General features: G+C 51.3%; 2 protein-coding genes across 2 annotated transcripts in view; one reads left to right on the top strand and one right to left on the bottom strand.

Moving 5' to 3' along the window:
• Positions 1–34,341: 34,341 nt before the first annotated feature.
• PTGES (prostaglandin E synthase) lies at positions 34,342–47,815 on the top strand. The gene is made up of 3 exons (XM_029203214.1): positions 34,342–34,525; positions 37,899–37,981; positions 45,797–47,815. The coding sequence occupies exons 1-3, from the start codon at positions 34,397–34,399 to the stop codon at positions 46,044–46,046; spliced, it is 462 nt and encodes a 153-aa protein (XP_029059047.1). The 5' UTR covers positions 34,342–34,396; the 3' UTR covers positions 46,047–47,815.
• A 9,474-nt stretch (positions 47,816–57,289) lies between these two features.
• Positions 57,290–70,645, bottom strand: part of PRRX2 (paired related homeobox 2) — a gene marked incomplete at its 5' end in the record, with an annotated part of 49,593 nt that continues 36,237 nt past the window's right edge. Inside the window, 3 exons of the mRNA XM_029203483.1 lie at positions 57,290–58,191; positions 59,185–59,363; positions 60,211–60,398. Of these exons, the coding sequence (XP_029059316.1) occupies positions 58,056–58,191; positions 59,185–59,363; positions 60,211–60,398 (503 nt within the window). The remainder of the gene's footprint in view (positions 58,192–59,184; positions 59,364–60,210; positions 60,399–70,645) is intronic.

Raw genomic sequence — 70,645 nt, 5'->3', positions numbered from 1 at the left:
TCACTCTGACCTCAAAGCCCTATGTGCTGTGCTCCTACCTTCCTCTTGGACCTTTTCCCATCCTATTCTCCTGCCTCGACTCCTTTTTTTTTTTTTAATTGAAGTATAGTTGATTTACAATGTTGCATTAGTTTTTAGGTGTACAGCAAAGTGATTCAGATACACATATAATTTTTCAGATTCTTTTCCATTATAGGTTATTACAAGATACTGAATACAGTTCCCTGTGCTACACAGTAGGTCCTCGTTGTTTATTTTATATATAGTAGTGTGTATATGTTAATCCCAAACTCCTAATGTACCCCTCCCTCCCCCTTCTTTCCCCTTTGGTAACCATAAGTTTGTTTTCTATGTCTGTGAATCTATTTCTGTTTTGTAAATAAGTTCATTTTGTAACCTTTTTTTTAGATTCCATGCATACGTGATGTCATATGGCATTTGTCTTTCTCTGTCTGACTTACTTCACTTAGTATGATCATCTCTAGGTCCAACCACGTTGCTGCAAATGGCATTATTCCATTCTTTTTTATGGCTGAGTAGTATTCCATTGTGTGTGTGTGTGTGTGTGTGTGTGTGTGTGTGTGTGTGTGTGTGTGTGTATACCACGTCTTCTTTATCCATTCATCTGTCAATGGACATTTAGATCGCTTCCATCTCTGCCTGAACTCTTGCTAAGAATGTTCAGACCTCAGCTTGAAGCCCACCCAACCTATCTAAAGTAGCCCTTCTTCTTCCCACCCGGTCACCTACTCTGTTGTCACCCTGTTGGTTTCCCTGTCTATTGTCCATCTCTCCTGCCGGCCTGAGAGCTTCAGGAGGACTGGGGCCTTGTCTACTGTGTTCAGTATCTCTAATTCCTAGAACTGTGCCACATACACAGCAGGCACTCCATAAATTTGCATTTAATGTTCAAGTATAGAACATTCTCCAGGAGGATGGACTTTGATCTGGGGGCCAGCGATGCTGCTATGGACTGTATGTTCTCACTCCCCAAATTCATATGCTGAAGCCTAACTCCTGATGTGATGGTGTTAGGAGGTGGGGCCTCTGGGAGGTGATTAGGTGTGAGGGAATTGAGCCCTTTACGCTAAGACGTTAATAACATGAAAAACTGGGTGTGGGCTATATGGAAACTGTCTGTACTATCTTTGCAAATTTTCTATAAATCTAAAACCATTCTCAAATAAAAGGTTTCTTTTGTTAAAAAAAGGCGGTTTTGTATGTGCTACTATCTGACCTTCGGTGATACTGTAAAAACCATAACCACGTAAACTTTACTTCCTCTAAACTGAAATTGGTTTGTGGAAGTGTATAAACTGCACTTGATGGGCAGAAATGCTCAAATGGTTGAACGCAGTGTATGTGAAATGGGCAAATTATTCTATATCCATGAAAACAATTATTAAGTGTTAAAACACGCTTTTACTGATTACCTATCATATGTGTGTGCAACAAAAGTAGAAATACACACTGAAATTTTAAAGTGTATGAGGGTTTCTCTGAACATTATGCTGAGTGACATAAGCCATAAGACAAATAGTGTATGGCTCCACTCATATGAGATCCCTAGAGTAGGCGAATTCACAGAGACGGACAGCAGAATGCTGGTTGCCAGGGGCTGGGGGAGGGGCCGTGGGGAGTTCATGTTTATTGGGTGTAGAGTTTCAATTTTGCAAGCTGAAAAGAGTTTTGGATGTTGGAGGTACAACGATGTGAATGTACTTAACACTACTGAACTGTACACTTAAACATGGTTAAGATGGCAAGCTTTATGTGTACTTTACCACAACTGAAACCTTTTTTAAAATGTTAAGTTCCGGGACTTCACTGGTGGCACAGTGGTTAAGAATCCACCTGCCAATGCAAGGGACACGGGTTTGATCCCTAGTCCAGGAAGATCCCACATGCCGCAGAGCAACTAAGCCCGCGAGCCACAACTACTGAAGACCGGGCGCCCTAGAACCCGCGCGCTGCAACTACTGAAGCCCGTGCGCTCTAGGGCCCGCATGCCACAACTACTGAGCCTGCGTGCTGCAGCCACTAAAACCCACGCACCTAGAGCCCGTGCTCCGCAACGAGAAGCCACCGCAATGAGAAACCCACACACCGCAATGAAGAGTAGCCCCCTGCTCGCCACAACTAGAGAAAGCCTGCACGCAGCAACAAAGACCCAACACAACTAAAAATTTAAAAAAAAAAAATTAAGTTCCTCTGATTCTAACCCTCTGAATATTGAAATTTTTCTTCTTGCTTGAGTCATCCTTGTAATAATCATTAAGCCACAATTGCCAACATAACATGAATATGAATGTTTTAATTTTTTTGATAAGTAACCAGTATGTCAGTGGTGGCGTCCTTGGTTGAAGGAGCCTTCGTTGATACCTGCAGCTTCAATTTCTTGTCTGGTATCAGAGATGGGGTGGCCGAAAGCTGGCTCTTCCTTCTGTACAATGAGGGAAGGGCAGGTTGAGAAACGGAGGCAAATCAATTTTAGGAGAGAGTACAGTGGAAGTTGAGGATCTAGAAATTGATTCCCTTGCCATTATTCATGCTTGGGACTCCTTGGAAAGTCTGTGGTACCCAGGGTATGCAGTCTGGGGCGCCTACCCTACTTATGCCCTTTGATGTCATGTGACAGAGCCTGTGTTTGGTCCAGGTTTGCATTAATCAGCCCACAAAGCTGCCTGACCCCCGGCCGCCAGGTCTCCCGAGCTGGCCCCCCAGTGCAGAGTCTCCAGTGTGTCCCCACCGTCCTCAGTTCTGCCTGCCCTCCTTGGTCAGATAACCTTCAAAATCTATAGCTCTCGGGCTTCCCTGGTGGTGCAGTGGTTGAGAGTCCGCCTGCCGATGCAGGGGACACGGGTTCGTGCCCCGGTCCGGGAAGATCCCACATGCCACAGAGCGGCTGGGCCTGTGAGCCATGGCCGCTGAGCCTGCACGTCCGGAACCTGTGCTCCGCAATGGGAGAAGCCACAGCAGTGAGAGGCCCGCGTACCACACACACACACACAAAATCTATAGCTCTTACATCCCCCTAGATTGCCTGATTATCTAAAATAGCGGATTCCCACAGTACCTTCTGGAGGTGGCTCCTCTTTCCTACTGAGATCCAGCAGGGCTGTGCTGAGGTTGAAGGGAGGATGGGGAGAGCAGCCTCAGGCTGGGGGGCGGGGGGGATGCAGAACTTTGCTCTGTGGGGCAGGCACATCTGTGGAGCCATTTCTGAGGGTCTGGAGTTCCAGCGCTGCCACGTCCTCCAGATGCCCCCAGTGCCCTCTGCTCAACTGTCCTCATCCCACTTTTTCTCTAGCAAAGCCCGGGAAAAATGGAATCAAACCACGATGTGGTTTAGCATCCATAGAATCCATGTCTGAACTCAACTCTCCAGAGGTCCTGGCCCTTTGGTTGCTGTAGGAGATTTTTCCAGACGATGCTTCACAGAAAGGCCTGGGAGTCTCGGAGGCAAGATGTTGACATTTGCAACTGCTTTCGACTTTCCAGTTTTGTCAGGACTCAGCCCTATCCTGGTGCTGGTGGTGGAAGGGGTCTTGGCCTCAGCTTCTCAGGGTCATGGAGCTCTTCCCCTCGGTGGGCATGTGGTCCCGAGGGGAGTCTGGGTGACACTTGCTTCTCTGTTTTGTCACTGCGGGCTCTGGGGCTCCCCTCTCCTGGAAGATGGAGATCGGGGAAGGAGGTGCCTCCTGCAGCATCCTCCATGTGGGTTCAGTAATCAAGTCCTGAGCTTCTGCGGCCTGTCTCCCCCTCTCTGTTACCAACTGTTTTATCAGATGAGGTTCTTTGCTTCCAAACAATAGACTGACACTGACTGGCTTGGGCTTCTTAGAAGAACCCAGGGTGGCCCGTGGAAATGTAAAAAACGCTGAGCGACCCCGACTTGGGAGAGAGGATCCCAGAGGTGGGGTGTGGAGGCCTCGGTGGCAGGAGCTCTGGGGCCCTGTTGCTCCGGCACTGCCCTCGGAGAGAGAAGCTGATGGGCCCAACCTGGGTCTGGTATCTAGACCTTGTATCAACCAGCCATGGGCAAGGGTGTTGTGCCTGGGTAACCCCCCCAGTTTGCACTGTTGTACATACTCAAATGACATTTTGTTTCCTTGAAAATGTGACTATTTCCTGATTTGTCATTTGGTCACTTATCTTAAAGTTGGCCACTGGAACTTATGGAGGGTGGGAAGATGAGCACAAGAGTAGAGGGCCTCAAAACCCCTCACAAAGAGCTCTCTGGACAACCCAAACACATCTGAGCCCCAGGAATGGATATAAATGGGCCCCCGCAAGTGCCCCCCAGCTACATAATGATCCTGACACTGCATTGTGCCCCATTTCCCCTCTTTTAAGAAAGTTTTAAAGAGTGTAGAACAACTTATCTATTTCCAGTATCAGTGAGTATCTTAAGATAAAAACTAGTTCATTTAGCACATCTTAAGAGAAATTGCCTTTGAATGGGAACTTCCAGTACTCTGAGATCTGCAAGGCGTACCTAGAAAATTTGCTGCTGTGGAAAATGAAGAAATTGGATTGGGAGGCGGGTGGTGGAGAGCCTGTGGTTTATCTTTTTTTATTAATTGCTGTAATACTGTCCTTCCGGCAGCTGAGGGAGTTTCATATTTTCTTTAGGCAACGTTAGGAGCTGAAGCTGTCTTTGGACAAGTTTGATGCTACATGAATTCTGCTGATTTCGCTACTGGGTGACCACTCCATTAGTACTATTAACTCCATTCATATTAATTTTTGTTATAAATCTTACAAAAGGGAGTGCTTCTGGGTATTTATATCCACATTTTGTTTTCAAAAATTGTCCAAAGCCCGGGCTTCCCTGGTGGCGCAGTGGTTGAGAGTCCGCCTGCCAATGCAGGGGACACGGGTTCGTGCCCCGGTCCGGGAGGATCCCACATGCCGCGGAGCGGCTGGGCCCGTGAGCCATGGCCGCTGAGCCTGCGCGTCCGGAGCCTGTGCTCCGCGATGGGAGAGGCCACAACAGTGAGAGGCCCGCGTACCGCAAAAAAAAAAAAAAAATTGTCCAAAGCCCATGGTAGCTGCCGTCTTGCATCACTGTCTCTGGGAGGCTGGTCACCTCACCTCCCACCCATCCTCTTGTCCCTACATTATCCCCTTCCCCTTTACTCTTTCTATCATTTCTCTCTTGGAAGTGTTTAAATTGTTAATAAAAAACATTCAAAACCACCAACTTGACTCCTTAAGGCCGTCATAACTTGAAAGACCAACCAGGAAGGTCTTGGAAGGGAGCTGCAGATAGGGCTCTGCCCTTTGGTTCGAGGTGGGCAGAGATTTTCAGGACCAGAGACAGCGACCCCCTGGTCCACACCTGTTTCCAGGGAAGTTTCGGAGTTGACTGTAACTGGAGGTGTGACCACGCTGATAGAATGGGAAACTGCTCAAGGCTGGAGAGACCTACTCTCACCGAGCGAAGCACTAGAGGGTACTGGTGAGCTGCTGGTCTGAGGACTCAGAGACATGGGTTCATATCCTGCTCTCACTACCTCTGTGACCTCCAGAAAAAAATGACAACAGAAGTTCAAACCCCTAGATTATATAAAAAACCAACTGTCGGACTTCCCTGGTGGCACAGTGGTTAAGAATCCGCCTGTCAATGCAGGGGACAGGGGTTCAGTCCCATGCTTCACATGCCGTGAAGCAACTAAGCCCATGCACCACAACTACTGAGCCCACGTGCTGCAACTACTGAAGCCCATGCGCCTAGAGCCTGTGCTCCGCAACAAGAGAAGCCACTGCACTGAGAAGCCCGCACACCGCAACAAAGAGTAGCCCCTGCTCGCTGCAACTAGAGAAAGCCTGTGCACAGTAATGAAGACCCAACACAGTCAAAAATAAATAAATAAAAATAAAAAGCCAACTGTCAGCCCGAAGACCTGTTCTCATCTAAGTCTTATCAGTGTCTATTTTATACAGAGGGGCTCTGCTGGGGCACATGGTATTTGGTGTTCTTCTTGTTATCGTTTATACAGGGATACACACTTTATTTCTATGAAATCCTAATGGCTATAGAATATTACATATGCCTTCAAACAGCTTTATTGAGGTAAGTTTGACATACAACAAAATGCACACATTTAAAGTGTACAGGGCTTCCCTGGTGTCACAGTGGTTAAGAATCTGCCTGCCAATGCAGGGCACACGGGTTCGAGCCCTGGTCCGGGAAGATCCCACAAACCGTGGAGCAACTAAGCCCGTGTGCCACAACTACTGAGCCCACGAGCCACAATTACTGAGGCCACGTGCCACAACTACTGAAGCCCGTGCACCTAGAGCCAGTGCTCCGCAAAAAGAGAAGCCACTACAATGAGAAGCCCGCGCACTGCAACAAAGAGTAGCCCCTGCTCACCGCAACTAGAGAAAGCCCGCGTGCAGCAACGAAGACCCGACCCAGCCATCAATTAATTAATTGATTAAAAAAAGTGTACAATTTGTTAAGTTTTGACATATTTATACACTCACAAAAGTATCCTCACAATCAGGGTAGTGAACATAGCCATCACCCCCCAGAAGATTCCTCTTGCCATCTTGTAATCCTCACCTCTCCCCTGACGCCCCCTCCCCTGTCCATCGACCATAGATTTGCTTTCTATCACTGCAGATTCGGACACTTTTTATAGACTAGCATATGTTTTTAAAATCACATTATTATGTATTGTTTTATTTATTAAGTGCTTGCTAAGGATCAGGTTCTGGGTGCACTAGCGTCATTATCTCATTTAATTCTAAGGCAACCCTGTGAAGTGGCAAATCTTTATTTTACAGGTTAATATCCAGAGAGGTTAAATAATGTGCCCAGGGAACTTGTCACACGAGTAGAAAGTGGTGGAGTCAGGATGGGCACTCGGGCCCTTCGGAGGCCCCACCTGAGCTCTTCCCCCACTGACCTGCCTCTCTCCTCCAACAGGCAGGAAACAAACTGCGTGGGTTCAAATTCTGCCTCTGCTGTGACCACGCATATGACCCTGGGCAGGTTACTCACGCTCTCTAGGCCCTGGTTCCTCATTTGTAGACTGGCCCTAACGACAGTCCCTGCCTTATAAGGTTGCCCTGAGGGTCACTTGACGAGATGAGTGTAGGGGCACCTTAGCGGAGGGCTCAGGGAAGACGAATGAGTAGACATGTGGTCACAGTGTGGGAGGTGAGTGCAGTGAGACGGACATTCAGGACATGTTGGGAACCTAGGAGGTAGGAAGGGGGCAGTTGGTATGGGATGCAAGACTTCTGGAAAGTTCTCTCCTTGAACTCCTGGATGACCTTTGTCGGTTCTACTTGTGTTGGAAATGCACTCATCCATCTTCTAGCAGTCCAAGGCTTCCTCTGTGTCAGGCACTGTATCTGTCCACCTGGGGATTTACAATGAGTAAGAGAGACTTGGTGCCGCCCAACAGGGCGCCCATCTGGCCGGGGGTGGCGCCTGGGAAGGGGTCTCAGCAATTACCATCCAATGTCATCAGAGCTGTCGGGGGGGTGTTAATATTCTTCCATTTCACTTTTACAATCCCTCCAAGTTCTACCAACATCACCTGAGACTGACCAGCTGCCCCATGGAGAATTCTTTGTAAATGCATTATTGTTGGGAAACACCCCAAGGTGTTGTTACTGTTGCTGTTGAAAACCCTCCTGAAAAGGTTTCCTGTTCTATGCGCTTTTACACACCACTCAGGTCTCTCACTGTTGTTCCTTAAACAAATGTCACCTCCAGTCCCCAAGTCAATCACAAATGGATGGCCAGGAGCTGGGCTCAGGAATGACTGAACTGGCTTCTCTGAGGAACGTGTTTAACCCAAAGCTGGCTTCTTTTCCCCCTGGGACCTAGCCACCCTCTTTGACCTCTCGATGGGCGTGGGCTCAGGGCTGCCAACCCACTTCATAGGCAAAACACAAAGGGGAAAGAAATCTGCCTCCCAGATGGATCATACACCCAAGGTTGGACAAGGCAGTTAACGCATTGCATCCATAGAGACTGTGGGTTTCAAGCTAAAGAAAACACCAGGGACTTCCCTGGTGGTCCAGTGGCTAAGACTCCATGCTCCCAATGCAGGGGACCCGGGTTCGATCCCTGGTCAGGGAACTATATCCCATATGCCGCAACTAAAAAATTCCCGCCTACCTCAACTAAAAGATCCTGCGTGCAGCAAAGAAGATCCTGCATGCTGCAACCAAGACCTGGCACAGGCAAATAAATAAATATTAAAAAAGAAAAAATTTGAAATAAGTGTTACAAAAGCAAACACCAGAACTGAATTAAGCGGCAAAAGGAACTGGTTACCAGGCCTGGGGGGCGGGGGCGTCTCACAGGGCCCACGTGCAAGTGCCCGCAGCCACTTGAGCAAGGACCTGAGTCAGGTCCAGAGTGCCTGCCTCTCTCCCTCCTTCTCTCTCATCACCTCCCCTGTGTGGACCTGCTCCATTCTTCTCTACACAACACCTGGCTTTATGTGTCTGGGTCCAGACACCCACAGAGACCAAGTACTCGCTCTTTTTTTTCTCCCTGCTGGCTCTCAGCCCCAATTCCAAACTCCCAGGGAAGGGATTTGATTGGCCCAGCCTGGGCCAATCCTTGAGCCAATCAGCTCCTTGAGCCGATCAGCTGTGGCCTGGAGTGGGGGCAGCATCCCCTGGCATGAACATGGCTGCCCCCACTGTAACTATGGGATGAGGAAAGGGCCGCTCCCACAAAGGGAAATTAATACACATCCACCTCCCCTGTGTTGGCTTTTGAGCACCACGACTCCCCTCCCTCCACTAGTGTGGGCAACTCTGCGATGACTACTTGTAGGGACATCACGAATGCTCAGAATCTGCAGAGTAGGCAATCTTATCTCCCACCCTCCTCCAAGTACAAAGTCTCCAGGGACTCCCTTGGCGGTCCAGTGGTTAAGATTCTGTGCTCCCACTGCAGGGGCACCGGTTCGATCCCTCGTCGGGGAACTAAGAACCCACATGCCACGCGGTGCGGCCAAAACAAAACAAACAAAAAACAACAAAAGTAACAGAAACAAACCAAAAAGCACGAAGTCTCCATGCCTGCTACGCCATTCTCATTGCCCAACAACCCTGCTCAGCCCTGGTTCCAATAACTAAATTTGTTCAATCACTCAACCAGGATCCTTTGAGCATCACCCATATGCCAGGCTCTGTGTAAGGGTGAACAAGACAGACCAGGGACCTCTTCTCATGGGGCTGTGGTGGATGGATAATACGCAAAGAAACGAAACCACTGCTCTGCTGTGGGGCTTCCCCGGTGGCGCGGTGGTTAAGAACCCGCCTGCCAATGCAGGGGACACAGGTTCGATCCCTGGTCTGGGAAGATCCCACGTGCCGCGGAGCAACTAAGCCCGTGCGCCACAACTACTGAGTCCACGTGCCACAACAACTACTGAAGCCCGTGAGCCTAGAACCTGTGCTCCACAACAAGAAAAGCCACCACAATGAGAAGCCCACGGGCCGCAACAAAGAGTAGCCCCGCTCACTGCAACTAGAGAAAGCCCGCACACAACAAGGAAGACCCAACACAGCCCAAAAAAAACACAAAAAACAAAAAACACTGCTGTGATCACCAGATGGTAATAAATGCTATTAAGAAAAAAAAAACGGTGTGTTGGGAAGTTCCTTTCTTAACTGTGAGCCCCTTGTAGTAGTCAGGGTTCTCCGGAGAAATGGACCAATAGGATGTACTATATATATATATATATATATATATATAGAGAGAGAGAGAGAGAGAGAGAGAGAGAGAGAGAGATTTATTATAAGGAATTGGCTCACATGATTATGGAGGCTGAGACATCTAAAGTCAGAAGAACTAAAGGTATAGCTCCAGTCTGAGTCTGAGTTCTAGGACAGGAGAAGTCCAATGTCACACCTTGAAATCAGTGAGGCAGAGAGATTTCTTTCCTACTCAGCCTTTTATTCTATTCAGACCTTCAATGGATTGCATGAGGACCACCCATATTGGGAAGGGCAATCTGCTTTACTCAGTTTACCAATTTAAATGTTGATCTTGGGAATTCCCTGGCGGTCCAGTGGTTAGGACTCAGCACTTTCACTGCCAGGGCCCAAGTTTGATCCCTGGTCATGGGACTAAGACCCCTGAAGCTTCACAGTGTGGCTAAATAAAAAAAAGTAGAAAAGGGCTTCCCTGGTGGTGCAGTGGTTGAGAGTCCGCCTGCCGATGCAGGGGACACGGGTTCATGCCCCGGTCCGGGAGGATCCCACATGCCGCGGAGCGGCTGGGCCCGTGAGCCATGGCCGCTGAGCCTGCGCATCCGGAGCCTGTGCTCCGCAACGGGAGAGGCCACAGCAGTGAGAGGCCCGCGTACCGCAAAAAAAAAAAAAAAATGTTGATTTCACCCAGAAACACCCTCAAAGACACACCCAGATATAACATTTAACCAAATGTATGGACACCCCATGACCCAGTCAAGCTGGTGGATAAAATTAACCATCATACCCTTCAAAACAGGCCAAGGGGACCCTTCTCTTTGAGCCCTTCAGGTTTGTGATAGTGCTTTGTACATGGTAGAAAGGGGATCGTCTCGTGAAGAATGGTGAAGTGTCTCAGGTTTTGCCCTGCTTGCAAGTTCACAAGTTAGCCTGCCGGTTTCACAGAGGCTGTCAAAGACATGAGCTTCCTGGGTCAGAGACAGGGATGTTATTACTCGTGGCACAGCAGATGTCCATACATATCTGTGACGTAAGCAGATGGTTGCACGCGCTCCAGTCCTAAGCTACATACCCAGGAAATGGCAATCACCCAGATCTTTTGGGTGAACAAGGGTCCCCTGATGTCACTTAAAGCGACATTGAAGACAAGACCAATTTGGCAATACCTGGCAAAGTTGAAGATGTACATGCCCTGTGACCCAGAAATTCCATCTTCAAGCCTTTATCACGTTATGATGCACGAAGAAAATGAAAGTATGGGTACAGCCCACTGGTGTTAGTGGAGGGGCTACTGGACAAGGTGACTGAGCCCAGGGCCCTGGCTGCCTTGGGCCCTTTCCGTCTGCCCACCTGTAACCCATTCATGGCAAAGCCCACTCCTAGAAGGACCCATGTACACAAGGAGACACATTCAAGGATGTTTGTTGAGGTGCTATTTGTAGTATTAAAAATTGGAATCAAAGCTAATTTTCCATCACCAGAGGAATGGATAAACAAACCACTGTTTAGTCCTAAAATGGAATATTATACAGAAGATAAAAATGGATTCACTAGAACTATGTGTGTCAATGTCAATAAGTCTCATGAACCAGAATTGAGTGAAAAAGAAAAAGTAGCCAAAGGAGATGTACAGTATACCATTTATGTGTTTACATATTATTTGTTTTTTTTTTTGTTTTGTTTTCTTTTTGGCCATGCCACACAGCTTGCAGGATCTTGGTTCCCTGAACCTGAGCCCTGGCAGTGAAAGCACGGAGTCCTAACCACTGGACTGCCAGGGAATTCCTTCTGTTCACATATTTAAAATGCACATTGTGGGACTTCCCTAGTGGTCCAGTGGGTAAGACTCCTCGCTCCCAGTGCAGGGGGCTTGGGTTCGATCCCTGGTCGGGGAACTAGATCCCACATGCATGCCACAACTAAGATCCCGTGTGCCACAACTAAGACCTGGAGCAGCCAAAATAAATAAATAAATATTTTTAAAAAATGCACATTGTATGCGGATACATAACATGTGTAGTTAAAATAAAAACAAAACATAACAAGGAATTGATACACTTCAGTTTGGGCATGGAGATGACTTTTGGGGAGGAAGGCCAAAGGGATGGGATTAGAGCTCTACTTTTTTTTTTTGCGGTACGCGGGCCTCTCACTGTTGTGGCCTCTCCCATTGCGGAGCACAGGCTCCAGACGCGCAGGCTCAGCGGCCATGGCTCACGGGCCCAGCCGCTCCGCGGCATGTGGGATCTTCCCGGACCGGGGCACGAACCCGCGTCCCCTGCATCGGCAGGCGGACTCTCAACCACTGCGTCACGAGGGAAGCCCTAGAGCTCTACTTTTATTAAAGGTACTTTTATCAAAGAGAGCTGAAGGAAATACAGCAAAATGTAACATCTATTAAATCTGGGATGTTATATTGTTTCTTTTGATTAAATAGTTTATAATTAAATAAAAGAGTTAAGGTGGCCTCCAGAGAGGTAGCTAGAACGCATCTGGAGAACCTGGCCTCTGGTAACCTGAAGACTGTTGCTATTTTTGTCCTGGACAGAAGGGCTCAAGGCATTCATTCCCCCAAACCTTGCCTCACCCTGCGGCTTCTCAGAAGGAGGATAGTGTAATTCCCAAGTCTTACCACTAGATGGGGCGAGCACGCAGGATTAGAAAGGGAGAAACGGGCTCACCCGAGCAACTTGAAACAAGGAAGAAATTCTGCGAAAGAAGCAGAGGCAGAGACTTTGAGACCATGAGAGACGGGTAGAGGTAAAAAAAACAGCATCCAAGTAACAAAAGGACCCCTATTTGAAGTAGCAAACCATTCACTAGTGTTGATAAAGTATCTATTTTCTAGTCCTTAAAATCACCCAAGATGCAGTTCTTAGGCCTTAAAACAGATGTCAACAAGGGGTTCAGGGAAACTCCGGTTCCCACCCCTGGGTCTGACTGATACCATTCCATTGAACGACCCAGAGGTATGTTTAGTTTCAAGTGCCTGGACTTTGAAGGCCCTGAGTTCACATCCTGACACTGCTTCTGACCAGCTGTGTAACCTTGGGTGACTGCCTTAACCTTTCTGGGCCTCAGTTTTCTGATCTGCAAACTAGGGGAAATAATAACACCTGGCCCACAGGACTGTTGCAAGGGTTGGATGCGATTACACACGTGAAGCCCCCGGCACATAGTAAGCCTTTGGTAAATGGTAGAAGCATTAGACCGTAACACCCAAATCACTCTAAAGTAAGCAATTCCAGGGAACAAGGACAAGGTTTCAAACTGCAACATGAGGGCTTTCCTGGTGGCGCAGTGGTTGAGAGTCTGCCTGCCCATGCAGGGGACACGGGTTCGAGCCCTGGTCTGGGAAGATCCCACATGCCGCGGAGCAACTAGGCCCGTGAGCCACAGTTACTGAGCCTGCGCGTCTGGAGCCTGTGCTCCGCAGCAAGAGAGGCCGTGACAGTGAGAGGCCCGCGCACCGCGATGAAGAGTGGCCCCCACTTGCCGCAACTAGAGAAAGCCCTCACACAGAAACAAGGACCCAACACAGCCATAAATAAATAAATAAATAAAATTAAAAAAAAAAACAAACTGCAACATGATGAACAGAATTTAATGCTCTCCTGAGGGGTAAAGATATTCCCACGTACCCAGCCATGGGAAAGGATAATGGTGAGATATTTGATGACCCTATAAAAGGAGCAGCTAGAGCGACTTCCCTGGAGGTCCAGTGGTTAAGACTCCTTGCTTCCAATACAGGGGGCGCAGGTTCAATCCCTGGTCAGGGAACTAAGATCCCACATGTTGCATGCTGTGGTCAAAAACTAAAAATTAAAAAAAAAGAAGAAGAAGAATAAACAAGACTGAATTGTTTAAAAAAAAAAACTAAAATACCCTAAAAGTTAAAAAACAAAAAGGAGCTTCTAGGAACCCTGCCACTTTCCCAAGGAGAGAATGACACCATCCCTTCCTTCTTTCACTCATTAGACAAATATTTAGAGAGCAGCTTCCTAGAGCAGGCCCTGGGATGCAGTGTGCGCAAGACACACACTGCCCCTCCCTCCCCTGGATTCACAGCCCAGTTGGGGCAGAAAAATATGTGGTAAGGACTAGAGGGCAAAGGAGATGGAGGCAGGGATGAGATCACACAAGTAAGAATGATGGGGCCCTGTGTGTCTGAGACCCCAAAACCGTTGTCAGTATGTTCCAGCCCAGTGACATTCCAAAACAGCATTACTGAGGCATATTTGCATACCGGATTGTTCACACTTTTCATGTGCGCAATTGAGTGGTTTTTAGTAAATTTACCAAGTTATGCAACCATCACCATAAATCAGTTTTCCAACATTTCAGCGTCCCATTATGAACCCTTGTGCACATTGAATGTTAGCGCCTGTCCTTGCCCCAGGAAACCACTAATCTTTCTGTCCGTAGCTTTGCCTTTTCTGGACATTTCCTATAAATAGACCATACAATATGTGGTCTCTCGTGTCCGGGTTCTTTTCCTGAGCATACTTTTGAGGTTCATCCATGTCATAGCATGTGTCTGTAGCTGCCTCATTTTTATTGCTGGGTAGTGCTCCATTATAAGGATTTGTCGCATCTTGTCTCTCCATTTGCCAGTTGATGGACATTCAGGTTGTTTCCTGTTTCTGTCTAGCCCATTCAAATTTTAATTCTAGGGCCAGTGGATGGACATCACAGCTTCTGTCAGCTCCTTGACATGACATCTAAAATGTGTGTGTGTTTTAGGGGAATTTTGTCATTTTCAGAGTCTCAAAGTGAAACCATGCGCCTCAGATAGGGACTTGAAGCCAAGTGCCTAAGCCCAGATTGGGACTTGAAGCCACAGTCTCTAAATTGACATCACACACCTGGTTTCAGGACTTGATGAAGCTCAGGTTCTTGATGTCTCCTCACAGAAAGAATTCAGTGAGAGACAAAGTGAGAGGTAAGAAGTGGACTCATTAAGAGAGAAACACTCTCCACAGACAGAGTGTGGGCCATCTCAGAAGGCGAGAGGCTCTGAAATATGGCGTGGTTAGTTTTTATGGGCTGGGTAATTTCATAGGCTAATGAGTGGGAGGATTATTCCAATTATTTTGGGGAAGGGGGCAGAGATTTCCAGGATGGGCCACCGCCCACTTTTCATCTTTGATGGTTGGCCTTGGAACTGTCATGGTGCTAGTGGGTGTGTCACTTAGTAGATGCTAATGTATTACAATGAGTATATAACGAGGCTCAAGGTCCACTGGAAGTCAAATCTTCCACCATCTTGGATCTAGCTGGTTCTAACCAGTTTTGTTTTGTTTTGTTTTGTTTTGTTCTGGGTGCATTGGGTCTTCCGTTGCTGCGCACGGGCTTTCTCTAAGTTGCGTTGAGCGGGGGCTACTCTTCGTTGCGATGGCTTCTCTTGTTGCAGAGCACAGGCTCTTAGGCGCACGGGCTTCAGTAGTTGTGGCACATGGGCTCAGTTGTTGTGGCTCGTGGGCCTAGAGCTCAGGCTCAGGAGTTGTGGCGCACGGGCTTAGTTGCTCCACAGCATGTGGGATCTAACCAGTTTTTGTCATGTCCTATGGCTCTGCCATTCTTTTAAAGGTTGTGTGTGACCGTTGTCCCATATATTGAGAAGCATGACTCTAGACTAAACGAAGTTGGTTTGGTGAAGTCCAAATTAGGTGGAGTTATTTATTGTTCTGGTCAAAGGGCCTTTGCTTGGGGGTGTGGCTGCAATGGCCAAACTGACATGATTCGGGACTAATGTCCAGGATGTACCAGCCCAGCAAGGATGGGGACAGGGGTTCTGAAAGTGTGCTAGTAGCACTTCTCCCTGGGAACAGCATTAAGAAGAGTGGTGAGGCTCCCTGGCTGGCCCAAAGCATCTGTTTGACACACAACAGCACACCTTAGTCGGGGACCCTTGGAGCGATACGGAGGAAGAGAGAGAAGAGGGAGAAAGTTCCCAACACTTCTCCTAATGCAACAAGAAAGCAAGACCCTCTTTCTTAGAAAGTTGTTAGCATTTCAGTTTGGAAAAAAAAACTGTTTTAAACTTTCAGATAAGTAGAAAGAATACTACGATGAATGCCCACATTTGCTCACCTGGATCCAGCAAGTGTGAGCACTCTCCCATTGGCCTCCTCTTTCTCTTCTTTTACTGACCCATCTGAAAGCGCTTTGCAGCCATCATTGAACTCCAGCCCTAAACTCTTCATCAAGTGTCTCCTAAGGTTAAGGACAATGCCTGTAAAACCACAATACCATCATCTTACTCAATTTAATTTCAACACGGCGTTATCGGTCATTTCGTCCACATTCAAATTTCCCCAATTATCTCAATAATGTCCTTCAGGGTTTTTTGTTCGTCCATTTGTTGTTTTTAATTCAAGAGCTAATGAAGGATTAAGCCTTGCCTTTGGTTGTCATTGGAAGCCAGACTTTGAATTGAACCAAAATGAATGGAAATTGCTAAACCATGTGAGAAGTTGAACGGGCCAGGCTCCTGAGGGAAGTATATGCCAACAGCAATCACCCGGTCCTCAGAACAGCCAGGCAGGGGCTACTACCCACATTCCCAGAGGAGAGGTGGTAGGTGATGTCACACCTCGCCCGCGTCCACCTACTTGAGCCTGGAGGAGTCAGAATTTGAACCCACGTCTGACCGACTCTGAGCGCCTAGACGCTGAAGCACCTGCTCTCCCGGCTGGCTTTGCTGACCCCGCGCCTCCCTCCCGTCCCATCCCAGGCCCTGTGCTGGCGCCCACCTTGCTCCAAATCGTGCTCCGAGTTCCCACTGAGCCGACTCGGCTGCAGCGGGAGGCCCCCCGGGTTGGGGAACTCACCCCAGCCGCCAGAGGCTCCGGGTGTGCGCGCACATCAACGCCTATGCGATGGGCGGCATCCGGCCGCGCCAGGGGGTCCCAGTCGGGGAGATCACAAGGGGAGCGCAGGTGGGACGCCAAAGTGGAGAGAAAAGGACACGCACAATCGGCCAGACGGGTCTCTGGGCCGAAACCCGAGCTCACGGCCAGGGGGGCGCACAGCTCGGGGCCCCCTCCCTGCGGGGTTTCTAATTTCTCTGGTGGGCACCTCTCCCCCACCTCAGACCTCGCATAGGCTTTGAAAGGCCCTGAGCAACCGAGTGAAGGGTCTAACCGAGGCGGGTAGGGAGCCTTGGGCCGCCACCCAGCATTTTTTGGACTGGAGAGGTGTTTTTTTTTTAATAAAATAAAAATCACCTGTAATATGTGCGTGTATATTTAAATACATATTTTAAAATATATAATATATATTATATAATGTATTATATATCTAAGTATATATTATTTAGATATATTAATATATTTTAAAATTACAGAAACAGTACATGTGCATGAAGAAAATTAGAAACACGAACAATCAAAAATAAACACAGGGACTTTCCTGGTGGTGCAGTGGTTAAGAATCCTCCTGTCAATGCAGGGGACAAGGGTTCGATCTCTGGTCTGGGAAGATCCCACATGCCGCGAAGCAACTAAGCCCGTGCGCCACAACTACTGAGCCTGCGCTCTAGAGCCTGCGAGCCACAACTACTGAGCCCGCATGCCACAACTACTGAAGCCCGCGTGCCTAGAGCCTGTGCTCTGCAACAAGAGAAGCCACGGCAATGAGAAGCCCGCACACCACAACGTAGAGTAGCCCCCACTCGCTGCAACTAGAGAAAGCCCGCACACAGCAACGAAGACCCAACGTAGCTAAAAGTAAATAAATGAAATAAATAAATTTATTTAAAAAAGCAATCCTCCTGTGGTTCCCATCGCTCTTGGGATGAAGCTCTAACCTCCTGCCTGGCCCTGCAGCCCTGTCCTGCACTCCTCAGTGCAGGACCTTCGCACATTCTGTGCCCTTTTCTGGAATGCTTTTCCCCCTCTGGAGCGCTTTTCCTCTAGAGCTCTGGTCACTCTGGCTGTCTAATATATCTTTCTCTGACTACAGAGGAAAAAAAATGTCACTAAAAATAGCTGGTTTCGGGCCAGCGTTCTGGGCAAGTGTTTCACCCCTTTAGGGTTGAATAGACCTCTCTGAACAAGAGGGTCCCTCTTCCTACATTGCCCCCCACCCCAGACTGGGCGCTCCAGGAAGCGGGTGGCAGCAATCTCCCTGTCTGGTTTGCCACTGTGTCCCTAGTACCCAGGACAAGTCCTGGCACAGAGATGGCGCTCAGCGATGGAATGAATGAACAAATGAATGAATGTGGGAGGGAACGCAGATTGATAAAGCCTTATTGACAATGTGAGTCAAAAGTCTTAAAGACATGCTTGTACACTTGGATCCAGAAATCCCACTTGTAGGAATTTACCTGAATGGACACCGACATTCATCTTGGCATTGTTTATACCAGGGAAAGCATTGAGAACAACTTAAATGCAAAACCAGGTTCTTGACCTTTTCTCTCAAGTCAGCATTTCTTCCAGGCTTCCCATGTCAGTAAATGACATCCCCATCTACTCAGCTATTCAAGCTATTCAAGTCAGAGACCTGGGCATTGGGATTTTATTCTGTTTTTTTATTTAAAAAAAAAATTTTTTTTTTTTTGGTCATGCCACGCAGCTTGCGGGATCTTAGTTCCCCAACCAGGGATTGAACCCGGGCCCCAGCAGTGAAAGCGCTGAGCCCTAACCACCGGCCCACCAAGGGATTCCCTTTATTTTTTTTATTGAGGTACCATTTACCTAAGTAAAATACACAAATCTTAAGCGACAGCTCAAAAAGAAAAAAAAATTTAACCTATGTAGACATCCCTAGGTTAAAAAAATTTTTAACTGCCACCCAGATGGAGACATGGAAATTTCTCAGCACCCAGGGAATTCCCTTGTGTCCCATCACAGTCAATACACCCCCTGCACACAGAGGTAACCACCCTTCTGACTTCTGCTGACATTCTCTCTCTAACACCTAACAGCCAGCCTATCGCTGAGGCCTGCCAGTCCTTGTGCCATATCTTTCTCAGGCCGTGTCACCTCTCATCCGGGCAGTAGCACCTGCCTTCTCACGTGTCCCCTCTCCTCTGGCACCCCCTCCTCCCCAGCAGCCAGGGACCTGAGCAGTCGCCAACCTGCCTGAGACTTCCCAAAGGCTCCTAGCGCCCTCAGGGAAGTGACAGCTGCCTCTGTGCTCAGCACCAAGACTAATCACTTTGCCCCGGGCACCCTGCCTGCACCACCCCCTGAGTCCTCACCACACCCCAGATAAGGGAATGGAGGCACGACGGGGATGCCACTGGTCCGCGATTGGATTGCAAAGGTAGCAAGCAGTGGAGCTGGACACACCTGCAGGATGACTCCCAAACCCACGGTGTTAATAGTCCTACTGCCACTCCATGAACGAATGAAGAATGAATGAGTGAATGATCTATTCATCTATTCAGGTTTTCTTTTGCAGAAATACAGCTACCCTTAGGAAAAATCATATGTCCCACTGCTAACGGGTTGGATTTGAGATCACTTTGCTGGCTGCGGAACAGGAAAAGGAGGAGAAGGGAGGGGGAGAAGAGAGAAGGAGGAGGACGGAGGGAGGAGGTCCCTGCAGTGCCGGGCAGAGCGCGTCTCTGGAGTGGAGGCTTTCCTCCACTGTGGCACTTTCCTGAGGACTGGCCTTGACCCCCAGCAGAGGAGAGGCTCTTTATTTACCCAATGTCTGAACCCTGACAGTCACTGGGTTGTGAGGCAGGGGAAGGGGCGTCCCTTACAAGGCCTGTGGTTTGAGTGAAGAAAACAATTGCGTAAAAATGGAGAGCCTTACCACATTCCAGGTCCTGTCCCCGCCTGAGTCATGCTTGAGGAGGGGGAGGATAAAGCCAGAAAGCCGGAGCCGGAAGCCCCTGGGATTGCAGGCTGGCCAGGGCCTCCGGTGTGATGTCACCCAAGTCATCGCCTGTGAGCTCAGGCAGAGGGGTCTGGGGCCAGGGTGAGAGGCAGGACGAAGGGCTGAGGCTGGCTCAGAGGAACTCCAGGCCTGGGTTGGAGAGAGGTCACTGGGTCGAGCGTCTGCCTTGGAGAGAGCCCCAAACCCCTCCCAATGTTGGGGCGCCTCTGACATGACCCCTGTGTCCCCAGCACCCGGCACAGTTCCTGGCACACTTAAGCACTCAGGGTTCAGGGGCTGAATGGACGAATCAATGAATGAATGAATGAATGAGGGAGCAAGGAACCTCTGCTGTGCACCCTGGTCTCCCACTTTAATTCTGCAAACTTCAGAAGTGACTGCTCTTGGGGTACTTCCCTGGCGGCCCAGTGGTTAGGACTCCGTGCTTCCAATTCAGGGGACACGGGTTCAATCCCTGTTCGGGAAACTTAGATCCCACAAGCCTTGTGGCACGGCCAAAAATATAAATTAAAAAAAAAAAAAAAGACTGTTCTTGGGAATTCACCGGGGTTCCAGTGGTTAGGACTCCACGCTCTCACTGCCGAGGGCCCAGGTTCAATCCCGGGTCGGGGAACTAATATCTCATAAGCCACATGGCACAGCCAAAAAAAAAAAAAAATAACACTGTTCTTGGGCTTTACGTGTCCCTGGTTCCCATGATGGCTGGTCTGGCATTCTGGTCACAGGCCAGCATTTTCACCAGCTCCGTACACAGCTGGGGAATGACAGACAACTGGGTGCAGAATGGCCTCTGGCCAGGAGGAAGCTGCACTTTTTCCCTTAGCGCCAAAACTGTGTCATTCCCAGGGCTGGAGGGCATCGCTCATGATGGGACAGGAGGGGCAGGGCCTCCCAAGGTGGTTAAAACGGAGAAGCCTGGGTCCCTGGCTGCAGGTTGTGCGGGGACAATGGGAGTGGAGGCAGCAAGGGACATTTCTGGTCCTTTCCTGGCTCCAAACTCAGAAGCTTCTGGAACACCACCCCTCAGTGCTCTGGGCTGAGCAGTCGATAATAGCACATGTGCTACCTGCCTGCAGTTCTGAGACACACAGTCCAGATTGGAAACTGGAGATTGGGGGGAAGGTCAGAGGATCCAGCTGGGCCCGTGGAAGATCAGCTTCGTGTGGGTATCAGCCCCTTCTCAGCCAAGTCCTTTGCTCCCCCCCTGGGCTCTCTGAAGAGTCTTTTTCACATACCAGTGCAGTGATGTGTATATATCACTGTGGTTTAGCATGGAAATTGATCAAATCACTTCACTCCTCTGAACCTCGACTTCCTCATCTCTAAAATGGGGACAAGGAAGACAGTGGGCTAATATTGGGCACAGTATCTGGCAGCTAAAGTCAGCTCTTATTCGTGGATGGATCTAGAAACTGTCCTACAGAGTGAAGTAAGTCAGAAAGAGAAAAACAAATATCGTATATTAATGCATGTATGTGGAACCTAGAAAAATGGTACAGATGAACCGGTTTGCAGGGCAGAAGTTGAGACACAGATGTAGGGAACAAACGAACATATGGACACCAAGGGGGGAAAGCAGCGCGGGGGGGGGGGGATGGTGGTGTGCTGAATTGGGAGATTGGGATTGACACGTATACACTGATGTGTATAAAATGGATAACTAATAAGAACCTGCTGTATAAAAAAATAAAATTAAATTTAAAATTAAAAAAATAAATAAAAATAAAGTTAGCTCTTATTATTGTGAATCTTGTTATATAATGATTATTATTTTGTCACTTAGTTTACTGCCCTGCTTGTGTTCCCAGCCCAAGGTGAAGCTCTGTCTCTCAGCTGCCCTGTCCGGGAGGGAGGAGCCTGTTCTCTTTGCCAGGTCTTACTCTTGTCTCAGAGCCAAATTGTGTCTGTTCATCCCCGGGGTCTCACCCCCTCCCACAGTGCTGGTCGGTCTCATCTCTCAGCTGCTGCCGCCAACATGCTTAACAGTGACACACTGTTGAGCCCTAGTGGCCCTAGTGGCCTTTGATGGGTCCACATGGCCAGAATCTTGCCCAGAGAATGGCCTGGCAGGAAAAATGCAGTGAGGAGGGGGCTGCTGGCTGCGAGAGGCTGGTCTGGGTCAAGTCTGTGCTCTTCTGTGTTAGGGAGGATCTGACTCTTGGGACGAGGTGAGAGCAGGGAGGCCTTCACGGTGGAGGAGTTAGGGTCGGGTGGTGGGCAGGGAAGCAGTGAGAGGCTTACATAGAAAATGTCGTCTAACCCTACTATACCCAGAGGACAAGCAGGATCTGAAATGGGCTTCTGTGGGGCCTTGGCTTCCCGTGGACACCGGCGCCCAGTAGAGCAGGTGGCCGACCAGTGCTAACTAGCTTGGGTTGGTGGTAGGTTGTTTTCTCGTTGCTAGGGCAGAGCCGCACTGAGGATTCTGGGATAGAGGGACTTACGGCGAGGATGCTGCGGTACAAGGGGAACTTCTCAGGCGGGACACGGAAACACAGGTTTCCCAGGATACCAGGGCTGGATAGGACCCGAAGCAGATTCATGGAGGGGCCTGGTTGTCAACGTTCTTTGATCTGTTCCTGCTGCTTGCATCCCACTCCTCGGGCGCTGAGTTCAGACTCCTCTCAGTGGTCTGGGCTCCTGCACCATGCCCACCTTTCTATCTCTCTCGGTATCTTCTGTTCACACCTGGGAAGCACCTGTTTGAGCGGAGCTACCCCAGCAGCGGATTTCATTGGCTGTTGGCTAGCTTCCCATTGGCTGCCTGTGGTCAGGTGCTCTCTGCCGTCCAATCAGCTATGGCCATGGTGGCCCTACCTCAGGAATTGCCTGGGACTGCCTCCCTGCGGGAGATGTCTCTACCTGTGTGTGTGTGGACGGGAGGTGGGAAGGACCCCTTGCAGGGGCTCAGTGAAGTCCCGCATTCTGGGCTTGTCAAGTACACCCACTGGCTTCCAACCAGTCAATCAGGTTCCTGGGCAATCCAGCAAACCCCCAAGGCTCCCCCACCCCGACCACCTGTTTTCTTCTTCACCTGGTACACACACATCATTATGCATGGTTCTTATCCTGTTGTAAAGTAATTAGTTTAATACCAGTCTCGACCCCCACTGGACTGACAACTGGAGAGCAGGTGGCCCTTCACACACACATCCCCGGCCCCCGGGCTCTGCCTCTGGAATTAGACTGGCTCAGTTGAACAAACCAATATGAACACCACCAGCAGCAGTGGCAGTTTATATTTAATGCCAGTCACAATGCTACATGCTACCTGGATTACCTCAGTAATCCTCGGAGGAAGGTCTGTTCTCACGCCCATTTTAGAGATGGGGAAAGCGAGGCTTGGAGAGGGGAAGTATGTTGCTCAGAGAGGAAGCAGTGGTGCCCAACAGTGACCAGCACTGGCTCAGACCTGTGCTCCTTCAGCCGCTGAGCCCTGGTGGCAGGTTACTTGGCATCTCCAGGCCTCAGTTTTACTTTCTCCAAAAGTAGGATAAGAGGATTTAACATACGAAGTGGTCACAGAAAATCAGCGCTTTTCAAACTAAAACTCAACCCGTGGGTTGGCATTATTGTCACAGATAGGAAGTGGATTTTTGCTGTTCTCTTGGTAATAAATTGGGGTTTTCAGAGTTAAATTTTAAGTCCAGCTTGCTTGAAATCATCCCCAGATTTGGGCACATACCTCACAGGCAGCTTCGACAGCTTGATTCACAGGTCTTCGGGTCTGAACTGAAAGGCTCAAGTTTCACCCGAGATCCTAATCACATCTGTGACCTTTGTACCACGTGCCTTAAAGAAATAAAAAACCAGAAAGACAAGTTCTAGAACACTTTATGTAGAGATAAAGTGAATCTCCTTTATGCACTGTCCATATGGCAGTCTCAAGCCAGGTATGGTCCTTGAGCTCCTGAAATGTGGAGCTCCAAACTTAGTTGTGCCATGAGTGTAGAATTCATAGCTAATTTTGAAGACCTAATGTGAAAAAAAGTTAAATATCTAATTAATAATTTTAAAATATTAATGACGTTAAAATGATGATATTTTGGATCTAGTGGGTTAAGTAAGATATATTATTAGAGTAGACTGAACAATGTCCCCCAAAGATATCAAGTCCTAACCCCTGGAACCTGTAAATGTTACCGTAATGGAAAAGGTGTCTTTCTTTGCAATTGTGATTCAGTTAAAGATCTTGAGATGACGAGATTATCCTGGATTATCCAGGTAAACCCTAAATGTAATCACATGTATCCTCATAAGTGGGAGAAAGAGGGAGGTGTGACATAGACACACAGAGAAGGGGAGGAGAAGGCAGTGAGGCTGGTCGTGGTCATGAAGACAGAGACCGGAGTGATGCTGCCACAAGCCAAGGAATGCCAGCAGCCACCAGAAGCTGGAAGGCGCAAGGAGCAGATTCTCTCCTTGAGGCTGTGGTGGGGAGCGCAGCCCTGCTGTCACCTTGGTTTCAGATTTCTTGCCTCCAGAACCGTAAGAGAATAAATTTCTGTTAAGTCACCAAGTTTCTGGTGATTTGTTAGTGTCCTCAGGGAACTCAAAGAATTGTTGAAATTAATTTCATTGTTTCATTTTATTGTTTTTAACACAGCTACTAGAAAAATTTTAATTACGTATGTGGCTTGCACTTGTGGTGACCTTGGACCTTTCTCACTCTTCTTTAACCATAAGGGGAGGAAGCCACCTCCCTTCTCTGCCTCCTTGTCTGTAAACAAGGCATTGAACCGGGACAGCACTTCTCATCCACAGTCCTTGGGTCTTTGGGGGTCCAGGAAGGTGTCTGTAGATTTATTTTCAGGTTGGCAGTACCAGTTAAATAAATCTTTAGTTTTGGGCTGGATTATATGAGATCCAACCAGCAGTTACACGTGTCCTGTGGACATGCAAACACTTTTAAAAGCACAGAAAGGCATTTTATTAGTTTCCTGGAGCTTCTGTGACAAATTACCACCAACTGGGTGGCTTAAACAACAGAATTTTATTCTCTCATAGTTCTGGAAGCCAGAGGTCTGAAATCCAGGTGTTGGCAGGGTTGGTTCCCTCTGGGGGAATCTCTTCCAGGCCTCTCTCCCAGCCTCTGGTGTCACTGGCAGCCCTTGGCGTTCCTTGGCTTGTGGCCGCACCCCTACAATCTCTGCGTCCACCAGAGACGCAGAGATTGGCCTTTCCCTCTGAGTCTGAATCTCCCTCTCTGTTTTCTTATAAGGACACCAGCCATTGACTTAATTACGTGTGCAAAGACGCTCTATGTCTTAATTTTATGTGTCAACTTGGCTAGCCACTGGGAGCCCAGATTAAACATTATTTCTGAGTGGATCTGTGACACTGTTTCCGAATGAGATTAGCATTAGAATCAGTGGACTCAGTAAAGTAGGACACCCCCCCCCAGCGTAGGTGGGCTTCATCCAATCCTCAGGGCTTGAATAGAATCAAAGACAGAGGAAGGAGGAATTCACCCCATTTTTCCTGCCTCACTGCCTCACTAATCTCCCCCAGCCCTTGGACTGAGATTTTCACCATTGACTTCCCTGGTTCTCAGGCCTTTGGGCTTGGGCTGAACTACACCACCCGCTTTCCCAAGTCTCAAGCTTGCAGATGGCAGGCCGTGGGACTTCTCAGCCTCTATAATCATATGAACTAATTTCTCATAAAGAAAAATCCCTCTAGATGGATAGATAGATAGACAATCTCTCTATATATAGATTATATATAGATAGATTATATCTATATCTATATAGTCATATAATCTCTCTCTCAATCAAATCAATAGGATTTGATTGATTCTGTTTTTGATTTTGTTTTTCTCTGGAAAACCCTGACTAATACAGACCCTATTTCCAAGTAAGGTCACATTCACAGGTGGGTTAGGACTCGGACGTCTTTTGTGGGGACACTATCCAACACACTACAGACATGTTACCTCTGTCTTTGATAGAGGCTGGACTGCAAAGGGAATTAGAGCAGGAGCTCTGCAACTGCGTGGTTCTGGATTTGAATTCTCCACTTGTGTTCTCATTACTATGGTTGTTTTTTGGCCCTTGAACCTCAGGAATCCTCTATGATAATCGGAGGTCATGGTGTTATGAGTAATTACCCCCAGAAGATTGTTGTGAGGCCTCTCATTAGCTCTTTTTAAAAAATTACATTATTTATTTATTTATTTTTGGTTGTGCCGGGTCTTAGTTGCCGCAGGAGGGCTACTTAGCTGCGGCTCCAGGGCTCCTTAGTTGTGCCCTGTGAACTCTTAGTTACGGCATGCATGTGGGATCTAGTTCCCTGACCAGGGATCGAAACTGGGCCCCCTGCATTGGGAGCACTGAGTCTTATCCACTGCGCCACCAGAGAAGTCCCTCTCATTAGCTCTTAGGGTAAGTTACTCAGATGGTCCATACCTCAATTTTCTCATCTGTAAAATGGGAATAACAGTACCTACCTCAATGGGTTGTTATGAATTTGTTGTTATGAATTTTAAATAAGTTTAATATTTCCCGGGCACATGGTGAATGTCAGATAATAGCATTTAATAATGCTATTATTAAAAAGTAATCATGATGCCTGGCTCAGGGGAAGTACTAAACAATGCTAGCTGCTATTATGGTTCACGTTATTTATCATGAGATGTTGGCATCCTGAAAGGCCCTATTAAGTTCTGATGTTATCCTTTCTCTGGCTTTCATGAGGACATGGCTTCTTCCCTCAGCTAAGTCACCCTGAGCTCAGAACCAGGGCCAGCTTCATGCAGTCACACAGGCTCAGTTTAATGCTCTTAAAGTCTGAGGCATACAGCGTTTCCTTTGGGGAAGATGAAAAAGTTTTAGAGAGGGTTGGTGGTGATGGTTGCACGACAATATGAATGTACTTGGTGCCACTGAATTGTACACTTTAAGATGGCTAGTTTTACGTTAAAAAGAAAAGCCGTCTCATTTACGTTAAAAAGGGTGGCTGTCTCATTCACGGCTGTATTGAAAATCGTAATAACGTCTGATCAAGGGGCTTTGCGTTGTCATTTTGCACTGGGCCCCCGCAAACTGTGCAGCCAGACCTACTTGGAGTCACAGCGCTTCCCGTGTTTGTAGCAGTGAGGGGTGAATTTCCCACTCTGGTCTGAGCTGGCTCAGCGGCACAGGGGGTGATGGCCCCTCTAAGAGGGACCTTTCCGAACTGGGTCGTGGCGGCTGGAAAACATGGGCTCCAAGGATGAGCTGACAGGGCAGCCGTTGTTTCACCTGGAAGAGGGGATTTGGCGTGGACACTGCGTATCCTCCAATTTCTGAAAGGCAGTGGGGAAAAGAAGGGAACGCGAGTATTCTCTGTGGCCCCAGAGGGCAGATATAGCATAAGGTAGGAATTTTAAACAAGGAGAGTTGTGCAAGAAGGGGATGGCTGGCTTCAGTTCAAACCTCAGCTCTGCCTGGGGGCTAAGGCATGGGCTCTGTCTTCGGGCAGCTCCACCTCTGCCCAGATCTGTGACCATAGAGAAGGTCATTTGTAGCCCTGAGCCAATTTTCCCACCTAGGAAATGGGGCTGATAACGCTCCCTAATACAGGGTGAGATGCTAAAGATAAAACAAGGCAAGTTTACAGGTACAGCTATTGTTGCTATTGTTATTAGTATTGGAAGGTAGTGAGTTCCCCAGACTGGCAGGGTTCTAGCTGAGATGGATCAACAGGGAGCTGCAGAGCCGACCCTTGCATCAGAGCTAAAGGAAGAAGTTCCCACTTCGCCCCCTTTCGGCATCTGGTGTATTTGGATGAGTAGTTTAAAAACCTGCAGTCGTAAAATACTGTCATGGTGACAAAGGCAGCGAGGGAAAGGGGGTGGTGTTTTCTGTGGAGCAGAGGAAGGTTTGGGTCCTGGAGGCTGCTGAAGAAGTGGGAGGGGGTCCCGTTGTACTTGACTTTGAAAACCTCAGCCAGCTGTCCCCGGAGCCATCCCACGCTGAACACGATCCCAGGAATGCAAGAGCTCCCCTCCAAGGGCCTCCTAGGAAATGGGTTCCTGATGTGTCTGAGAGCAAGACACCGGAAACAGCGTCAGTGGGTGGCGTGCGTGTGAGAGCGAGGTTGCTTGTGCCACTTGATGTGCGGACAGCCCGGGCAGGTGAGGGTCTTGGCCCTCGCTGATCCCGGAGTCTCTGCCTAGAGTCACACTTGGGGTGACTGCTGCTTCCCTGGAAATGCCTTGGCAGGGATTTGTGCTGAGACAGACGTTCCTCCTCTCCCTCCTCCCCCATCTGCCTCTCCTGTTGTTTGTGTCATGTCCCCAAACTGTATCCAGGAAATACTCCTGCCTGACCGCAGCTCTGCTCACAGTAACAGGATCTGAGACCCAGAGGCCGAGGAGCGGCGAGCAGATGGGCTCCATCAAGGGCCACGCTTCGTCAGAGCTTGGAATGGCCAGAAGGGTGTTTCTCTCCCCTGAGAAGGGAGGAGAGGACGGGCACCACAGCTAGCCCCAGAATTCACCAGCATCTCACACGCACATTCAGGTGGTCCAACTTTTGACAAATATTCACCCAGCACAGCTTTATGCAGACACCCCGTTAGGTGTGTAAACATAGCCGTGAACGAGACAGCTGCCCTGGCTTTTCTTTTTCTTTTTAACGTAAAACTAGCCATCTTAAAATGTGCAATTCAGTGGCATCAAGTACATTCATACTGTTGTGCAAACATCACCACCAACCCTCTCTAAAACTTTTTCATCTTCCCCAAAGGAAACCCTGTATGCCTCAAGCCATCACTGCCATTCCCCCCTCTGCCTACACCCTGGCCACCGTCAATCTGCTTTCTGTTTCTATGGATTTGCCTATTCCGGACATTTCATATAAATAGAATCATACGATAGATGGATTTTTGTGAGTGGCTTCTTTCTCTTAGCTTGATGTTTTTCAGGTTCATCCACATGTAGCCGGTATCAGTATGTCATTCCTTTTTGTTTGTTTGTGGTTTTTTTTTCTTTTTGCCCATGCCACACGGCACGTGGAATCTTAGTTCCCCGACAAGGGATCGAACCCACACCCCCTGCAATGGAGGCGCGGAGACCTAACCACTGGACCGCCAGGAAGTTCCCCCCAGGCTCCACATCTCTAAAATGGGTCTAACAGTCATCTCTCCTCAGGACTGAATACCATGGCGTCTGTGATTAGGCCAGTGTTGGGTATGAGGGCAATGCCCCAACGACCTTGGGGCCATCATCCCACGTCACTGCTGTCCTTAGTGGGATGGCATCATCCCTGAAGGGAGTCTTAGCTGCCTCAGGAATGGGTTTCAGGGTCAGGCTGGGCTTGGGAGCCCAGGCAGACAGCTTGGCAAGAAGCCTCAAATCAGCCTGGTTCACTGATGGGCAGCTTCCAGTCTTAACCATTTATCCTTGTCAGTAAATGTCAGCGTCTGTGTTTCTACACTGCTGGGTGAGTGTCTGTGCTGTTAACGTGCAAACTAACCAAATTTAAAATCATGCCTTCTTTTCCTGTCCTAACTGAATGGTTATCAAAGGCAGGTACCCTGGGGCAATGCCCCAGTTACCTTGTTCTGGTCCCAACCTGCCTGGCAGCCAGTGCCACTCAGAGACACAGAGTCCTCTTCCCTGGCTCTCCCGCTCGTCAGGCAGGAGAGACAGCCAGGCTCCCCCAGGGGAATTCCAAGAAGTAAGCAGGCGGCAGTCAGAATACAAAACCAAACTCTGGAGCTTTTTACTCATCTTGGGCTAGACTCTTTGGGTTACAAAAAAAAGAAATCCAAGTCAAATGAGCTTAATTCAGTTCAATTCAACAAATTACAGTTGCGTCTGTATGTCAGGCATGGGACCAATGCTTGTGGTCCATCAGTAAACAAAAGAGACCCCGGCCCCGGAAAGCCAGGCATTGGTAAGGATGCGAAATAAATTATACGATGTGTCAGTGAGTGACATGTGCTATGGAAAGAAGAGAGAAAGTGAAGGCAGGGAAGCGGCGCCGGAGTGCTGGGGGTGGGGACAGGTTGCAGAACTGATTTAAGGTGATCAGGGTTGGGCCGCATCAGGAAGCTGAGATTTGAGTAAAGACTCGAAGATGAGTTGTCAACCCAGTGGATGGCTGGGGGAAGAGAATTCCAGGCAGAGGGATCAGAGAAAGGACAGTGTCTGGCATGTTTGAGGACCAGCAAGGAGGGCGGTGTGGCTGGGCTGAATGAATGAGGGGAGGAAGGAGAAGAGGGGTTCCGAGAGAACCAGATGGGGACCAGATGGGATAGGGCCGTGGGCCGTGGGCCAAACTCTGGCTTTTGCTCTGAGTGAGATGGGAGCCGCCGCGGAGTTTGGAGCAGAGGAGGAATGTGATTTAGTTTTGTTGAAGCTAAAAAGGAAATGCCTAGACTCCTGGGCCTGGGTGAGTCAGAGATTGGGGCCTCTTTGTTTCCTTGAGAATACAGCCTCCTCTATGCGGGGAGAGGGAATGGCTGCGCACTGCTTCAGGCAAACAGCAGGCCAGGGTCCCGTCCTGGAGCCTAGAGGGATTTCTCCATCAGTGTCAGAACGTAAACTCCCAGGGAAGTTCTCTGATTGGCTCTGCTTGGACCAATCGCAGTGCCCAGATGTCAGGAACATTGTGATTGGCTGGTCTGTGTCACATGGCTGCCCCACACTAAGAAGATGCAGTAGTCTGGCTGCCCCACCAGGGTTACAGGCAATCGGGGTGCAAGGAAAGGAAAGGAAGGTTGTGATTTCCCACAGGAAGGTAGAAAGGAGAGCTGAGGTGGCAGACAAAAACAACAGTCCTTCCTTGAATTGCTCATCCCAAGGGGAGCCCAGGGTCCCCACCTGGTGGACCTCTGACCCAGGAGGGTCTGCAGAGCCATCAGAAAGCACTCACTCATCTCCATTTGCCTCTCCCATAGACCACATACCACATTTCTCAAACATTGCTTCTCTGAGGAGGCTTGATGCCGCGGTGATGCCTACAACACAAATCTGACCTAAAAGGTCACTTCAGTGACAGTGATTTTTATCACCGCGTTTCCTCATCCCTGGCTGGAGAGAGCCCCAGCAGTATTCACTGAGGTCAGGAACCGGTGGCGAGGTGGAGCAACTTCCTCCTCTCTCTAAGCCTCCTCTGAAGTCACAGACAATTAAACAGCGTGCAGAGCCGGGTCTCTGATCCTCAGGAAATGCCGAGGAGGGTGAGCTGGAAGAAGGCTCAGGCATGGCAGCTGCTCTCTGCTCAGGGTGGTAGAATTGGGACGGGAGAAATTTGTGGGGTTTTTTTTTACTACAGTATAGTAACACATTCTGATTATACGGCTCGGTGAATTTTTATGTGCATATCCACCTGTGTAACTGTCACCCGGGTCAAGACATAAAACATTTCCAACGTCCAGGAGGCCTCCTCCCGGGGTGGTCTCAGGGCCTTCTCTTGTCCTCTTTCTTTTTTTTTAATTTTTTTTTTAAATTTGGCCACACCTCTTGGCTTGCTGGATCTTAGTTCTCTAACCAGGGATTGAACCAGAGCCCTAAGTAGTGAAAGCTCGGAGTCCTAACCACTGGACCACCAGGGAATTCCCTCTCTTGCCGTCATTTCTGTGCAGGTACCAGTGTATTTTCTGGGGGCCTTGGGGCCAGGCCCACAGTGAGCACTCCCATCCCCGACACTGTCCCCGCCCCTGCCCTGCAAGGCAGGGCAGGGGTGGGGGCACCGATCCCATTTTACATGCAAAGAACGTTACTGGAGCTCAGAGAAAAGTAACACCACCGTCACCATCTCCACCAAAAACAACAAGGGAAGCTCCACTGACTGAGGAAGGCTGTAGGGAAATTCTTGGCGGAAGATCAGAGAAGGGTTTGTTATCCTTACCGGGCCCTGGCTTAGCTGGTTCATTTCAGCAGACGATGAAGAAAAGATTCCTATCACAAAGTCACACACACGGGTCAGAAGGGCCTCCCTACGAAGTCCCTCTTATTCTCCGCTGTGGGTAACAGTAGGTAATCATGTGATCCTTGCCCGTACTGGTTTTCCCAGCCTCTGCTGGGGAGGTTTCTATCTTGCTGTTTTAGAAGACCAAACAGAGCAGAGCACGCCCCCTGGTCCAAGGAGGGATGAACACAAGCGTCCCCTCTCATTTGTCTCTGGTCCACGATTCTGGGGGTGGTGCAGAGATCCCAGCCCCGCAACTGAGCTTTTTGACAAGGAAGACAGCCCCCTGCAGTGGTTCCCCTGAGTTGGGGGCAAGAGAAGCGGGAGTCCTCTGTTCTCAGACAAAAACATCGGCAAGGAGCGAGCCAGCACAGTCCCTCCCAATCTAGTGTCAGAGATAAAACACATTTCAGGACATCCAATGCCTTCTATGTTCGTCCGTGATCGTGACCTACCATTTATCTCATGGGGCTGGGACAACACAGCCCGGCAGCCCCATGCTGCAGAGACATGGGTATCGGTTTACAAGCTCATCTTTTGTCCAGATAAAGGAAGGCTTGGCACATATAAATGGACAAGAAGCCATCCTTCACCTCACGTCCCCCACCCCCAACCTACTGCCCCCAGCCTCAGCGGCGGGGGGTCTCCAAGAGTCTCCCTCCTGGCAACCCTGCTAGGTAGGCATCATTATTCCCGTTTTGAGGAAGGGGAAACTGAGGCTCAGAGGCTTCTGCAGATGAAGGGCCGACTATGTGCCAGGTGCCTGATAATTAGACATGATTCTTCCTAGTTCCCACAGCTGCTGTGGGCAGTGACTGACTGTCGGCTGCATTTGACAGTTGAAGAAGTGGGTTCAGAGAGGGAAGTTGCTTGCCCAAAGCCACACAGCTGCCACTGAGGGCTGGCTCTGGGGTTTGATGCCAGCTGAGTCTGGCTCTAGAGTTCACAGCAAGTGTCTTTGCCCTCTGGCCAGGTCTTTCCTTGGTCTCTGCTGCTTTGGGGCACAAGCCAGGCTGTAAGCAGTTAAGGTAGGGGGTGCCCGGAGGAAAAGAACCAGGTATAGTTTTTTGACGTAAGAGAAGCCGTTTTGGCCTAAGCCATTTTGTGATCTAAGCTGTGGCCACAATGCTAGTCCTTGAACAGATCTCAGTAATAAGGAGCTTAAGGGAACAAAAAAACAAACTGTTATCAGGCGGGAGGAATAACAATAACAAAGATAATTTATCAGTTGTTACAACTCCTGGTTCTGTTTCAGTGATGCTTCAAAAGCCTGAAGCACTTTCCCGAGATGTTTTGCAGAATTTAAACAACCTCCTCAGGCGCCCGACCACCAGATCTACTGAAACCTAGGGGACGGAGACTCTAACATTTTCTGACCCTCCTGACTTCAATCACCTAAAGCTTGGATGCGGTTGACCTCTGCCCCAATTCTGCGCTGAATTCTCCTCTGCTCGAGCCCCTCTATGAATACGCATATACCCTCAGCTTAAAACTTCCCCGCTTTTGCTGTTAACAGACACTGCTTTGGGAAAGCTCCCCGGTGTCCGCCTTACTTGCTGCAAGTAATAAATCCTTCCTTCTCCCCATCTTTGGCTCGTGTGTCTTTCGGCTCAACACCCACCAAGAGGCGAACCCAGTTTTCAGGTAACAAGACTGACACTGCTGTCCCTCCGGGCAGGTCCAAGTTTGGAGTGGGCACCGGAAGCCGAGTTTTCCCTCTTCCCCACTTCCCCAGGGTGCCCCTGCAAGCAGGAGCAAGCCGTGTTGGCAAAACTAAAGGGATAAGATCCCTGCCTCTACCGAGGTCCCACCCCAAACCTGGGGAAGGGGGCCAAGGGGAGGGGAGGACACAGCAGGGTGAGGATTTTGAAGCAGGGGATTCACAGGGGTCACAAGCTGTTGATGCTTTCTATCGAAGAACTGGCTCTTTTGGGAAGTTCCTGTGATGAACAATGAAACCATTTGCCTTGAAAAAGACAGTAGACCACTGTGCTAGTTTCCTACAGTTGCTGTAACAAATGAACACAAATTTAGTGGCATAAAACAACACACATCTGCCATCTCACAGCTCTGGAGGCCAGAAGTCCAAAATCGATTTCGGTGGCTAAAGTCGAGGTGTCCACAAGGCTGGTTCCGGGGGAGAATTTGTCTCCTTGTCTTGTCCGGCTTCTAGAGGCCACCTGTGTTTTATGGTGCACCTTCCTTTCATCTTCAAGGCTAGCAGTGTAGCATCTTCTCTCCTCTCTGACCTCTGCTGTCTTCACATCTTTTCTCCCCCTAATTCTACCGCCTCTCTCTTAGGAGGACCCTTCTGATTCAACTGCATTCACAGAGAATCCAGGATAATCTCTCCATTTTAAGACATTTACTTGCAAAGGCCCTTTGCCACGTTCTGTAACATATTCACAGGCTCTGGAGACTGGGATGTGGACATCTTTGGGGGCGGGGGTAGGAGGAGCACAATTCAGCAAAGTCACGTCATTGTAGGTCTGGCTGTGGCTCAAGTGTCCAGGCTGAACGTGGGGACAGATAGCTTGGTTCTCACACCCTGACCCTCAGGGCGGTGGCCACAGATCAGTGACTCTGTCACCTGTGGAAGTCCTGCCAGGCTCCTGGCTTTGCTGCACGCCCTGAAGACAGGCACTGCCATCCACCCCCCACTTGACAGATTGAGGAAACGGATTAGAAAGTGTTTAAGGATTTGCCAGGGAGGGGTGGGGCGGGGCCAGGGGCCCTATCGGGAGCCCCCCTGCCTCTCTGCTTCTCCCGGCATCTGGGGGCAGAAGTTGCAGGCTGCTGGGAGGTGGGCGGGTGCCGAGTGCAGACAAGCCTCCCGCGTGCTCTCCCCGCCCCTCCCTGCTCTCGGAGACAGAGCCACGCGCCCGAGCTCGCAGCCGCTCGTTGTCTCTCCCGGAGCTGCCGCCGCTGCTGCCACCGCCGAGATGCCTCCCCCCGGCCTGGAGCTGATGAGTGGCCGGGTGCTCCCGGCCTTCCTGCTCTGCAGCACGCTGCTAGTCATCAAGATGTACGTGGTGGCCATCATCACGGGCCAAGTGAGGCTTCGGAAGAAGGTACGTGCCGCCCTCGGGGACCCCAGCCCCGCGTGCGCTCCCTTCTCCCACCGCCGGGAAGGTTGGGGACGGGACCCTTGGCCCAGATGTTTTCGGGGCCAGAGTTTGAGCGAGCGGGCTCGGGACCAGGTGCCTCTCCCAGCCCTTTGGGATGGCTTCTCTGCGGCCCTTGGTTTCAGCGGGGCCCGCACCTCCTTTTCCTCTGTTTTAAGAGCATTTACCATTTGCTGTGCCACCAGGTGAGTTCTCGGCACAGCAGGACTCCACGAGTCCCACTGAGCTAGGCCGGCGGCTCAGAGAGAAGCAGGTCCCAGAGGGTGGAGTGAGGCAGCATTCAGCCTCCGTCCGACCTGGCGGCTTCCCGCACCGGAGATCTGATGTTTGGGTGGGGTGGGAACCGGCAGAACAGGAGGCCAGAGAAGCCTTTAAGTGGAAATTCCCAACTCGCCCGGCAAGGTCGCTCCCAAACCCACCGCAGCCTCCCTCCAGAGGCCAGGTCTCAGCCAGGCTGCGCTGAAGTTCTCGGGGAGGAATTTCCCCCACCGATCCGCCAATCCGAATCCTGGAGCCAAAACAGCAATAAAGACGCCAAGATCTGAGCCGGTGGGGGCGGGCGGGGCGGGGGGGGGGGGAGCAAGGGGGCGGGTGGACCTGTTCCAGGGCGGCCGCTAGCCCGCGGGGCAGCCAGGGCCAGGGAAGTGGCAGCAGCCGTCCTGTTAGACAAAGAGAAGCCCAGGGGTACCTCTGATCATCCCCCCCAGGTATTTCAGAGAGGAGCTGTTTCCGACCGTGCCCCTTCGTCCAGTTCCGAGGCGAGGCAAGGCCGGCGCCCACGTCGTGCCGTGCCGGGGGTGGACACTGGGGAGAGGAAAGTTGCTCAGCAGCAGGGCTTAGCAGGTACGGGCAGGACCGAAGGCAGGGCAGCTCCCCGGGTGAACGAACTCCCAAAGCAGAGGCACACGGATCGTGCTGACTTCTCCCTGCCCCGGCCCATCCTGGGATGCAAGATACAGGCACCAAGCGGGGACAGCCGCGTTCACCCATTGAGTCCTTCCGTGGAGCGTTTAATCCCCACCACCGCCCGGGGGGCGGGGGGAGTCGGGGTGGGGGCGTATTCAGCTTGTCATCCAGTTGAGGAACCCGAACTCAGAGAGGAGACATCTCTTGTGAAGGCCACACAGCGGGGTTGGAGCCCAGGTGCCCAGCTCCGGAGCCCACTCCCTGCCATGGCGGGGATGGGATTCTCACCAGGGCCGTGCGGGGCCCAGAGCTCTTCTTTTAATGTGAATTAGGGAAGGAAGAGGCAAACCTGTTGGGGTGCCTGTCTACCGGGTCAGTAGGGAGTGGCAGAAGGAAACCTCCCCTTGGGCTGTCTCCGGTTCTCCCTACACTACAAATTTCCCTCTCATTCAGTCAGTCAGGGAGGAGCTGGGGGAGCCACACCGTGGGGAGGTGACGGATGCCTGGGGAGGTGACGGATGCCGGCTCTGGCTCCTCCACCCATTAGCCTCGGGACCATGGGCAAGTCTGAGAGCTTGATTTCCTCATTTGTAAACTGAGGATGGTCACAGCAGTGCCAGGAGAATACAGCTCCTGGCACGGAGCAAATGCCCCACCAGTGTTAAGTCTTCATTACTTATTAACAGTTGGAATTGACATGACAGGCCAGAGATCTCTTGGTGGGAGTGCATCCCGAGGCCTGACCCTGGCCCCAGCTAGAGGCAGTGCTTATGCTTCTGACGCTGGGGCTCTATCCCTGTCTGCTCTGCCGCTGGCTCCTGGCCAGGCCAACTTGTATTCATGCTGTCTTCAGGGGTGAGCAAACCCATGGACTGTGGACACCCAAGACAGCCGCCCACTGAATGCCGAGACCCTGAGAAAGGTGTCACAGGCCCACGGACTCTGCAGGACCATCAGAATTGGTGATTCCATGACTTAAGGGCCAGCAGAGAAGAATTCTGGGCGTTGGGGAATCCTGATGGTGACAAGCGCTGCATTCACCTCTGGGCTGGAGCAGGGGCAGACCCACCAGGCAGGACAAAAAAACCCCCCCAGCACTTGGGAACAGATATCTCAAGGGCTCATGAATCAGAAGCAGCAGGATATGCAATTTAGAAAACGTGCTACAGAGATTCAGGTTTGCTGTGGGGTTGGTGGGGCTGGCTGGCTGGATGCCCGCAGGGAACAGTGCAGCAAGAGCGATGGGTGTGACCTCCAATGACCTGAGTGTGACCTCAAGTCCCTCTTTTGCACTGACAATTCACCGAGCAAGCGCCCTCCTGGCGCTGTGCTGGGGCGTCTCCACTTCTCTCCTTTGCTCTTCATGTGGTAGATGAACCTCATTTGATCTGGAATTCACAGATGAGGAAGCTGAGACCCAGGGAAGTTCAGAAACCTGCAGTTAGTCGGTGTGGAGCTGAGTTTCTCACCGGGACCTGTCAAGACCCTCTCATTGCTCTTAGTTCAAAGTTTAAATGCTTAGGCTCCTGCCTCCAGGACCCCTGCTGACCCCTGCAACTTTATCTTGGAACTCTGTCCCTTGCTGTCTATGCTCCAGCCATGCTGGTTTTTCATTCTTCATACATGCTCTTCTTCTGACCCCAGGGCCTTTGCACATGCTGTTCCGTATGCTATTGCTATAACCCTCCCTTCTTCTGGTTAAGGTTGATGCATCCTTCAAGCCTCAGCTTTACTGTCACTGCCTCAGAGAAGCCTTCTCTGATCCCCAGCCTTGGTTGGGTCTCCTGTGAACATTCTCAAAGCAAACCCAGTCTTCTGTTTCTCAACACTCACCACCTGGTCTTCCCTGGTTCATTGGCAATTCCCTCATTACACTGTGGGCTTCACAAGAGCAGAGATAGGAGGGCCTTTTTCTTAGTCTTTTCCGGCTGCTATACAACAAAATGCCAGAGACTGGGTGGCTTATCAGCCACAAAAATTTACTTCTCACCGTTCTGGAAGCTGGGAAGTCCGAGGTCAAGGAACCGGCAGAGGTGGTGCCTGATGAGGGCCTACTTTCTGGTCCATAGATGGCTATCTTCTTGCTGTGTCCTCACTTGGCAAAGGGGTGAGGCAGCTCTCTGGGGTCTCTTATAAGAGTGCTAATCTCATTCAAGAGAGCCCCACCCTTATGACCTAACTGCCTCCTTAAAGGCATCACACTGGGGGTTAGGCTTCAACATAAGAAATTTGCAGGGACAGAAACATTTTGTCCATAGCAGCCTTGTTCACGGTGAGTCTCCAGCACTTCACACGCAGTAAGAGTTCATGGATGCTGGTGAATGGACACGTATGTGCCTGCCTGCATCGCCGCGGACCTAGTCGACTGGGCCGTCCATCTCATGAACAGTAATTCTCTGCTGATGTATTCCAGGCTTTTGCCAACCCTGAGGATGCTCAGAGACACGGAGGCCTCCAGTATTGCCGGAGCGACCCAGATGTGGAACGTTGTCTCAGGCAAGTACCACTGGCCCTCAGCCTGATCGTGGCCTGTCCTTTCGGGCCCTCTTCTGAACACGGGGGCTTGGAGGATGCCCAGGGGGCCTAGGTCTTCTGCCTTCCAGATCCTCTTAGACTGTTTTCATTTATTCATTACTTTAAGTTCTAGTTACTCGTGGAAAAGTAATATGTGCTCGTGGCTCAGGATGACAAAGTTAGAAAAGGATATTCAGTGCAATTTCAGTCTCTCTCTCACCTCTGACCTGCAGGTCCTGCCCAGATCTGCTCACCAGGGGCCAGTGCTGTTACCAATGTCTTATGCAGCTTCTCCGAGACACTTTTCCTGCATTTACTACACACACGCTATGCTTTTTCCTTTTTACCCCCAAAGGATCACTCTTTACCCACTGATTTATACTGTCCTTTTTTCACATAACAGAAATTGTTTCATATCAGCCCATAGAGGGGCCTCGTTCATTTCACCGGCACTGTAGTATTTACACCACTTCTCTATTAAATAGATGGTCTGTAGCTGATCCAACCACTTACCCTCCGATGGCATTTAGGCTGTTCTAAGTCTTTCTGTGTTATGAGCAGAGTGCATCAAAACTTCTTTCATTTTCCTTTGTGCGTCAGTGTGAGCAAAACTGCAGGCTGCAATCAAATGGTAAGAAATACTGTCAAATGGTACACAAATCTAGTCCCACAACTGGTGTGTGAGATGTGTCTCCGACCCTGCTAACTCTGTATCCACTTTTGGGTGGATCCTTGCCAACATGATGGGTGAAAATGTACATCACATTTCAATTTTACTTTGCATTTCTCTTTTTTTTTTTTTTTTTTTGGCTGTGCTGTGCACCTTATGGGATTTTAGTTCCCTGACCAGGGATCGAACTCAGGCCCTCAGCAGTGAGAGCACGGAGTCCAAACCACTGGACTGCCAGGGAATTCCCTACTTCGCATTTCTGAGTGAAGTTGAACGGTTTTTCATATGCTTAGCATCCCCCAGTCAATCTAAAGCAATTTTTCTTATTATAAAACTCAGAACTATTCATTGCAAACAATTTGGTTAATACTGAAAATACATAGAGCAAAAAGGGGAAAACCACTCACAATTCTTGTCACTGTTAACATGTGCATCTATCTCCTCTTTGTCGCCTAAATATTTTTCATAACACTAGGTGTGCATGGTACACCCAACTGGGCGTTCTGATTTTTTTTCAGTTAATTATTTCATGAGCACTTTCCATGTCAGTAAATACTACTCGAAAAGTGATTCTTACAAAAGGGATGCAGAGGGAGTTCCCTGGCGGTGCAGTGCCTGGGACTCAGCGCTTTCACTGACGTGGCCCAGGTTCAATCCCTCATCAGGGAACTGAGATCCACAAGCCACATGTGGGGCCATAAATACATAAATAAATAAAGGCTGTGTAAGATTCCATCAGAGACTAAAGGTTAATTTCACGTAGCCAGTCTCAGTGGTGGGTATTTTAGCAGTTTCCTCTCTGCAGTTTTACACCAATGGGCTGGAGAGCCAGGAGGAAGCACTCCCAGGGGATGGGGGTTGTCAGCAGGCGTGGGATGGGTGTGGGGAGGATGGGTAGCTGGACAGGAGTGAGACAGACACAAGCCCTCACCTAGTTCTTGTCGCATTCCCATGAATCACCGGCAGAAATGGGTGGGAGCAAGTGGTATAAATAATAGAGATTCTTTTATTTTTCTTGGCCATTGAAAATAACATGTACTTGTGGTTTTTAAAAATTACAGAAATGTGTAATGTAGAAAGTGAAATTCATTGCTATTTCATCCTTTCTAATGTAACTACAGTATATAGTCCTTCATACGAGGTCCATCCATCCATCCATCTATCCGTTCATTCAACATTCAACGAGCACTGACCATGCGCTAGCTACTGCGCTAAGCACTCGTTGTACTTGGTGAACAAAAGCCTCACCCATACACGAATCCATACCGGTGACCCTCATGCCACCCGGTTGGCATGACTCTCCTGGGCAGTGGAGAAGGGTGTGATGAGTAGCAGGGGCAGCCGGTTGCCAAGCCAGCTCAGGGCAGCCACCCAGAGGAGTGCTTGGCTTCTCCCAAGGGGTGAGAGGTCTGTGTAGCAAAACTTGTGTTACTTGTGGCACAGGGGTGTTTACATAGGGTCATGAACACTGTTTTTATTGGCTGCAACCATGCCAGGGAGAGACCACAGACCCGTGTGGTGCCACGATGTCTCCACCCACCCAACACAATTTTCATTTCTGAACAAAAGGACACGTCATCTACAGTGCTCATACTCAAGTAGCTGAAATTCAATTCAGCACTTTTTTTTTTTTTTGGCTGTACCGCATAACTTGTGGGATCTTAGTTCCCCAACCAGGGATCAAAACCGGGCCCCCCGGCAGTGAAAACACCCCAGTCTTAACCACTGGACCACCAGGGAATTCCCCAATTCAACATTTTTCTTTTATTTTTTAAATTAATTAATTTATTATTATTATTATTTTTGGCTGTGTTGGGTCCTCGTTGCTGCGTGCGGGCTTTCTCTAGTTGCGGTGAGCGGGCGCTACTCTTCCTTGCGGTGCGCGCGCTTCTCATTGCAGTGGCTTCTCTTGTGGCGGAGCACGGGCTTTAGGCACGCGGGCTTCAGTAGTTGTGGCGCGTGGGCTTAGCTGCTCCGCGGCATGTGGAATCTTCCTGGACCAGGGCTCGAACCTGTGTCCCCTGCACTGGCAGGCGGATTCTATCTATCTATCTATTTATTTATTTATGGCTGCGTTGGGTCTTCATTGCTGCGCGCGGGCTTTCTCTAGTTGCAGCAAGAGGGGGCTACTCTTCGATGCGGTGCATGGGCTTCTCATTGCGGTGGCTTCTCTTGTTGCGGAGCATGGGCTCTAGGCGCGCAGGCTCAATAGTTGTGGCGCACAGGCTTAGCTGCTCCGCAGCATGTGGGATCTTCTCGGACCAGGGCTCAAACCCGTGCCCCCGCATTGGCAGGCAGATTCTTAACCACTCTGCCACCAGGGAAGTCCCTGAATTTTATTTATTTATTTTTTATTATTATTATTTTTTTGCGGTATGCGGGCCTCTCACTGTTGTGGCCTCTCCCATTGCGGAGCACAGGCTCCGGACGCGCAGGCTCAGCGGCCATGGCTCACGGGCCCAGCCGCTCCGCGGCATGTGGGATCCTCCCGGACCAGTGCACGAACCTGTGTCCCCTGCATCGGCAGGCAGACTCTCGACCACTGCGCCACCAGGGAAGCCCTATTTTATTTATTTTTTATACAGCAGGTTCTTGTTAGTTATCCATTTTATACATATTAGTGTATACATGTCAATCTCTATCACCCAATTCATCCACCCCCCCCACCCCCCCGCCGCTTTCCCCCCTGGTGTCCATACGTTTGTTCTCTACATCTGTGTCTCTATTTCTGCCTTGCCAACCGGTTCATCTGTACCATTTTTCTAGGTTCCACATATATGCGTTAATACACAATATTTGTTTTTCTCTTTCTGACTTAACTTCACTCTGTATGACAGTCTCTAGATCCATCCACGTCTCTACAAATGACCCAATTTCATTCCTTTTTATGGCTGAGTAATATTCCATTGTATATATGTACCACATCTTCTTTATCCATTCGTCTGTCGATGGGCATTTAGGTTGCTTGCGTAACCTGGCTCTCGTAAATAGTGCCCAATTCAGCACCCTTTGAGCACCTCTTAGCTAATAATGTCATATTCATTTGGTGAGTGTTGTTGGTGACCTTCCATGTACTGTCATTTACTGGGGCTTACTATGCCGGACCTGGGGGTTCCTGGGGCCCCAGGGCTCCTGCTGACTTTACATAACATCATGGAACCTCGAGGGTGCAGAGAATCACACATCCTGCCATCCGCTACCGGAGAACTGGCTGGAACCTGACAGGAGATGCCCTGGAAGCAAAAGTGAGTTAAATATTAGACCAGAGGTTTTAGTGCAACCAGGGCCGCCTTCTGCACAAACAGGAAAGCACTTTGGTCTCAGTTCTTGGAGCGCAGATCTGCCTTGCAGATTTGCACAGGCTGGAGCCCAAATGTGAGACCAGCTCTGGGAGAGCGTCAGGAACCAGGTTTCGAGGAAAATGATGAAACCCAGCCACGTCCTTTTAGTGATTCCTGTTGAAGTCTCCCGGCAATGTAGGTTTGGGCCAGATTCTGAGTTTATGTGAATATGCAACTTCATTGGGGCCGGCGGGGGCGTGTGTCTCTGCGTGGTCCCGAGGAAGGAAGACAAACACTTGACCCAAACTCTGAGATATTTCTGATTATTTGGAGTGTGGTGTGGAGACTTAATCTGAGTGAACTGGTTTGTCAGGAGATTGGGTCACACAATCTCAGCCCTAGAAGTCCTTTAAGACCCCAACCAAACACATTATTTTGTGGATGGTGAACAGAGGTCCAGAGACAGAGACTTGCCCGAGGCCAGGGGTCTAACGAGCACCCTTGGGGAGGTGCGAGGCTGCTAGCCTCGCACCGTAAAATGTTTATTAATTTGGCCTGGGCGTCTGAGGGTGCTGGGATTCTGGCAAAACCAAGAGCTGAAATTAGCTTTAGCAATCATGTCCGGGACAGGGCTGGTGGTGATGGTGACAATGACAAAGAAGATGGCAGCTAAGTTGGGGCAAAACTACTCCGTGCCAGGCAGTGTTCTAAGCACTTTATAGGAACCAACCCACTCTGCCTCCCGATAGGCTTCCAAGGGCGGTACTAGCATCTATAGAGGAAGAAGCGGGTTTGCCAAGGCCGCATCGCTCGTGACGGCTGAGCTGCCACTGAGCCCAGGCCATCGATATGGGCTCTGCTCTCCTTTCAAGAAGGCGGTTTAACTCTATTTTATAACCTGCCTTTAAAACTAAGCAGGCTTCACCTCATATCAAACCTGAATTCAAGGAAATCACCTGTGCAGATGGAGAGCCTGGGGAGGGAAGAGGAGAGAGCTAGCGGGGCTGCCAGCAGCTGTCCCTGCCCAGGAGGCCTGGGGGGAACTGTAGGGCTCTCTCCGCAGTCCTGTCATCTGATGCAATAAAAGGCAGCCGGTGTTGCAGTGTCTGTTCACGGGAGAGGCAGGCCTGATGCTGCAGGGAGTCATGCAAGTCCAGTCTAGCGGGAATTTGCTCTGAGTGGTTTTTACCTTAAAAAACTGGTCATTAGTGGAATGACACATTTTGCCCAAGCATCTCTCTGGTACGTGACTCCCTCCATGTCTCTCAATTCGGATGCTGGGGTAGGGGTGGCGGGGAGGAGAGGAATGAGTTTTCTTGGCATCACGCCTGTCCTCGGCACCACTTGTGGCTTCGTGGGGGCCCCGTGGCAGTTTCCGTGGGGACTGGGCACCCCAGGGGCTGAGGGGCTTTCTCAGCTCCCAGCCACCTCTCCTCCCTCAAAGGTGACCTCTGAATCCTCTAGTCCCAGTTGCTGGAGCCTGGAGGGAGGGCTGCCCCTCCCATATTTATTCCTCTTCTCTGCCTGGTGTCCCCCGACTTCTTTCCCTCACCTGTGCTGTGGGGTTTGGCCGACGATCCTCTTAACAGCTTTCTAAAAAGTGACTCACTCTTAGAATATAAATACATACTTTAAGGAGAAGTGTCTCATTGAATGGGTTTCAGGCCCTAGTTACGCTTTTCCTGAAACTTGCCGAGAAATATACAACATGACAAAAATACTCCCAGCTGGTACCATCTCATGAGTCAACCTGTGGGAGGAAGACCACCTTCTAGGACACCCTGACTTAACGTAAAATAGGTTTTCCAAGGTGTCTGTCTCATAGCATGTTAGGGGATGTTGGTGTACACAGATGTATCTCCATAGCATGGGGATAAATAGCATGATTTTAGAGCAACAGTTGCTGCCTCTTCCCCAGTAAGGTAAGGGACTTGCTCGACCGAGGAATTGAAATGGCCCCAGTCCTCAGCTTCCCCCTCTTCATCGCTGTAGCCATGATCCGGCCACGGCCTGCTTCTCTCACATGGGCATCCAGCAGTATTTCCCCCAGCTGGTGAGACCTGCCCTGCTGTAGACTTGCTTTCCCTGGGGCTGTGTCCCAAGGTCAAGCTTTGGGAATAAAGGAGAAGGAAGACTCATGTTGGCTCCAGGTTATGGGGACAGAGACACCAACTGCTGTGTCCTGAGTTTGACCTAAGATCCAGGCCCTGCTGGGTTTATGGGAGCTTTTGTACACTCAGATTGAATTCCAGACCCCTTACCCTGCTTCATGAGCCCCCTCTCCCCCTCTTATCCTGTCTCCCTCCCTCTTACGTGCCACACTTCAGCCACTTGGGTCACTTTTCTGAGCCTTGAACACGCAATGCTCATTCCCACCTCAGGGCCTTTGCACACGCCCATGCTTCTCCCTGGAGAGTTCTTCCCCTGCACAGATGGCCCCTCATCATTCAGGCTTCAGTACAACGTCTCCTTCCCTGACTACACCCACCCTAGTCATGCCACAGAGACCCCTCTCAGCCCTGGGTTGCTGAGTGCTTCTCCCCTCTGCCCTGCCCAATTCCTAGCGTCCACATACCCTGGCCCTTGCCTGAGGTCCTTGCAAGTGGCAGGGAAGAGGAGGACTCCGCGGCAGGTCCCCACACAGGGGCTGCTGGGCTGGGCTTGGCCCGTTAGTGCAGCGTTGGTGAAATGCACTCCAGCTGGAAGGCTTGGAGAAGGGGCTTCAGTTCTAGAAGCGTGCCCGTGCCTCACACACGTGGCCTGTCCTTGGGGGAGGTCACAGCCCAGGCACCGCGTTCCTGTTTATTTGCGCTTCCAACATGCCATCTCTGGCTTTGGTCATTTGCTCAGTGTCTAATTTATGGGACTTGACCTCCCCACCCTCCACAGAGGAAGCTGCCCATTAGTAGGAATCATGGAAGATGTGAACCAACTCTGAGCAGAAGTGGATGAGTTTTCTTTGTCGGTCATTTTTTTATGGCAGGGTTATACACAGCCGCCCCTCCCCCCCACCACCACATATACTCACACACTTGATATTTTAAACAAAGGAAGAAACAGGATAGGGCGGATGAAACAGAGCTTCGCCGCTGTCCGGCGATTGGCTGGCTCCAGTGAGTGCAAGTTGTCCTTATTATCCCTGAGAAGAGGAAGGGTTTGCTTAGATTTAGGGGCAGAAGAAGACAGAGCCAGGCGTGGATTTCAGATGCATGTTCTCAGCCCATCCCGCTGGGGAGGGCCCAGGAACCTGCATTTGGAAGGAGGACGGCCTCAGAAAAGCCCTGCCTTGGTGGTAAAGAGCACGGGCTGGGGAGCTTCCTGGCGGTCTAGTGGTTAAGACTTGGTGCTTTCACTACTGTGGCCCGGGTTCAATTCCTGGTCAGGGAACTGAGATCCTGCAAGCTGCGCGGCGTGGCCAAAATTTAAAAAAAATAAATAAAAGAGCAGGGGCTGGAGGCAGACCTAGGCTCCACCCCAGCTTTCACTCAACCCCACTGAGCCCCACTGTTCCTGCCTGGTGTCCAAGGCCAGAGGGGAAGATAGGGGAGACCATGGCAGGGGCTGCGTCTTGGCGAGCCCTGGGGTTGGTAAGAAAACCAACCAGCAGCCCTTCGTGGCTCCCGGTCTGCTAACAGGGTTCACTTTCTGAGCTGCTCACCGGCACAAGCTTGGAGTCACCGTCGCCCCTGCCTCTGGGGTATCTCCTTGTCTTGGCCATGACGGACGTGAGTCTGGCACCCCCGAGATGGTCCCCAGGGGTGTGGGGCCTTTCAGGGCAGAGGGTCTCAGCTTCCAGGACATTCTCAAAGCCGACTCCTGGCTGACTGCACCCCCTTGCCTTCCCAGAGCCCACCGGAATGACATGGAGACCATCTACCCCTTCCTGTTCCTGGGCTTCGTCTACTCCTTCTTGGGGCCTGACCCCTTCGTTGCCTGGGTGCACTTCCTGGTCGTCTTCCTGGGCCGCATGGTGCACACCGTGGCCTACCTGGGGAAGCTGCGGGCGCCCACCCGCTCTCTGGCCTACACCCTGGCCCAGCTTCCCTGCGCCTCCATGGCCCTGCAGATCGTCTGGGAAGCAGCTCGCCACCTGTGACCAGCCGCTGACACTTCCTCGGCCGCCAGACCCCTGGCCACGAGCCACCGGGAGACCAGGTGCCCCTCTGAGATTGTGATAGGCCCCGGGACCTGGTATCCTGGCAACCAGCTGGATTCCTGGGTGAAGCCACCGATTGGAACTGTTTAGAGACTGGTTGTCACGACTGATAGAAAATCCTTCCACTTAAAGAACAGAGCATGAAAAGTATCCCTCCCTCTTCCTCCCCAAGTCTGGGAAGGGTGAGCAGAGACTCAGTTCAGGTTTCTGAACCTAATGACCCTCTGAATCCAGGGCTGTAATAAATAAGGACTTCTCACCTGCACCCCAGAGATGCTGATTTAGCTGCTCTAGAGGGGAGCCTGAGCATCTGAGCATCTGCATTTTTAGAAAGTTCCTGTGAGCCCAGCAATGGCCGGGCCTGGGGCCCACTGCCAGTTCCCTCTAGGGGAGGGCCCAGGACCGGCAGGCTGGGAGTTTCTCCCCCGGTGGGAGAAGGGTTGTGCTCCTTTGTGCCCTGTTGACGCTTCCCTGTGCCGCATTCCTTTGCTGCATGCTTCTGTCTTTGGCACAGGTGCCGATGGGAAGGGCCCACAGTAGGGTCGGCCTTCTCTTCCCGAGGCTTTAGTTGCTCCGAAGGGCTGTCATTCAAGGACAACGGGCTTTGAAGGACCAACCGCTAAAAGGAAATTTTGACTCCTTCGGTATTTGCGAGGCTTGAAAACCGCAAATGTGCATCCCTGCGGGGAATCATGTGTCTCTCCTGGACTCTTGCTGTTAAGAGCATGTGGCTTTAGTCATTAATGAAGTGTCTGACCAGCTTGGCCCCCTGGCGGCTGGTTCCTGGCATCCACCACCGCCCAGGCTGGCTGGGGATCCGGCTCGCCTGGCACTCTTGCGGGTCTGTGTCTGGGGCGAAACTGACAAGACACAGTCTCTGGCAAACACACAAACCCACCCAGACGAGGGTGCTGAATCATGCAGAAAGCAAGCAGGCTGCTGGGAGACACCCTCCCGCCTCCTGCCGTGGGCCAGTAAGATGGTCAGTCAAGCCCATTTTTACACATGAGGAAACCGAGGCTCAAGGTGGACTCCCTGCAGTGTGAGATCAGCTCTGAACCCCTCCTGTCTGGCTCCCCCAAACTGCTCTAACCATTGTGCGGTCCTGCCTTTCCCCAGACCCCCTCCCCAGCGCTGCCCCTTTCCTCCAGGATCTAGGGAAGCCCCCCTCGCACCTGGGCATGGCCTCCTCTCACAGCCCTGCAGCCCCCGAGCTTCTGCCCCCGCGGACTGATGGGTCTGCCTAGTGGGGGCCTCACTGGGGACCCAGGGTTCCCCAGGCCTCACTAGAAATCCGAGTCGGCCCCCCTGCCCGGCTGTGCTAGGAGGTGGGATGGGTAGCATTGCTTCCTGGTGGTGAGATGAGCCTCTGTTCTGGGGCGGCAGCTGCACATCTGGAAACAGAAAGCGCATGTCCCTGTATTCAGTGTCTGCTGTTTGCTAAGCATTGGCTGAGCACGGTATTCACAAATTTTTTTCCACTTGATCCTCCACCCCAGGAAGGAGGTATTTCTGCTTTTTGATGAGGAAAGTAAGGCTCAGGAAGGAGCTGTAACTTGCCCAACATCCCTGAGCTGGGATGCGATAAAAGAGGAGTAGACCCAGGATGTGTGCTTGTGTTTTAATACTTTCCCTTCCCGGACCGTGGGCTCTTCCCGGACCAGGGAAAGAGGGACTGAGAGGGCAAAGTGCCCAGCTCAGACCCGGGTGAGGAGGGCATCCGATACCCACAGGGACCATGTGACCCTGGGACCGAGGGAGGGGGCAGCTCCTCGGAACTGCAGAGACAGCAGCCCCTTGTGCACTGGCCCATCATTCACTCCCTGCCCCGGCCCCCGGGACCCCTCAGATGCTGAGCCGCAAACAGGGTGGGGGGACGGCAGGACATCAGACAGTGACAACTCCAAGTACTCAGTGCCCTAAGGGGGGGTGGGCAGTGGGAGCACAGGGAGGGCCTCTAACCCCTGCTGGGGAGGGGCTTCCTAGGGGACGTGACAGCTCGCCTGCCATGGGCGTAAGTCAGAGCGGCTTTGGGGGCGTGTCCAATCCAGCTGAGGAAAGATGAGCAGAGCTCAGCCCCCTGGGGTCTTGTGCCTGGGAAGTGGCGGGGGGCGTGTGGGAGGGGGGGTGGGCGGAAAGGGGCTCATTCAAGGCCTTGGGGCCTTGTGGGGTGGGTTCAGAGCCAGGGTGAGGAGAAGTGGGCGAGGGGTTAGTGACGTGGGTCTGTGTCCCAAGAGGACTTCCGAGAAGCCACATGGAAGGCAGCATGGTGAGGTTGACAGCTGGGCACTGGCTCTTGTTCCCAAACTGACGCAGACAGTGCCCAGCTGTCCCTCCAGTTTCTGGAGGGGCCGGGAAGACGCAGGCGCAGCCTGACGGCAGGGAGGGGCAGCTGGCAGGAGCCGGGCGATGTTTCCAGGGTAGACCCGGAACCCTCCAGGATGGGGAAGAGCTGGGGGCGGCTTCCCGGAGCAGCTGCCCCTGGGGCTGAACCACAGCGCCCCTTTCTTGGGCAGCGGCAAAGCGAGCACAGCAGGTGAGACGATGCGGGTGGGCTGGCCTGGCCAGAAGCCCCACCCACACCCCGCCCCAGGCCATCCTGGGCGCCGGTGAGTTCCTCTGACTTCGCCTCGATCGCACCCCATCCAGATGCGGGGCGCCCTCTTGGGCTGCCTCCTCCTGACCCTGGGCTGTGGGTGGTGCGAAGTGTGGGTAGTGCTGGGGGGCAGGGCAGTGCTGAGCAGCAGCCTGGGGCCTCCGGAACCACAGCCCTGGGGGCAGGCAAGGACTTTGAGGCCCAGCCCAGGCTTGGGAAACCGGAGCTGCCCCTGACTGGAGCCTGGTGGCTGGGGGCAACTTCTTCTGGGCTCCGAGTGATCAGGAAAGCCCAGAGCCAGCCTGGGGTATCACACAGACCCCAGGGTCAGGGCCCTGGTCTGTGAGTTAGGGGCCCTCTCCTCAAAATGTTGCCAGTTTGGCCCTAATGCTATAGAACCTTTCACCCCCACCCGGGTACACACACTTCTTTTTTTTTTTTTTTTTAAAATAAACTTATTTATTTTTGGCTGCGTGGGGTCTTCGTTGCTACACGCGGGCTTTCTCTAGTTGCGGCGAGTGGGAGCTATTCTTTGTTGTGGTGCGCGGGCTTCTCATTGCGGTGGCTTCTCTTTTTGCAGAGCACGGGCTCTAGGTGCGCGGGCTTCAGTAGTTGTGGCACGCGGGCTCAGTAGTTGTGGCGCGTGGGCTCTAGAGCACAGGCTCAGTAGCTGTGGCGCACGGGGTTAGTTGCTCCACAGCACGTGGGATCTTCCCGGACCAGGGCTCGAACCCCTGTCCACTGCATTGGCAGGTGGATTCTTAACCACTGCACCATCAGGGAAGTCCTAAGTACACACACTTCTAAGGAGGAAGGCCAAGACAGGTGATGGCTGGTGTGCCCTGTCCACCTGGGCTCCCCAGTCTCCTATGAGGGCCCCTCTGGGGAACCACTGGGGCTCCCTCGTTTAATGGATTCCTTGTCTCCAGGCTTCCAAGAGCCTCCCTGGTATGTGACAGACTTGGAGGAACAGGCAAAGATGAGAGGACAAAGGGGCCTGGTTTTAGTCCTGGAGGCAGGGACAGAACCTGGGGACCCCCTTAATTTCCACAGAATTAAGGGCTCCTGGGGTTTCTGTGTGTGTCCCTGGGAGGCCATTGGCCTCAGGAATGGGCTTCCAGGCTGGCTAGGGCGGAAAGATGGACCCCTTCTTATTCCAGGTGCGCTGGGCCTTGGGCAGTCACAGAACAGGGGTGTGTGTCCGGGTGGCTGGGAACCCAGGCAGGATTCCCTGGAGAGGCATCCTTTGAGTTGGAAGCTGAAAGGTGGATGAGATTTTAAACTGTTAATTACAGGTACCCACAAGTAATGGTCACTATCAGAGGTTTAGAAACTATAGAAAAGCTCAAAGAAGAAAATAAAAGCTTCCTGTATTCTCACCATGCAGTTGTCCTGGTCACGCTCCAGGTCATTGCAACAGCTCCCAACTGGATACCTGCATCCACCATCCACCCTTGGCCCCCACCGTCTACTCCCCACCCAGGGCCAGAGGCTTCTGTGTGCCAGTCCTCCGGTGGCTTCCCCCTACCCAGTCGAGGCTGGCAAGGCCCCGTGCCATCTTCCCGCACCTTCTTCACTCTCCATCTCTCCCTCTAGAATGTGCACTCCAGGGGGACAGGGATTTGGGTCTGTGTTATTCTTGCCGTGCCTGTGTCCCCAGGTCTTGGAAGAGCACCTGGCTTCTAAGGCGTTTCTATTAAGTGAATGAATGATGTGTAAAATGTATGTGTGTGTGTGTGTACACATAGTGTAGAGATAGGGATTCCGAACTGTTTCTATCCAGGATGGAATTCCACAACAAAAAGTATGGATCGAGTCTTTGGGGAGATGTCGTCGGTGTGTCACAGATGTGGGTGGCATCTGTGCTCAGGGTCTCACAGCCTGGCCTTTTTATCATCACTTGAGATTTTCCCTAATAATACATCTGCCCTTCCTCCCAGGGCTTTTGATGGTCAATACCATGAATTTTAACAGCTCCCTGGCACTCCATCATCCCGGGTACCCTCATCGTTTATTTAATCTGCCCTTATTGTTGGATAATTAATTTCCCAGTCTGCATCAGCGCAAGCAATGCTTTCATGGGCACCTTTGTACATAAATCTCAGTGCAGATCTATTACTTTCAGGTACGTTACTAGAAGTAAAATCACTGGTCCAAAAGGCATGCCTGTTTTTAAGACTTGTGGTAATATACTGTTTTCCAAAAAGATGGTTCCAATTTGGATAGAGCTCTAAAAAGTTTTGTCAATTTTTAGAACCCAAGTAGGGAAATTTACAAGTGTGTATATAAAGAATAGAGACCACCCACAATCCCACATTCCTGAGAAAACAACTGTTCACGCTATGGTTTATGACCTTCCAGATTTTTAAACTATGCATATTAAATACACATACAAATTATATGCAATATACGTAATATGTATATATCTATGCCTATTAAATATATAATATTTATATTTTATATATTACCTCTCCTCCCTGGGGATCCTGCCGTGTGGCCACTCATGAGACAGTGGTTGCTTCTCTTGGTATGTGTGCCCGCCAAGAACATGTTGAGTAGCTTCACTTTTTAAAGTTTGAATTATGAAAATAATAGGGTTTTTCTTTTCATTTTCCAAATATAAAATTACAACGTTGAATTATTCTTTTTCAAGCAACACACATCTCCCCAGACATGCCAATGCATCTTCTGTCTAGAATTTAACTTGCTTTTTTAAAAAAGTTGACACTACATTGTAACCCTCTGGGGAATACATTTTCACTGGCAGAGTGGGACTGGGTGGGCAGGATGTTGCTGCAGGGGGACAGTAGGAGGAGGGGACTGAGTTGTCAGGATTGTCTGAATAATCTGGAGTAGGGGACAAGGCGGGTTTAAGGGGTGGATGCTAGGACCTCAAACACCTGGCCTGGGTGATGGTACTTTGTTGGGAGGGCCTTGGGGAGCCCCAGAAGGCTTTAGGCAGGAGAGGGACATGATCAAGGCTGTGTTTTTTTTGTTTGTTTTTTAATTTGTTTTTATTTTTGGCTGCCTTGGGCCTTCGTTGCTGCGCACGGGCTTTCTCTAGTTGTGGCGAGAGGGGGCCGCTCTTCGTTGCGGTGCGCGGGCTTCTCATTGCAGTGGCTTTTCTTGTTGCAGAGCACGGGCTCTAGGCACATGGGCTTCAGTAGCTGTGGCACACAGGCTCAGTAGTTGTGGCTCACGGGCTCTAGAGCGCAGGCTCAGTAGTTGTGGCGCACTGGCTTAGTTGCTCCGCAGCATGTGGGATCTTCCCAGACCAGGGCTCGAACCTGTGTCCCCTGCATTGACAGGCAGATTCTTAACCACAGCGCCACCATGGAAGTCCCAAAGCTGTGTTTTAGGGCAACTAATCTGTTGGCTTATGCAGAATGGCCTGGAAAGTGATAAGATGGCAGAAAATTTGAGCAGAGGCGTCAAGTCTCCTCTGTCATGGGTCCCGAGGTTCTTTGGGTGTGCTGTGGGCAAGAGGGAGGCCAAGCTCAAGAGGACTTCCAAGCTCCATCTCCATCTGCATTGGTTTTCTACGCTGGATAACAAGTTGCCACGAACATAGCAGCGGAAAACAACACCCAGGGAATTCCCTGGTGGTCCAGTGGTTAGGACTCTGTGCTTCCACATCAGGTGGCATGGGTTCCATCCCTGGTTTCCTGGTCAGGGAACTAAGATCCTGCAAGCTGCTCGGTGCAGCCAAAAGAGAAAAAAAGAAAGAGAGAAAACAACACCTATTTATGGTCTTACGGTTTCTATAGGTCAGGAGTCTGGGCACAGCTTAACTGGGTTCTCTGCTCAGGGTCTCACAGGCTGCAGTCAAGGAGTCCTCAGCTGATGTCTCATCTGGAGCTCAGTATCCTATTCTGAGCTCATTCAGATTGCAGGCAGGATTGGGTTCCTTGTGGCGGTAAGAATGAGGCCCTTGGCTGCTGGGGGCCACCTCCTCCACAGGCAGGTCACAGCACAGCTGTTTGTTTCTCAAGGCTGGTGGGAATGCATCTCTCTGCTCTGGATCTCTTTCAGGGAAGACCTGGACTCTCTTTTAAAGGTTTCACCTGGTTAAGTTAGGCCCACCAAGGATAATCTCCCTTCAGATTAGTCAAAGTCCACTGATTAGGGACCTTAATCACATCTGCTAAATCCCTTCATCTTCACCATATTCTATTGGTTAGAAGCAAGTCAGAGGTTCCACCCCTACCCAAGGAGAGGGGATTACAAAGTGCTTGTCTCCCTGGGGGGGGGGGGGAATCATGGGACCATCTTAGAATTATGTCATCCACACCACTTTATCAAGTGCACCTTCCAGTTTCAAGGTGCCCACTCCTGACTCCTTATATCCCAAGCTTGATCCATTCCCACTTCTTCTAAGGTGTGAACTAAGAGCTTAAGAAGTTCTCAAACATGCTCTTTCCAGCACTTGCAATAGAGAAGGGAATTCCTGACGACCACAAAGCTTCAAGACCTGAAGGACTAATGGTGGGATAACAGGAGCAGAGAGGAGAGCTTTGGATGGGGGACTCACTTACCAATAGGTATGGAAAAGACGAGTCCAGCTCTGACTGAGGCACCAAGGGGGACATAAAAGGGAAGAAAGCACGTTTTTTTCATTTCAAAGAGCTTCTCATGTAGTTGAGATGATCACATGGGCCTGCTTGTTCTGCTTCCCTAGGAGGTTATTAGTCTCATTACAGAAAACATAGAGACAAGCGGATTGTGAGCCATTATCAAATTTAAAGTATTTACAACTTGCTTTGGGTCTTCCCAGAATTTTTACACTGCATCTATGAAAATATATGATAAACATCCATCTTGGCACACGTTGCTTCCACCCCCCCACCCCACTGTGGATTATTTTTTGAAGTGTGGCTTAGAGGTAGAATTACTGCGTGAAAGCATGCAACGTTTTCGTGGCTGTTGGTACATTTCCCAAAAGGCTTGTGCTGATTTTTATGCTGTGACCCCTGCTGGTGATTTGGGATTTGCTTGTTTCTTTGTCTTTGGGTCAGGAACCTGCGGCCGTCTCTGGCGATCTGTGCGGGAGAGGGCCCTTGTTCTCCCAGCTCTGTGCCTGGCGGGGACCCCACAGCGCCCTCCAGTGGCAGGCAGCAGAGGTGCATGAGCTTTGGTCCCCAGCTGGTGCCCAAGGAGTGTGGGCTTGGAAGGGACAAGGGGAGGAGCCAGGTTCTCTGAGGAGGGAATGTGCAATTTCACCCCAGAACAGGGAGTATTTTGAATTCCCTAAACTCCACCGCTCGCTCTCTGTTTTTCCAGCGTATACACCACAGCGCTCATTTATGGAGGGTAACTCTGCCAACAACCCTGTGAGGTGGCTTCTGTTATCACCCCATGTTACAGAGGAGAAAACTGAGGCCCGGAGAAGTACCTTGCCCAAGGTAAAACTCTGGTCTTAATTTCTCAGGTTTTGGGTTTTGCAAGAGCCAGACTGCCTTTCCTTCAATTTCTCTCTCTTTCTCTTGACTCAAGTTTCTTTATTTCAAACAAAAAAACAGAAGCAGATACATTCAGTGCCCTGTCGCATGGTTGCTTGGCCAAAAGGGGAAAGAGAATCAGAGGGAGAAGGATTCCAAGTTCTCCCAGCCCGGGACGGGGCCTCGGGTACCTTATCCTCATGGAAAATTATATCCCGGGACGGGTGCCCAGGAAGCTGCCTACACAGCCCTGCAATTAGGGCTACAGTCGTGACAGCAATGTTGGAATATATTTTCTTTCACAAGGAGGGCCGCTGTGGCCCCCCCCCCTCAGCTCCCCAGAGCAGCATGTGTAAATGATTAGGCCAGTCTGTTTTTTCTTGAGCGCTTGAGAGGAAGTGACATTGACATCCTTGTGGCCCGATGGCGGGGCCAGCGCCTCTATGGGAAGCGGGCCCATGGATTTTTCTGAAGCTGGTGTTCTTGGGACCCACCTTCCAGGCCCTAGTGGGAGCCCCCGGCCAGTGTGACCCCATCTCTGCTGCAGGCAGCCCCAACCTGGCGATGCTTCATGGCCCCTCCCTCTGGACTGAAAATAGAAAGACCAGATGCACCTCCATCTGGGTTCTGGGGCACTGCCCAGGGCCTGGCTGGGCTCGTCCACGTGCTCACAAAAAGGCCGCTCTTCCTGGCTGCCCGTGAGGGCACAGCTCTGGGCCCTGTGGGCCGGCCCTTCGCTGGTGCAAATCCTTGGGGTGGGTGTCAGCTCCTTGTGAGGGAGGACCCTGCTCAGACCAGGACGGCCCCAGTGCTTGTCTGGGTGGAAGGGCAGGCCAGCATCTTCCCAACCCCTCTACCAGGTGGGTCCTATTGCCAGGGTCTCTTCCTCCCAGGCATCCACGTGCTTAAGCCAAGTCCTGGCCCCCTGGGCAACCCCTTGTTCCCCAGCCCAACACCTAGTCATCAACCCCTGTCCCTGCTGTGTCTGGAACACCTCCCAGATTGCCCACTCTGTCCCCATCTGGTCTAGGCTGCCACTTCTCCTGCCTGGACATCCAGCCCAGCCTCTGCAGGGGTCTCTCTGCTTCCAACAGGGTCCAAGGGGCGGGTCCCTCCACCAAGCAAATCCCCTCCATGGCTCCTCACTGCCAGGGTGACATCCAAACTTTATTTTTTAATTTAAAAAACAATTTTTTTGGCTGTGCCATGCAGCATGTGGAATCTTAGTTCCCCAACCAGGGATAGAACCCATGTCCCCTGCAGTGGAAGCACAGAGTCCCAACCACTGGACCGCCAGGGAAGTCCTGACATCCAGACTTTAGATCTGGCCACACAAGCCCCACGTGAGCTGTCCCTGCTTCTCTCCATCTTCATCCTGCAGGAGATCCAGGCCCAGAACTGTCCCCACTGGCCCAAAGAGGCAGCTTCTGGCCTACCCCAGGGCCTTTACACATGCTGTTCCCTTAGCCAGAAACACCGTTCTCGCTCCCCTCTTTGTCTGGTGGACTCTTCATCCTTCCAGGACACTTCCTCCAGGAAGCCTGCCTGGATGCCTTAGACTAGGTTTGGGGCTCCTTGGGCTTGGTGTGGCCTCTGAAGCCAGGGACCCCATGTCAATTCTCTGCTTTCTCCTCAGGGCCCAGTGTAGGGCCCTGCACACATATAGTATTTCATAATATTTGTTCAGTGAATGAATGGCAAATAGAAGCCCAGAAATCACTTACCCAAGGCAGAGGCCAAACTGAGCAAGAAAACACAGCTCTGGCTGTACCCACCTTCCCCCTTCCCCCGCCATACACACACACAGTACAGGGCACAGGCCAACCCTTTGCTCTGGCCGCCGTAGTCAGGCCGGCAGAGCCAGCTCCACATATCAGCAGAATGCCCCCTCCCCACGCCTTCAGCTGGAGCCTGTGCCTCACCTCATCATTCCCCCCCACCCCAAGGACCAGAGTCCCAACTGCCCAGCCACAGGGAAGTCACACGGCGACGGTGCCCAGGGCCTGTTGGCCCATCTGAAGGGGACAAAGCTCACCCCACAAGAACCGTGTTTTCTTGTTTGTTTTGTTTTCTTATTTATTTGTTTATTGGCTGCATTGGGTCTTCGTTGCTGCACGCGGGCTTTCTCTAGTTGCGGCGAGCCGGGGCTACTCTTCGTTGCGGTGCGTGGGCTTCTCATTGCGGTGGCTTCTCTTGTTGCGGGGCGCGGGCTCTAGGTGCGCGGGCTTCAGAAGTTGCAGCACACGGGCTCAGTAGTTGTGGCTCACGGGCTCTAGAGCACATGCTCAGTAGTTGTGGCACACGGGCTTAGTTGCTCCGCGGCATGTGGGATCTTCCTGGACCAGGGCTCAAACCCGTGTCCCCTGCATTGGCGGGTGGATTCTTAACCACTGCACCACCAGGGAAGCCCAGAACTGTGTTTTCATGGTGGAATTCCCGATGGAGGATGGGGAAGAATCTCTGGGGGTAAATTGGGGGAGATGGGGAGGGTCCTCACCTCACTCAGGGGTTAGTTACACCTTCTAAAACAAAAATGGGGACCATCCCTCGCGTTAGGATTGTCACATGGCTTTGACCTATTCAAGGTCACCTAGAAGATGCAGCCTGTGGCTGGTGGGGGGGGACACTGGCCCTTTGGGGGGGCTTTGATGTGGTGTGGGTGGAGCAGACTAGAGAAACGGGGTCCATCCATGGAGTCCAGAGGTGTGATGGCTGTGTCACTGTGAGGGCCACCCCGCCGGAGGGGCCTAGCATCTTTGCGCCCTCTGGAGGTCAGGAAGTGTTGTCTTACTTCCTGGGGGCTGGTTGCAGAAATGATCGCTTTATTATATTTTATTTTTTCCGGCCGCATGGCTTTTGGGATATTAGTTCCCCAACCAGGGATGGAATCCGGGCCCTGGCAGTGAAAGCAGCGAGTCCTAACCACCGGATGGATCACCAGGGAATTCCCAGAAATTATCTCTTAACTTCCCTGGAGGGTGCGCCCATCAGCAGGCGTGGCACGGGGCCAGGTGGAGAGGGCTGGCTTCAGACCATTCCCCTCAGCCCCCAGTTTTCTGCACACTCCTCATAAGTGATGTCAGTGCTGGTGGCACATGTGTCCTCTGTCACCCCCAGTGACCATCTCTGAAACGGTAGGTTGGAGGACTTGGAAGAAGGTCTCTGGTGGCCCTGTCTGTTAGGACCACCCGCCTGTCCTGTGAGCCCACCTGGGTCCTCCACTCTGCACCCCGACATTCTGGGCCATCTGCCCGGGTCCCCCACAGTCAAATGCCCAGGGGACCCCCAGCTTCTGCATGCCCAGCAGCAAGGGATTTAATTCTAGCGTCTGCCTCCACACACCCTCTGCTCCTGCCATCGGGCAGGGGAGACACTCCCTGCACAGAGAGGGTTCGGGTCCTGGCCAGGGTCACACATCGGGGTTTCTCCCAAACACCCGGGTGTCAGGGGTTCCAGGGCAGGTCTCTGTCTTCCTACCCGGCTCCCCACCCCTGGGGCTCTACAGGGTGATGGAGGACTTCCTGCAGAAAGAGGCACACAGACGAGGGCAGCTGGCCCCAAAAGGCCGTCCCTTCATTGGTTTGCTGCCCTTGTCCGCCCTCCCGCAGTCTTTTGGGGCTTAAAATTTTTTTTTTTATTTCTTAAAGACAACAGCTTTTTGGCTTTAATACACAAAGTAAGTGAGGTCCTTGGTGAGCCGCTGCTCCAACCTTCCAGCCCAACACCTCCAGGGTCAGGGGCCGCAGTCTCCAGCGGCCGTGGATGAAGGGCTGAGCCAGGCTCTGGGCATCTCAGCAGCCTCTTGGGCTCAGAAGTCCGGGCTGAAGAGAGGGGCCAGGAGAGCCCACCCAGCCTGCCCAGGGAGGCAGCGGGGAGGCAGCCAGGGAGGCAGCGGGGTCCTGGCGGGGCTGGCTGTCAGTTCACCGTGGGCACCTGGCTATGATGCAGGCTGAACTCCTTGGCCTTGAGACGGAGGCTGGCGATGCTGTTGGCCATGTTGACCCCCGGGGTCGCAGGGCCTGAGCCTCCTGGGCTGTATGGCGGCACCGTGCTGGGGGTGACATAAGACACAAGGACATATTGCTGTGGCTGGAAGACCGCCGGGGGCTGGCCACCTCTGGCGGCCAGTCTTGGACCCCAGCCTCTGGTCCTCCTGCCTCCCCTCCTCAGCTCACTCGGCTGGGAAGCCTTCCCCTGGGGCTACAAGACTGGGGGGAAGAGGCAGAAGTGCCCACAGTCAGCCCTAAGACATGGAGCCGCCCCCGTAGGCTTGTGGTCCTTCCTCGCTGGACCAGGAGCTTCCTGACAGCGGAAGCTCCTGTTCACCCCTAGCGCCTGCCCTAGGCCTGGCACACAGCAGGATGAGGCTGGGATGAACGCACACCTCTATGGAAGGAGGCCTCTTGGAGGTTCTCCCACCCCAGGTAAGAGCATGGCAGGGGGGGAGCTGGGAGAGCTGTGAGGCTAGCGTGGGCATCACTAGGACTCAGATCCCACGACCCACCGGCTCTTGCCTCTCATGAGACCATGGCTCTAGCAGAGCTGCTCGCACAGACTCAGGGGTGGATGGTACTCCCTGGAGTTGTGGGGTGCAGAAACCCAACTTGCCAGCACCTCCTTCCTCTCCCTTCCTGCCCTGCCACCTTTCCCCAGCTTTGACCGGGACAAAACTGCCCCAGACTTTGACTCTGGGGCCCAGCCAGGCCCCTGGGACAGGGAACCACTCCCTCGGCCCCCCGGCCTCTCTCCGGGATGGTTGACGAAGGGTGCTGGGGCGCTTGTGCCAGCCTAGGAATCTGCAGGTTTTCAGCTCCCTCAGGATGATGTGGGTTCTCCACTTCTTCCAAACAGGCCTCATTTTCTCGCCCCTCCACACGCTCACACGCTTGCCCACATACCCCTTGGTGCCCCCCAGGTCCACGGGGCACCTGGGCAACTTTCCCAGCTCCCTTCAGATCCTCAAAGGAGTCTGGGCCCCTAAAACACCCCACGGGGTCCCCTGGTTGCTCGCGCCCTCCCGACCCAAAAGGGTTCCCGCTCTCACCTGTAGGGGGATGAAGCCGTCCAGGAGAGATAATCGGGGCTCAGGGCAGTGGGCCGGGGAGCCACAGGCTGCTCGATGGCGGCTTCCTGGCTGTAGGACTTGAGCAGCGAGGCTGAGCGGTTGGCCAGCATGGCCCGCTCGTTTCGGCGGAACTTGGCCCGGCGGTTCTGAAACCAGACCTGGGGGCAGGAAGGAGGGGTGAGCGGGCTGCTGAGGGGACCCAAGTCCTTTTGCACCTAGTATGTGCCTGTTCTGCCACCCACCCTGCACTGGCAGCTTCACCTCTCTGAGCCTCAATTTTCTCATCTGTAAAATGGGGGTGATAAATGGTGCCTGCCGCTGGGTAAGTATGTGTTGGAGAATGTGCAAGTGGATGAATGAAAGAATGAATAGATGAGCATTTAGCTGCTGTGAGGTTGTAATGCGAGAGGTGCATGCTGGGCACTCAGCTCAGGACTGGCACGGAACAAGCACTGAACACTTTTTTTTTTTTTTTTGTCGTACTCGGGCCTCTCAGTGTTGTGGCCTTTCCCGTTGCGGAGCACAGGCTCCGGACGCGCAGGCTCAGTGGCCATGGCTCACAGGCCCAGCCGCTCCGCGGCACGTGGGATTTTCCCGGACCGGGGCACGAACCCGTGTCCCCTGCATCGGCAGGCGGACTCTCAACCACTGTGCCACCAGGGAAGCCCAGCACTGAACACTTTAAAACGACTTTTATTTATCCAAATCCCATGTGCCAGGCACTGCTCTAAGCTACAAAGATATCAACTTCTTTCATTCTCGTAAGAACCCTATAAAACAGACCCACGTGATCCTCATTTTACAGGGAGGTACCTAAGGCACAGAGAGGCTGAGTAACTTGCTCAAGGTCACACAGCTGGTCAGTGGCAGGGCTTGGATTTGAACCTCAGCCCTCCTGGCCTCAGATGGTCCTGCTCTGAAACACCTCACCTTGGCAGCTCCTTAACCCTGGGTGAGTGGTGGCTGCACTCCCCCCCGGGGGGCCCACGGATGGGCAGCACTCACCTGGACACGCGCCTCGCTGAGGTTGACGCGCCGGGCTAGCTCCTCCCGCACGAAGGCGTCGGGGTAGTGCGTGCGCTCGAACACGCGCTCCAGCGCCTGCAGCTGGCTGCTGTTGAACGTGGTGCGGTTCCGCCGCTGCTTCTTCTTCCGCTTGGCGGCGCCTCCGCGCCCGGGGCTGGGACACTCACCTGCGGAGGGGCCCGAGGGTCAGCGGGGCGGCGGACAGCGCGCAGCGAGTGCCCGCAGGGCCCCCAGCCCGGAGCTGCCGAGATGATCACGACTCAGGCACCAGCTCAGCGATGTGCTCTGAACCTTTTACCTGTGTCTCCCTCTGCTGATGGATGGTGCAGCCCGAGAACAGGAGCAGCTCCCTTTAATTCACTCCTTCATCCATTCCTTCACCCATCCATCCATCCATCCATCCATCCATTCTGCAACACATTTACTGAGTACCTACTGGGTGGCAGGCACAGGGTTAGGGCCCTGGGGACATAATGGTGAACAAAAGCAGCCAGGTCCCCATCCTGTGGAGCCCGGGGACAAGCACCCACGCCATGAGGGACAACTGACCTGGTGTGGGGGGGGGGGCGGGGCCGCTGGAGATATCTACGTGTCCTCGGCTCCTAGCTCAGGCTCTGGGGCATGGTAAACCCTCCATGGGTATTTGTTGTTGAATTATATTAATATATTAAAAATGAGCAGTGAGAGTCACAGTTCCAAGGGTCCACTGCAGGCACCCACAGGTCAATGGATGCTCACAGGAATCCTATAGACAGGTGCTCTTCATGCCCCATTTACAGAGGGAGAAGGGAGGGGGGATGTTCAGCTACTATTTATTTCCACATTTCAATTTTACCCAAGGGCTGAACTGCTGACCCTTCCTCCTGCAGGGTCTAGCTCATTGTTCACTCCTCCAGGGAGCCCTCCCTGACCACCTGAGTCCACATGGAATCCCCTCTCCTCCACTGCACTCACCCAGCACTTAGGACCAACCCTGTCCAGTTCAGGGTCTGGTGTACCTTAATAAAAAATGTATATTTTATGGATAAATAGCAAGGTCTTACTATATAGCACAGGGAACTACATTCAATATCTTGTAATAAACAATAATGGAAAAGAATATATATATATTTAACTGAATCACTTTGCTGTGCACCAGAAATTAACACAACATTGTAAATCAACTATACTTCAAAAAAAAAAAGAATATTTAATCAAACATTAAAAAATCTGGATCCTTAAAATTTGTACGGAGACACAATAGACCCCGAATAGCCAAAGCAGTCTTGAGGGAAAAAAACGGAGCTGGAGGAATCAGACTCCCTGACTTCAGATTATAATACAAAGCTACAATAATCAAGACAATATGGTACTGGCACAAAAACAGAAATATAGATCAATGGAACAGGATAGAAAGCCCAGAGGTAAACCCACGCACCTATGGTCAACTAATCTATGACAAAGGAGGCAAGGATATACAATGAAGACAAGACAGTCTCTTCAATAAGTGGTGCTGGGAAAACTGGACAGCTACGTGTAAAAGAATGAAATTAGAACACTCCCTAACACCACACACAAAAATAAACTCAAAATGGATTAAAGACCTAAATGTAAGACCAGACACTATAAAACTCTTAGAGGAAAACATAGGAAGAACACTCTTTGACATAAATCACAGCAAGATCCTTTTTGATCCACCTCCCAGAGTAATGGAAATAAAAACAAAAATAAACAAATGGGACCTAATGAAACTTAAAAGCTTTTGCAAAGCAAAGGAAACTACAAACAAGACGAAAAGACTTGTTTGTTGTTTCCAAATGGGAGAAAATATTTGCAAATGAATCAACGGACAAAGGATTAATCTCCAAAATATATAAACAGCTCATGCAGCTCAATATTAAAAAAACAAACAACACAATCAAAAAATGGGCAGAAAACCTAAATAGGCATCTCTCCAAAGAAGACATACAGATGACCAAGAGGCACATGAAAAGCTGCTCAACATCCCTAATCATTAGAGAAATGCAAATCAAAACTACAATGAGGTATCACCTCACACCAGTTAGAATGGGCATCATCAGAAAATCTACAAACAACAAATGCTGGAGAGGGTGTGGAGAAAAGGGAACCCTCTTGCACTGTTGGTGGGAATGTAAATTGATACAGCCACTATGGAGAACAGTATGGAGGTTCCTTAAAAAACTAAAAATAAAATTACCATATGACCCAGCAATCCCACTACTGGGCCTATACCCAGAGAAAACCGTAATTCAGAAAGACACACGCACCCCAATGTTCATTGCAGCACTATTTACAATATCCAGGTGATGGAAGCAACCTAAATGTCCACTGACAGACGAATGGATAAAAAAGATGTGATACATATATACAATGCAATACTACTCGGCCATAAAAAGGAACTAAATTGGGTCACTTGTAGAGATGTGGATGGACCTAGAGACTGTCATACAGAGTAAAGTAAGTCAGAAAGAGAAAAACAAGTATTGTATATTAACACATATATGTGGAACCTAGAAAAATGGTACAGATGAACCGGTTTGCAGGGCAGAAATAGAGACACAGATGTAGAGAACAAACGTATGGACACCAAGGGGGGAAAGTGGGGCGGGGGGTGGCGGGATGAATTGGGAAATTGGGATTGATATATATACACTAATATGTATAAAATAGATAACTAATAAGAACCTGCTGTATAAAAAAAAAGAAAACAAAAAAAATGAAGAAGAAAAAAACCCTCAGTGAAGGGTCCACTTAAGATTTCTACGCTATTGTATGCACACTTTACCTCAAAATTCAAAAGTAAGAGAGAAACATAAATAAATATTAAATTTAATTTTTTAAAAATCTGGAGATTTCATGTAAGGAAAAAAAAGTATATTTTAATAACCAAATAATGTCACTGCTTGTCACAGTAACAGATTCAAGCAAAAAGTAAAACAAACTACTCCCTTCTCCCGACTCTGCTCCCCAAGATTTACAAAGTTACAAATGTGTATTTAAAAAAATTTACAAGCATGAGATCACGCTGAACACACTGGTGCTGCAACTTGTCTCTCTCTCTCTCTATTTTTTTTAAAAATATTTATTTATTTATTTAGGCTGCACCAGGTCTTAGTTGCTGCGTGCGTGCGGGATCTAGTTCCCCGACCAGGGATTGAACCCAGGCCCCCTGCACTGGGAGCTTGCATTCTTACCCACTGGACCACCAGGGAAGTCCCCAAACTGAAGCTTGCCTCTTCCTATTTAATTTGCTCCAGAGATCACTCCACCTGGCCCAACAAACCCAGCCCTCTTTATTTGCATTAATTTCCATATTATATTTTCCCTCTTGTTCTCTCCCTCCGCATATCAGAACAATTTTTAAATTAGCCTTTGCTCTATCCTTCCAGCATTGCTTTTTAGAAAAATATATTATTTATTTATTTATTTATTATTTATATTGGCTGTGCCGGGTCTTAGCTGCTGCATGCGGGATCTTTGGTTATGGCATGTGGACTTCTAGGTTGCAGCATGTGGACTCTTAGCTGTGGCATGCATGCGGGGTCTAGTTCCCAGAGCAGGGATCGAACCCAGGCCCCCAGTATTGGGAGTGTGGAGTCTTACTCACTGAACCATGAGGGAAGTCCCCAGCATTGCTTTTTGCAAATATTTTTTTCAAGTATAATATTTTCTCCCCCTCTTCTATTGAAAGATAGCAGACCATGTACTGTTGTGTATCTCCCTTTTTTCCCACTGAGCAATACATCCCAGGGATTCCTCCATCCAGTGCAGAGAAGTCCTGCATGTACCTTCTCACAGCTCTGTACCACTCGGTTGTGCGAATGTACCGTGGTTTAGTCAACTAAAACCAGAGCCCTGTGGATGGGCACGTAGTGTGTTTCCAACCTTTTGCAATTAAAGAATGCCACAATTAATAACCTCGTGCAAACATGATTTTCTACTTTTGCCAGTGAATATTTGGGACAGATTCCTAGAAGTGGGATTGCTTGGCCAGTGAGTAAAATGCTAGATGTGGCCAAATCCCCCATAACGCTTCCCAGCAGCGGTGGATAGGAAGGTCAGTTTTGCCCACAGTTGGGCCAACAGGATGCATTGTGAACCTTTTGGATTTGGGGCCACACCTTGTATTTTTGCTTCCTCAGTTACACATTCCCTTTATATGTGCTATGTTCTTCACACGATGCTGAGAAGTTGTTCAGCTGAGCATCTAGAACATTCCAGGCCCAGCCACGGATACCACTCAATCCTGGCTTTTGAATGAGCTCCCAGGTTAGCAGGGTTTATTGACTCTTGAGCAACCGGCTGATTCGATCGGAGGCTAAATTGTTCCATGAGCCTGGTAAGTAATTGCATCGGGGGGAAGGGTGGGGGGTTGTCAGGCAGGAATCAGGCAGGATGCCCGGAAAAAGATGACCTTACTTGGTTTGGACCAGTGGTTCTCAGCAGAGGGCAATGTAGCCTCCAGGGGACATCTGGCAATGTCTGGAGACGTTTCTGGTGGCCTGGGAGAGGGGGCGCTCCTAGGATCGAGGCAGAGGCTGGGGATTCTGCTCAGCACACTTCGATGCACAAGGAAGGCCCTGCATCAGGGAATTCTCTGGTTCACCGTGTCCATAGTGCTGAGAGAGAGAGAGGCCCTGGTTTGGAGGGAGGGCCAGTACGTTTCCCCTTTGGGAAGTACTGCAAACGTGGGACACATCTGGGGGTGGGGTAGGCAATGGCAGGGAACACGGAGCGGCCCCGGGCGAGCTGGCCTCTTCTCCTGGACCCGCTTCAGTCTTCACTCCTCACCCCTTTCCTCCAAGAAAAGGTGAAGATGGATGAGAATGTCTGGTGCCAGTGAACGTCTCTCCACCCCCGGCTCCCCACCCCCTTGAGCTGGAAGAAACCTTAAACTGAAATAACAAGGGCTTAGCGCTGAAAACCTGTGTGATCAAGAGCCTGAGAGCGGACAGAAGCTTCTGGAACACCAGCCATCGCGAGCCGATTTCCGCCCCCCTTCAGGCAATGCTTCTTGGGCACAAACCCAACGCAGGAGGCATTTCAGCCAAAAAAGGAGAATTTTTCAGGAAATTTAGCAATTCAAAACTGAGGGTGTTGAAATGAAAATCATTTTGCGGCCTCGGCCCCCTCCAAGTGGGCGCCGGAAGGAACAACTCTGCTCTTTGGCCAAACTGCGTGGTGCCTTGGAGCTGAAACCCTCACACAAGGGCGCTTAACACCCCTCCCAACAACCCCAGACTCTCGCCACCCCTGATACCAGCTAGTCTCCACTGGTCTGGAGTCACATCTCCCTGGGGGTTCCCATCAAGGCAGCTGTGATGGGATGCACTCAACAAAAGTTGGTTTGGGGGCTTCCCTGGTGGCGCAGTGGATAGAAATCTGCCTGCCAATGCAGGGGACACGGGTTTGATCCCTGGTCCGGGAAGACCCCACGTGCCACGGAGAAACTGGGACCACACGCCACAACTCCTGAGCCTGCGCTCTATAGGCTGCATGCCACAACTACTGAGCCCACACGCCTGGAGCCTGTTGCTCCACAACAGAAGCCCCCGCTCAACTAGAGAAGGCCCATGCGCAGCAATGAAGACCCAATGCAGCCAAAAATTAAAATTAAAATTAAATCTTTAAAAAAAAAAAAAAAAAAGGGCTTCCCCGGTGGCGCAGTGGTTGAGAGTCCCCCTGCCGATGCAGGGAACAGGGGTTCGTGCCCCAGTCCAGGAAGATCCCACATGCCGCGGAGCGGCTGGGCCCGTGAGCCATGGCCGCTGTGCCTGCGCGTCCGGAGCCTGTGCTCCGCAACGGGAGAGGCCACAACAGTGAGAGGCCCGCATACCGCAAAAAAAAAAAAAAGAAAAAGTTGGTTTGGGCAGGAGGGATGCCAAGTGCTCTGTCTGCTTCCATCCACTGGATCCTGGCATCTGCCCTATGAGGCACTGGCCCATTTCACACACTGGGAAACAGAGAGGTTCACCCAAGATCACACAGCGGGGACTGGAGTCCGTGTCTGTGGGAAGGCTCAGGCAGCCCGGGTTGTGAGCCTGTCTCCGAGGGGGCCGCCTCCCGCGGTTCCCAGGGAAGGTGATGTGGGGGTCTGTCACACTCTCCGCCCCAGCCCTGGGAGACACCATGGATCATGTCATCTCACTGGTGCGGAAATGCCCCCGAGTCTCCATCCTACAGCCCCCGGGAGGAAGACCTCACCTCTGGGAGCCTTGAGGGACAGCAGCTTGCCCAAGGTCACACAAAGTTCCTGGAGGACCTGAATTTAACTCAGTGCCAAGAGCATAGTAATCGCTTGATATATGTTCGCCGCTCTTGGCATTCTTCCTTGTGTGCAACCCTCTTCCCGCCTGAAGACAAAGATCTTTCTCCCTCAGCCCCGCCCACAGTAGAAAGATGGTTCCAGTCCCTGCTGTGGGCAGAGGCTGAGGAGAGGCAGCCGAGGTTCAGGAAGATTCACGCAGCGTCTTGGAGGTGACCCAGGACTCGAACCCACAGCTTGGACTCAGCCAGGGCTCTTGGGCTGGACTCTGCTTCCCAGCAGATGTGCTGGATACTCGTTACCATGAGTTCCTGAATCACCCCCTGAGAAGTGGATTGGGGTAGGCGTGTGTCCTCTGGGGGTTCCACGCTTGAGCTTAAAGCATTTGGAAAATAAATACTCTTGAAGCCTCAGGCCAGCGAGTACTGGGACCAGCTCCGTCCAAGTCAGGGCTGTGCCCAAAGTTTCCTTTTGTTCCGTAAAAGTTCTGCTTTCCTCTGGGATTGAAAATAAAGCCTGAAACCACCTCCATTTACGTGGGCTGTTTAGGGGCTATTGTGAGGGGCGGGGATCAGGGTAGAGCAAAACAGCCTCACGTAGGGGAGGCCAGCCATGCTCTCTCCCGTATTACATTACAGTGAAAAAGAAGTGACTGGCGCACAGTTTTCTGCCATTAAATTATTTCACACATACAATTTACTTGGCTGACTTCAGGCCAAAGACATTTAAAAACTCTGCTCTCGGCCAAATGATCAAGTGTTCCTGGCTCCCTCTCCTGCACCCATGGTTTTTCTTATTCCGTGTAATTTAAGGGTCTAAATAGTCTGGAGGGAATTAACTGCAAATTCTTCCTAAGACAAATAAATCCGGCCTCTTCGTTTCTGCCTTTCTCAAGCTGTTGAGAGACACTCTCTGTTTGTTTTTGCTTCAAATAGTCAGTTTGTGCCTGACCCTGGGGCCACGGCAAGCTCCAACCCAAATAAATAACTTTTATTAATTAGCATTTATTCTGACCGAATAAGCAGCCTCCCCCCACCCCAAATGTGATCTCTGCCAACACGTTCACAAAAATAAACAACGCGTCCCCAGGACCTTGACGTGGATTTAACAAATTAACACTGTGCCTTGGTCAAAGGAGCTTCGAAGCTGCAGAAATATTTACAGCCAGAAAAGTCTGAGGAAGGAAGTGGAGGTGGGGGGCACAGAGAGGCTGCCCCCCTCCCCAAACACCCGGGTCTCTTGGTAGAGACTTGGGTTCCTTTGAAAGACCCCTGGGAGAAGGGCTCCGACAGGAATTCCGGAAACAGTGTTCCTAGCTTCTGCGAGGCAGCATCCCTGGCTCAGATGCCACCAGGAGAGACTTGGGGGAGAATCTCACCTCCTCAGATAGGAAATGAGAGGCAGTACAGGCAGTAAAGAAGCCGGGGTCCTGGTTTAGGACCTTAGGTTGGCCCTGGCGCACCAGCAGCGTGGCAGTGGATGAAGGCTTTATTCTGTCCCAGCCTCAGGAATTGCGCTGAGAAATGGAAGTAACAGGAACCACCTCATCGAACCCTCACAACCGTCAGACCTGCGTGCTCCTAGCCTGATTTTACAGATGAGGAAACTGAGGCACGGGGTTAAGCAACCTGCCAAATCCATGTGGCCAGTCAAGGCTGGAGCTGGGACTTAAACCTGCGGATTGGCATGGAGCCCAGGCTTTTAACCAGTTTGGCATGGGCGGCCGGCCCTAAGAGTACCCCCAGGTCTTCATGCAGTGAGATTCTGGGGGTCTCTCCAGGGGCTTAGGGTGAATGGGTCAGCCAGGAAGAGGGGGGCTTAAGGCAACAGGAGCATCTCTAGAGCTGGGGTCTGTGCTGGAGTCCCCGGCACACAGGGCAGGGGTCTGTCAACAGCATGCAGGGTCGGGTAGCGTCGAGGGGGTGGGGCATGTGAGACCTGTGAGGGCAGAGCCAGGGTCACACCTGGCACCAAGTGTGTCACCCACATTGGAAGGAAGAAAGGAAGGCTGGACAGAAGGGAGGAGGAAGGAGAAGCAGCATGGAGCCTGCAGCCATCTCGAGAAGGGCGCCTGGGCTTCCGGGGAGCTTCCCCAGGAGGCCAGCTCCGCCCCAGCCAGAAACTCAAACAAGGAGCTAAGAGCTGCTTTTATGTTTGGACAGGCCGGCCTCAGTCCAGGACACTCAGGGACCAGGGCTAAGGCACAAAGGGGGGTGAGATCACACAGGTGGACTTCCCAGTATCACCTCCCTGGAGGCCCCCAGCAACCTCAAGATGGGCGGCAGGGATGCCTCTGCCTCACAGAGGAGAAGAGGGAGAGAGGCCCAGAGAGGGGCTAGGACCTACCCAGGGTCACACAGCGAGTGAGAATCCTCCCCCTGCCAACCCCAGGTCCTTTCTTCTCTCCCCACTTGTCAGAGAGAACCGAGGGAGGAGATAGACCCAGCCTCCAGCCCAGCCCTGGACAAACTGATGGTGAACATGACAGAAGGATGGGGTCTTTGTCTTGAGGGTTTTTGGGCTCTGTCCACTGGATGGGGCCCCTCAGGCCCCCTGGGTGGGCAGTGGCAGGTCAGGGGGGCTGGGGTGGTCTCAGAGCTGCTGTCCCAGGTTCGCAGCCTCCCTGAGGTCAGGATTTACATTGGACATGCACATCCTCTCCCCTGAGGACCTCTGCCCGCTCCGTTCGTGGGCTTGCGACTTCTCTCTGCCTCCCTAGCTCACCTTCAGGTCTCAGCAGAATGCCGCTTCCTCCAGGAAGCCATCCCAGACCCCCCATCATAGCTCTGTCACGTTGCAGCGTATATGTAGGGTCATTTGTCTGGCAGGGACTGGAACTTACTGTTTTCTGTCTCTCTGGGACCTGTCACAGGGCCTGGCCCAGGGTAAACTCTCCACAAATATTTGTTGAGTGTTGAGTGAGTGAATGAATGAAGAGATGAACAGACAAATGAGGAGGCCCTGAAAGAGCGTGGGAAGACTTCAGAGTCTGCCCCGGTCCCGGCCTGTCTCCAGGGTCCAGGTTCTTCCTTATGGAGCCATAGAGACCTGGCCAGGGCTGAGTCATGACAGCATGTGTCACAGGGTAGGAGGGAGGGGCTTGGGGCAGTGGGGGAGGGGAGTCAGCCACCAACACCCACTGTCCAGCTGCCCCTCCAAGGATGTTTCATCTCACTCATTTTGAACAAAAACCCAAGGTGCTGATACATTTTTATAGCTACCAGTCTAGAGAAGGAGAAAATGTCTCAGGAAGGAAGGTGAGGAAGGAAGACACAGCGGGGCCCAGGGAGTCAGAGAGGGTCCCCTGGGGCCCTATCCATGTCCCCATGATCTCACAGGCCTCAGACAGCACGTAACAACCCAGGGTCACGGGCCACCTCAGCCTGGGACTGCTGCGTCCCCCACCCCCTCCCAGCCCGAGGCCAGTAACCAGCATGGCTATGAGGAGGCCTCTGCAGGCTTGGGCTTACCCTGGAGTCTGGAGGAGGCCGGGGGAGGCCCCTGCATGTCCTCTCGAATCCTCAGCAGGGTCCTGGAGGGAGCCGCAATGCATCTGGGCCTCTCTGGGGTCTAGAACCTCTTCCGTACACACACTAAGGACGTGGCATGCTGCACACACTTCCCTCAGGCCACTGGACCCCCCCAAGAGACCTCAGTGGAGGGGCCAGTGTGCCAAGGTGATTTGCCTTACCGGAGAGCAAGAGTTCCTGCCACCTCAGGGCCTTTGCACATGCTCTTCCTGGCCTAGAGCACTGCACCCCTTTTGCCTGGCTAATGTTTCCCGGCCTTTAATCTCAGACTAAATGCCCTGTCCTGGAGGGGTCTTTCCCAGCCCTCAGACCAGGACAGGTCTCCTTGTTACAGGCTCCCGGGCCCTCCTCCCTCCCCAGTACATCTGTAATTAAGTCATTCTTCTGTTTTGGTTTTCTGCTTCATGCTTGTCTCTTCCATTCCATTCTAAGCTCTAGGAAGGTGGGGGCTGGGTTTGCCTTGTCACTGCTGTATCCCCAGGACTGGGCAAGTAGTTTGTTTTCAGAAATATTTCTGAATGAATGACTATATAGATGAAGGAAGCCCTCATTCCAAAAAAGGGATGAAAGTCTCAACTTCCAAAGCCAGTTCCCTTTACCCTCAAAAGGGCCAGACAAT

This window comes from Monodon monoceros, unplaced genomic scaffold, assembly GCF_005190385.1.
Source record: "Monodon monoceros isolate NGI ecotype Baffin Bay Population unplaced genomic scaffold, NGI_Narwhal_1 Super_Scaffold_5, whole genome shotgun sequence".
NCBI lineage: Eukaryota > Metazoa > Chordata > Mammalia > Artiodactyla > Monodontidae > Monodon > Monodon monoceros.
This window is presented reverse-complemented; position numbering and strand designations above follow the sequence as displayed.

Excerpts from the sequence above, each read along its gene's own strand:
- PTGES (XM_029203214.1), top strand. The coding sequence starts at position 34,397 with ATGCCTCCCCCCGGCCTGGAGCTGATGAGTGGCCGGGTGCTCCCGGCC. Across the intron at positions 34,526-37,898 it reads AAGTGAGGCTTCGGAAGAAG|GCTTTTGCCAACCCTGAGGA; the intron begins GTACGTGCCGCC and ends GATGTATTCCAG. Across the intron at positions 37,982-45,796 it reads GATGTGGAACGTTGTCTCAG|AGCCCACCGGAATGACATGG; the intron begins GCAAGTACCACT and ends TTGCCTTCCCAG.